At 38.3% G+C, this 72,089-nt stretch overlaps 1 protein-coding gene across 1 annotated transcript; it reads right to left on the minus strand.

Moving 5' to 3' along the window:
* Nucleotides 1-11,503: 11,503 nt before the first annotated feature.
* LOC114378816 (probable disease resistance protein At4g27220) lies at nucleotides 11,504-15,586 on the minus strand. The gene is made up of 2 exons (XM_028337426.1): nucleotides 12,503-15,586; nucleotides 11,504-11,866 (listed from the first exon to the last, which is right to left on the minus strand). Exons 1-2 carry the CDS (start codon nucleotides 15,584-15,586, stop codon nucleotides 11,504-11,506), a joined length of 3,447 nt encoding a protein of 1,148 aa, XP_028193227.1.
* Nucleotides 15,587-72,089: the final 56,503 nt, after the last annotated feature.

Genomic DNA, 72,089 nt, shown 5'->3' on the forward strand with positions numbered 1-72,089 from the left:
GTTGCTTTAATGAAAATCTGAATTGATTCTACCCTATGTTCTATTGAATGTCCTGTGTAAAACTTGCAATACTTCAACAATATATCATTCACATACGTCCATGTTTATTTTTCTTTCACATTTGGATGTATTGCTCATTGCATTCTTTCCTTGAAATTAGAACCGTAATCATTGTAATCATAAGGAAAAAATGCACTTTACAGTGCCCTTATCGAACGCATGCCAATGCTAGAGTGATGAGTGAAATAGAGGAGGTACAAGAGCATATGAAGGCCGACATGGAGGGCATGAAAGAGTAAATGACCACAACGATGGAAGCCATGTTGAGTATGAGAAAAATGATGGAGGTTAACACAGTGACAGTCATTGCCGTAAGTATCGCCACTAAGGTGGACCTGACCCACCTATATGGTCTCAAGCAAGTAAATTGCCCAGCCTCGGATATGGTAGGTCAGGGCAGCAAAGCATTAAGAAGTGTGGGCGGCCCCCATTTTGTGCAGGTACAGAGCAAGCATTCCTTCCCACCATATGGCTTTCCTCCCAACTATACACCACTCAATGTTGCATATGCTCCCGATGAGAATGATAACTCTGCTCCCAAACTGGTCAGGAACAGGTCCCTCAACCCATGGGGGAGACACATGAAGTACCCCGAGACCATACTCTAGCCAACTCCGAGCCTTGCCTCGGATATGCCACTGAAGGGCAGGCGTTTGGTGGCCCCTCAGTATCGCCCACAACCATAACCCTTACATTTTGTGGTGGAAAGACTGCCTCCTGCCATGGTAGAAAGGGAAAAATTTGATCATATAGAAGAAAGGCTAAGGGTCATTGAAGGAGATGGCAATTATGCCTTTGCTGACATGAAAGAGTTGTGCCTAGTGCCTAACGTGGTCATTCCTCTGAAGTTCAAGGTGTCAGACTTCGATAAGTACAAGGGGACTACTTGCCCTAAGAATCACTTGAAGATGTACTGCAAGAAAATGGGGGCATACGCAAAAGATGAAACATTATTAATGCATTTCTTCCAGGAAAGTCTTAATGGGGCAGCCATAACCTGGTACACCAATCTGGAGTCTTCCCGGGTCCGTTCCTGAAAAGGCCTAATGGTTGCCTTTATTGGGCAGTATCAACATAATTCTTATATGGCTCCGGATAGAATGCAGCTACAGAACATGTGTAAGAAGGAGAATGAATCTTTCAAAGAATACGCCCAAAGGTGGAGGGATCTAGCAGCTCAAGTAGCGCCCCCAATGATGGAAAGGGAGATGATAACAATGATAGTGGACACATTACCGGTGTTCTACTATGAAAAGATAGTGGGTTACATGTCTTCAAGCTTTGCCGATTTAGTATTCGCTGGCGAAAGGATCGAAGTGGGTCTGAGAAGAGGCAAATTTGATTATCTTGCTTTGATGAATAGGAAGCTTGGGGAAAATGGAGAGAATAAGAAGTAGGGAGGAACCCATGCTGTGACTCTTGTTCCTACATGGCCAAATATCCCACCAACTTAACAATATCAATACTAAGCCAATATCAGCCCTTCTCATTACCCACCACCTTATCAGCCAAGAACACCCAATCATCCACAAAAGCCACCCCTAAATCAGCCACAAAATCTCCTGCTGCACATCCGATACCAAACACCACCCTTAACACGAACCAAAACACCGACCAAGGAAGGAATTTTCCAGAAAAGAAGCATGTACAATTCACCCTAATTCCAGTGCCGTATGCTAACTTACTCCCATATCTACTCAATAATGCAATGGTAGCCATAATCATAGCAAATATTCCTCAACCTCTATTTTCCCGAGGATACAACTCAAATGCAACATGTGCTTATCATGGAGGAGCTCTGGGGCATTCCATTGAGCATTGTATGACCCTGAAACATAAGGTGCAAAGTCTAATTGATGCAGACTGGCTAGGAGGACAATTGTTAGTGAATTCTGGCGTTGTCGAGAGACACTATGCATGATACTTGGGGCAATTTGAAGGTTGTTGTTAGATGTCTCCAATGACTCATTAGGAATTTCAGGTTTATGCCATTACTGTAAACAACAATCATAATGCTAATAATATGGATAAATTTGATGTCCTTGTCTCTCATTCTCTCACAATTACATCTTTGCTTATTTAAATTTCACTGGAATGTGAATGTAAGTCATTGGTTTGTTTGTGCAAGTGACCTGCGCTCTTGAGTTGATCTCTAAGTCTGTTCAATTAGAAATTGCTCATTCTCCATGTTTGATGAGGGTGTCGTAAACGACGAGTAAAGTAAAAAGTTGAAAAAAATCGTTCAATTGACTGTGCTACATATAAAAAATAAGAAGTAGAGACATTCATGTGACCTCATTTTTCTTAAAAGTTGTCTTTTTGAGAGAAAATTGAGTTGTCAAGAATAAGAGTCATTCGACTTAATCTGTAAATTGAAAATCCTTTAAATATTTCTCGTTCTTAAAAATTCATTTTCGAGAACCTGCACAGTTTCTTTCATTTTCCTTGCTACAAGGTCATGACAAAAGACAACAATAGATACCTCAAAGCCCTACACTGGGGCAATGAGAGGCACAATGCATGAGCCTCAAGCAAACCTAGGGGCAAATCAGAAGTTCTTACCCGATAGGTCGAAAACCCAAAAGGGCGTCCTAGGCAAAAATTAAGGTAATAAAAAACAAAAAGAAGAAAGAATCAAGAGCGTGTTTATCAGGGGTTTAGTCCCAAAATCCAAACTACAAAAGTATATAGTCAAGATTTGAAATGACACATGGCCGTGTTTCAACATCCTAAACACTAATTTATCCCTTGCTACCCCTTCTAAGCCAAAGCATATTTGTTTTCTAAAAATAACAAAAAAAAATAGGAACCTTGAGTAGGAACCATTGCTAAAGTGGCGGGAAGAGCAATGCAAATAACGCATGCATGAAGTTGGGCAACAATGAAAAGAAAAAAAAAATAAAATCTGCCAAAGGCGAGTGAAGAAAAAAAGAGAGAGAGACAAAAGTTCTCTAGATTTTACATGAAAGGCACTAAAGTGCAATAAGGATTAATGTATAGGGCAAAAGAAGTAGAGCCCAACCCAAAAGTTGAAATGAATAAAAGTACAAGCAACGCTCTTGAGGTTCTTACTCAATATAAACCTTAAACACTCTTTGAGCCTCTCTAATCCTTTCTTTCATAGCCCTCTTACCCCTGACCATGTTACAAGCCCAATAAAGTCCATGTGGATCAAGGAATGACTAATTTTGCTTTGAAGTTTGGTCTGGAATGGAACCCGCACATGCTTGCGGTTGTGAATATATATATATATATATATATATATATATATATATATATATATATATATATATATATATATATATAAAGAGAATCCTCGAGGTTTCACACTTGCACAATTGAGAAGAAAACTCATTCGACCAGGAGCTCGTGGAAAATGCCCAAAGACAATTGTGATAGTAGGGTACAATTGATGTTAGTCACTCGTGCAGACTCCTTAGGATTCCTTTTGAATCCAAGGGTGGACTTTGTTGTATAAATTCTTCCAGGATGATCCCATGTCATCAAGTTTTAGCAGGATCGATAGACCCTTGGCATCACTCTACGATCTTAGATCTAGAAAGTTTTACTTGGTCACATACCAAAGTGTGACAATCCATTGCCATTCTTCAATGGGGCACACGATCGATCCCAAATCCTTATGTTTTCTTGCTGTGCAGAATAATCGAAGTTTTTAAAAATAAAGGGGAAACCCCTAGGATCAATATTTCGGTTGATTGATTAAATGTCAAATAGCTCCATTGTCGTCACTCCAAAATTGTCAAGTGACTAAATCAAACAAAACATACACTTTGAGGGAGTCCCCGAAGAGATTTGCAAAAAGATAGGATGAGGTCTCATGAGTTATTACGTCTTTTAGAAAGAGACAGTCAATCTGTGTTTTCCACAAAGAGAAAAAAAAGCAAAAAAAAAATCAAATCAAAATCAAAATACAAAAATAGGAAAGAATGTCATGAGCATTACATAATTTTCATGATTCAAAACCTTTTGCATTACTAGCATTTCAAGATGAAGGTTGCATGCATCTGCATCCCAAAAATAATGTTCACATTAGGCTATAAGTGCGTAGATTTCTCTTTATATACCAATTTCCCAAATCTAATGTCCTATCTTTTAAGTTTAGGATGAGAGGCCCTCTCAAAGAGTCAATCTCTTGCTTTCTCATAAGGTTGACCCCTTTGGTACTAGTGCCTATTGGCTTATTTCATAGAACTCAAAGTCCTCGCTTTTATCTTTCACAGGACTCAAAGTCCTCGCCTTTATCTTTCACAGGACTCAAAGTCATCACTTTTATCTTTCACAGGACTCAAAGTCATCGCTTTTATCTTTCACAGGACTCAAAGTCATCGCTTTTATCTTTCACATGACTCAAAGAGTGCCTTTATCTTTCACAGGACTCAAAGTCCTTGCTTCTATCTTTCATAGGACTCTAAGTCCTCTGTCTTTATGCTTTCATAGGACTCAAAGTCCTCTTTCTTTTACGCTTTCAAAGACTACAATGTCTTCATTTACATTTCAAAGACTTCAATGTCTTCAGTCATTTACTCTTTCAAAGACTACAATGTCTTCATTTACATTTCAAAGACTTCAATGTCTTCAGTCATTTACGCTTTCAAAGACTGCAATGCCTTCATTTACATTTACAAGACTTCAATGTCTTCTGTCTTTTATAGGACTCAATGTCCTTATCTTTGTGCTTCTTAGGACTCAACGTCCTCTGTTTCTATGCTTTGAAAAAAAAACTTCAAATTTTTTCTACTCTACAGGACTTCAATGTCCTCTATTTTATGTTTTATAAGACTTCAATGTCCTCTTGTTTTTTTGGTTTCCTTTCCTTGATTTATGCCAGTTGCCTGGTCAAATAGCAAGGTCACTCGAATGAAATTAGTGTCCTTCTCTATACTTCCCTTTTATTTCCAATAAAAGATAAGTTAATAGGGGCAACTGTCATACCCTAATTTCGTCCGGGGACTATCGTTCATTGATCTTTTGATCCTTGTTAGTCGACATATGATGTTGAACACTAGTTACAGTGCGAAACAGATGATCATTCAATGTTTTGACCAAGAATGCAAAAAAAATACCAAAAAAAAGAGCAAAAGGGTCTTTTCCTTGATTTTCCTGGACCCTAGCTCGCCCAAGCTAGCCTCTGGCTCGCCTGGGCCACCAAATAGCTTCATGGTGAAGAAACCAACTGCCTTGGGCGAGCTCACTACTGCAGGGTTAAGTTTCAGCTCGCCTGGGCGAGCTGTAACTTCCTCAAAGTGACCCTTTGCCTATAAATAGGCGTCCTAGGGGTGTTTTAAAGGGTTCCAAGGTTCAGAAGTGGAGAGAATTGAGAGAAGAGAGAAAGAAGAGGAGATGAAGCCGAGGCGCTATTGAATCATGACTGTGATCATCCCTACGTCGTTTCTTGTTCAGTGTTCTTCGCACTAGTCGATTAGTTTTTATTTTTTGAGGATTGAATGTGATCTATGTATCCTTAGGGGTCCCTCTTGTTATTATGTGCACATTTATCTTCTCCATCTATCATCGGCGATCTCATTTTTCTTTGTAAAGTTCAATCTTAACTGATCACTAGTGTTTTAAAGTTGTCTTTAAAGAGATTCAAAGTTAATAAACAAAACCAAGATAAAACCAACTCATAACTAATTTCTTTTTATCAAATATCACTTGAGATCATTTCAAGGTCCAACACCTTAACGATTCTCTACGCTTTTCAAGTTTAAAAGATCGTTTCAAGGTCCAACACCTTAACGATTCTCTTCGTTTTTCAAAATTTAAAACATCGTATCAAGGTTCAACGCCTTAAACGACTCTTTGTTCACAATTAAAATAAATCTTTCAAAAACAAAATCAATTTAACACACAAACATTCAGACTTAAAGAACTACATAGGCTTGAATTCCTTATCGCACCTAAGGATACGTAAGAGCAAGGGCAATACACTTGTCGATGCAAAAAAAACTAATAATAAAAAAATATAAAAAGGGAAAAGTAAATAATTCTGAAGTCATGTTGCTCACACTCGATTAAAGGTTGTCGTCCCTTGTGATCGGCACATAGGGTGCTAATACCTTCCCCATGCGTAAACTACTCCCGAAGCCTTCTTTTCAATTATTCGTAGACCTCTTTTTGGTTTTTCTAACGTTTTCCTCAAACAAACGTTGGTGGCGACTCCGCTCATTTTCTCCCTTGGAGATGAACGCTTTGGCTTATCTATTTTGCCTTTGTCGTCCTACCGTGAGGTAGGTTGTGACAATGTGCAATTGGTCATTGGACGTGAAACTGGTTATTGGATGTGAAATTGATCAATGGACACAAATTCAAAAAAAAATTGAAATTTTGTAGAGTTTCCTTTCATGACATCCAAATCATCCAAAACAAACCCAAACCCTTTTCTATCAATTCTACAAGTTCAAGTCATAATAAGGGTTTTCTTGGAGACGAAGAAAAAGGTGAAATGAGAGAGTTTGTGTTTTGGTTTAGATTTACAAGGGTTTATGACTCTCTCACTTTCTTTTATTTACACCCCACACTTTACTAAACTCATCCACCCCTTTCTCATGACTCAAGGCACGTCCAGTTAGGTCCAAACACTCTAAAACTCATCAAAACATGCATAAAACATTACATATACATAACATAGGCACATATATGATTGAACATTTGTAGTTTAGTATTTTTATATTCTTCTTAACTCAAATGAAATCTCTTTGATCCTTGTTTTCTCACTTTAACTTAATTTTGGTCTTAGGCAAATGATTGAGCTTAATTAATAATTGTGGCTTATTTTCGGATTTTTGTGTTTACTTGACCTATCTGCCTTGTGCAGGGCCTATAGGAAACTAAAGAACTCCAAATGAAGCATGTGAGTAGTCCCTGGAAAGATAAGAAAAATATATTCAATTTTTTAACAAATAAGCTTGGTCCAATTCTTCCATTTTGAGGGTCAAATTTGGCTTGGAAGTCAGAACCTCTATACTTGAATAATTGGGCTGCGAGTTTGGATTTTGTTTTGTGTAATTAGTTTAATTAGGTAGATTAGATCTACCTAATAAAGGCCTATCCCTTACTTCTGAGTGGTCACTCTATATATTAGTGGAAGTTAGTTAGTGAGTGAGTTAGTTACTTCATTTTGTAAAAAAACAAATTTAGTTACTTGTTGTGCAAGCTTTATGATCAAACTCATTTCTCTTTTTTTCTCTCAACTATTCTTCATTCTTCTTCCTCTTTTCACTTTTGTTCTTCCTTTCTCTTGCACAAATTTCATGGCTTTTCCATTGGTGATGATCATGGAAGGCTAAACACTTAATCAATTTAAGGATTCACTCCAAGCAAGACTGAATTTGAGTTCTGGTTTAGTATTTCTAATCTGTGTGAATGTTCATTTTTTTTCTTCAATCCTATTTTCGATTTTCATGATTATGATTATGCTTAGGATTGAAAATGGATTAGGTTATGGATTCATTTCCTACTTTTAAAATTTAATCACAAATTGTTTGGATGATTTTCCAACCTAATTTGTGATTTCAAACAATTTAGGGATTGATTCGATTAAACTATCTCTAATGCATTTGATTGAACTTTCACACTTTGAACATCATTCATAGTAATTGTGATAATTCAATTTGCATTGGTTTGATGAATTGGATTGATGTTATTAAACTTGATTCATATTTTATTTTGTTTTGTTATGTTCTGTTTCTTCATCTCTATTTTAGTGTTTTCGCATTCCTTTACATTCGCCTACAAACTATTCATTGAAATTCTCTCTGCTGTTTATTATTGAATTGAAGAAGGAACCAAAATGAATTGTATTTTTTAGTCGACCTAGGTTAATCTTGTACTACAGAATTTCCTAGTTTTATTTGTTTTGGAGTGATTCGACAGTCGTTATCAATATATAAATTTGTTTTTATATTCATGAAATTTAATACATAATAAATTTGAGTCACATGCAAAGTAATGATACATCATAAAATTAAAACCTAATTCACCCCTCTTGTATACAATAAATAGAATAAGACTCAGAGCAGTGACTCAATGAAAATCCAACCCTTATATACCCACTTGAAAACTTGGAAGGCATCCTTAAAGGATCCCCTTTCCCTTAAACAAGCCCATCCTCATCCTTAGCATTTGTTGTCGCCTTTTCCTTCCATTTCTTACAATCACACATGATTATCCATCTTCCTCTAAAAAATAAAAGGTGTATGGAGTGAGTCTCTTGCCTCTTATAAAACCACAAACAAAACAACCTTGCGGTCACTAGGGGTGGGGAAAAAAATGAATTGAACAATTCAATTCAGTTCAATATGAATTTAGTACAAAAAATGAATTGAAAAATTTAGTTCAGTTTAGGTGAACTGCAGATACAGTTCACCACAGTTTATTTCAATTCAATACGAATCAAATAGCCCTAACAATCACACAAAAAATCACTAACCATGGTGATATGGTTCTCTCAAGGATCTCACTCTTAACTATAAACACATTTTCCAACTAATTTTGAATTTATTACACCAAGTGCTTGTGCCTCAAGAACTTGCAAAACTCAATGGTCTTACACATTTATGTCGGATGACTATTGGGAGTACATCATTGGCCACGACACAATGTTGGAGCTCGCACCAACATAATAATGTCTCGTATTTAGTTATCTATCAATATGAACTCAACAACATATCACATGAAGACTCATGTCTTCCCCACTATGATCATAAGTGATCATTCCATTATAACCCCATCCTTCATAGCACAAACACAAATCCTAAATGGAACTCCTTACAAAACCTCTTCAGTGCTTGTTGTTGGACAAGTGGCCTTAATAACTTAAAAAGGGGGGGGGGGGTGAATTAAGTATCAAAATTTTCCCACTAAAAAATTTTAACCACCTTTTAAATGATATATGATAGGCTCAGAATGCAGAAGAAGAAAAAGCAATCAATTTAATAATGCTCTTTTAACTACGTAAGACAAAGTAAACTACAATAAAATAACTAAGGTAAGGGAAGAGAGAAATGCGAACTCGATTTGTACTGGTTCAGCCACTTCTCGTGCCTACGTCTAGTCCTCAAGCAACCCACTTAAGATTTTTCACTATCTCTATAAATCCTTTACAGACTTTGAACACACCTTGGAATCCCTCACCCTTGTGTTCAAGATTCTCACAAACTAAGAGACAAAAAGTCTCTTGATTATAAATGAGTTTATGAGATCAACATAAAGATTTGTCTCCTTTAGAGTAGATGATACAAAATGAAGTTCCTAAAAGAATTCTCAATAGATTTGCAAGTGTTTGGTCAATAGTTGTTTAGAGAGCATTTGACAATTAAGTTCTCTTAGAAAAATCTTTCTCTTACTTTTCAAAGTCAGACACACACATATATAAGCACATTGTGCCTTTTTAAAATGGTTTGAAGAGATGTGTCTTTTCAAAAAGCTTTTCTGAAATTTTTTCACTGGCAATCGATTACATAGTTATATTTCTAAAGAGTCATGACTTTTCAAAGTTTTTTTGAAATCTCTTCACTGGTAATTGATTGCACAGATCAAAATTCAAACAGTTTTGTGTCGTTAGTCAAAAATATCTTCACAAACTCTCTGGTAATCAATTACACAGTCTGGTAATCGATTACCAATTCAAAAATATCTTTTTGAATTGATTTAGCCTTTGATAAAAGAGTGTTTGATACTAAAAATTTTGAGGCCAAACTAAAGCAATCAAATTGAGATTCTTTAAACAAATTTACTAAGTTCTTATCTTAGATTTACTTGATCTTGTTCTTTTGACTTGATTCAATCCATGCTCATCAAGTAATCTTTTTGGCATCATCAAAACCTACATGATATATATTCACATTCTCTCCCCTTTTGATGATGACAACCATTATCAAGTAAATTCTTTTGGCATCATCAAAACCTGCATGATTCACATTCTCCCCCTTTTTGATGATGACAACCATCATCCTATCTATCTTTGTGCTTTCATCAAGTAAATACTTTTGGCATCATCAAAACCTGTATGATTCACACTTGCTTCCATAACTTGTCTTACATTCCTCGAAATCTATGTCATCTCGACAGTGCGACATAACATGTTCACCATGATCCTCACACAATAAGAGAAAAGAAGGACTGCTCATTTTCCCCCTCCAAACCATGTCATTATAACTACTCATACAACACCACAATTTACAACCACATGCCTTAGTGCATTCCCACACATTTCATGAATCATTCCACATTTTATTTAGTCTTGTTTAATTCATTTCCCTTTCAAGTTTATGCTAAATTATGTTCCATAGTTCATATTCTCCAAGCAAATATCCTAGTGGCTCTGGTTATCAAACTCTCGAGTTAACTCGTTAACTCTTACGAGTTTACGAGTCCACTTACCATCTACGAGTTGACTCATGTGTAAACTTTCTTTTTAGTAGACTCTGGGTAGACTCTATAAACTCTAAGTAAACTCGGCAGACTCTCGAGTTTACCATCGAGTCAACGAGTCAGCAAGTTAAAAAAATTATACCAAAATGTAAGTCATTTTGGGTTATTTTCTGTCAGTTTATTGTTCAACATACCTTCGTTTAGTGTGTTATTCCCAAATAAAAAAATTACCTTTAATAACATCAAACCCTTTTTCTCTAATAACATCAAACTCTCTAATAACATCAAATTCTCACCTTTAATACCCAAATGTAAGGCATAATGTACTATAGCATCGGCAAATTATTAGCTAGTAGTGATACATTACTAGACTTGATTATTTAAGTATTGTTAAATTTATGATTTACTATTTTACTTTATTATATTGTTGAAATGTTTAATTGGTATGTTATTTATAGATATGTTATTATTTTTATATGAAGTGGACTCTTACGAGTTGAGTCTAAGAATCGAGTCTATGAAACTCTTACGAGTTTATATAAACTCTCGAGTTTGATAACCTTAACTCACTCTAAGTCCAATATCAAGAGTATCCTCCAATGTGCAAAGATACCTATATTTACTAAGTCCCTTTTGCTATGAAGTTCACACTCTTATTAAATATTTTATTCGCTGTTTGTCACAATGGCCATTTAATTGACACTAAGTTCTAGTTACCACAATGCACTCATATTTTAAGTGCATTTGTTCCATCTCAAGAATTAATTCCTTGATCCTTAATCACACCAAACAATACCATATCAATATATAAGCACACACACATTCAAGTTTTCTAGCACATGCACCAATTTATCCGAGGATCACAATTCCTCCTAGTCTCCATATCAGTTAATAACAATTCAAACAATGGCAATGAAAGTGCAAGTGAATCACAATTAATAAATAATTGTCATTATGTATATAACCATAATAGTGTAAATGAACTATAGAAGTAAAAAAAAAATCTAGGTGGATCTATCATTTAGATCATCATGATAATCGACATGATCACTTAAACCTTACTCTCAGCACCTGGCTCTTGCTGGGTTCCCCTATGTAGTCCCACGTGCTCATGGGCCCTCTTTTGTAATCCTATCTGCTCATTTACTGCCAACTTTTCCATCATTTGCTCAAGCAGATGACTTACAACAGTAGTTTCTTGTCGAGCAATTGATGCATCCCTTTGAGCTTCTGCAACTTGTTGTTGAGCTCTAGCTATATCCTCATAGGCATTGTTGGATGAAGAAGGAGCAATTGATTCTTGAGTCGATGAAGTCATCTCAGCACGATCTAAAATTCCCTTAAGACGTCTGATGGTCTTGCCTATAGTGGTATCCTGTTGTGTCCTATGAGAGGAGACTTTACCCACCTTATCCTATAAAAATATACAAATTTTTTTTTATGATACATAATAAGAAATGTTTAACAAAAAATTTATATTAAAACTATAAATTTTATTAGATGAATGATTCAAAGCAGGGTTGAGTCAAAAAGTTTATAATTAATTTATTGCGAAAAAAATACTATTTGCATATTCTTACATACAATTGGAAATACCAATTCAAGTAATACTCATAAAATTTTGAGGGGAATATATTCATAATTTTATGTTATGGAGAAATTTTATAAATTATACATGCATATTACATTAAGAAAAGTTATGGTATGCAAAGCAGTACAATAAGAATCAGACACCCCAACAACATTGACATCCCAAGTTCTATTGTTCACATGCATCACCTCAAAATTTATTAAAAATATAAAAAACAGAAACAAGTCATGGAAGGGAATAGGCCAAAATTCACGAAGAAGCAACAAAACCTTTAACAAGGCAAACTGTATCTATTACGGAAAAAATATCTCTAATAAAAGAGGGTAAAACATCCCACCAAACAAAAGAATTCCTGCCAAAAACTTGTGACTTATATTGATGTTATTTTGACACTATAGACATGCTTTAAAGACTAAAGTGATATTAGGTAAAGAAATAATTATAGAAATAATATTTTACCGTTGCAGTTATGTCTTGGCGCAAGTTTAAATAAATCACCACCTTACGCGCTGAATTGGACAGTCCGGGACACTCAGTGCATCGACCCTCTTTCAAATTTAGTAAACGCGGACGATAGTAATCAGGCCAAAAGTCAACAAGATTTGGTAAGGAATCCAACTTGAAAGTATCCAAATTAAGCAAATTTGGATACAAGCAATGGTATGTACTCTGGTGTTGGTACGCTGAAAGATCATGCTCCTTTTCATTTCCAAATACATACATCAACTCGCTACATTTTCGAATGCTCATCCTTTGCAAACTAACTAGCTCTCCCAGAAAACACACAGGCAATATATATTTCAACCTTTCACATCCTTCAATATCAATGATACTTAATTTTGGGAGCGTCATAGATGCATGATTTTGTCTGTTAATAGTCCCTTCTTTGACTTCTTCTATTATGTACTTCAATTTATGGCACTCAGATATTTTTAGAACCTCCAGCAGCACTAGAGTTTTGACAATGGATGGCATGAAGAGAGAAGTTAGGACTGGGCAATTGTATATTCTTAAGACCTTGATACTGCATAGATTTGAGTACCTTGGAAAGGATATGCTGTACAATTGTGCACAATTTTCTATGATTAGTTCTTGTAAATTTTCCAGAGAGCATAGAGAAAACTGGTCATGAAACACTTCTTGAAGGCCATGCATGCCATTTAGCCTTAAAGTAACAAGTTTGGACAAAAAAACATCTTTGGTGGTAATCATAGTACTATCAAAGAGGTATTCTATATCTAAAGAATATTCGAGGACTAAGGCAATCAACTGATTCATGCCTTGTTGATCCATGGATGGGATAAGATTTTTGTAACCTCCCTTCAGATGCTTCAAATGAAGGTACTCTGCTCTTAAAAATAGATCCATGATTGGTAATGATATAAACCTTTGAGTAGATGCATTCAAACCATTTATGTACAAAGCTCTAGATGGTCTATGCTCTTCCATAATTTCTGTCTTTAGGTGGAAGGAATATGGTCTATGATCTAGTACAATAACATACCTCTGCAATCTTGAGAAAGAAACATTATGTGGAATGTCTTCTTTATACGAGAATAAATGAAAATACAATTCCTCTAGTTGCAAACGTCCTACAACCTCGTAAGCATTATTTTTCTCAATCCAACAATTGTACAAATCCAAAAGCTTCAATTTCTTCAACTCTACAATTCCATTAGGCAATTCTTCAAGATAAGAACCACGCAAGTCAAGAATCTCGAGTGCTTGTAGACTTTCCAAAATTGAGATGTCACCTAGCTTATAGCCTCTCAAGCACAGAGTTTGAAGATTTTTTAATGACTCAATTGATTGTGGCAATGATAAAATGTACTGTGATGGACTAAATTGAGGCAACTTCCACGTATAGCCACATGTTAAGAATGACAGTATTTTAAGAACTTTCAACCTTTCAAGACACAAATTAGATACTTCAAAGCCAGCCTTTGGAGAATGAAGCAAGAGAATTTCTAGTGTTGGACAATTCAATTGATTATCATTAGGAAGTTGACCATTTTTCAAATCCCATAAGGATATTGCTCTCTTATCTTTTAGTGTTTCATCCTCTACCAACATTCTTAGATCCATTGCAGTACTTGCCAACATTGCTTGACCCCTTTCAGATGCCATCAACAAGGCTACATCACGAACCATGTCATGCATTTTCACCCTTTCTTTATTACTAACTTTCAACAACAAACAAGAATCCTTTAGGATGTTAACGGCTATTTCAATCTCCCTCCTTGATTTTTCCATTGTTTCAGAAGTCTTAGTTAGTCCCAGTCCCCTTCCAAATCGAAATAAATCTTCCAAATCAATTTCATGGTCCTTTGGAAAGATAGAACACAACAAAAGCAACGACTTGGTTAACTCATCTGTCAAGTTATCATAACTTAATTGAAGACATACATGAGGAATTTTTAGGCCTTTTGTAATAACCAATGGTTTGGAATCTTGTAGTCTTTTCAATGCTGACTTCCAATCTCCTAAACTTTTCTTCTTCAGTGTGCTTCCCAAAGTCACAATTGAAATTAGGAATCCTTCGCATTCATCAACAATATTTTTTGCCACACTTTTCAAAGCATCTGCAGAGTCATCAGTTATGTTGGCATACAATTTGAACAAAATCCAAGATTCCTCGTTGGTTAAACGATTGAGCTCAATTATACTTTGGCATTGCATAGAAGTGCATATTTCTCTACTTTGAGTTGTTAGGAGTATTACACAACTCTTGTTGTTTTCATTGAGAGGAATACCTACATCTTCAAAGTTTAGCTTTTCCCATACATCATCCAAGATTAGAAGTGTTGTGCCCTCCCTTAAACTCTGTGATAATGTTTTTGCTCTACTTTCCTCAGATTCTTCCTCTAATTTGAAACCCAACTTATCAGCAATTTGTTCTTGGATGCTTATGATATTGAGATTTTGAGAGACTGTTGTCATGACAACCTTCTCAAAAAGTTTTAACTTCTCAGCTTTCTTACCCACCTCATTTGCCAAAGTAGTTCTTCCCGAGCCTTCTATTCCAACTAGTCCAATTATGCTAACATTTTTATCCTTTAATGTTTCCAAAAGCTTGTTGTAAGTTGATTCTGTTGAATTGGAAAGAACAAAATCTTTGGAAGAATAGTACTTCATGTCTGGAAGGTTAATACTCCTAGAAAAGGGCTCTAACTTGTTACATTTGAGCTGATTCATTTGTCCTATTTTTCTTACCATTTCTTTTGCAAGAAAATATCGACATTGCCTTATGAAACTACTCTTTGTCACTTTCAAAACTCTTCCTTCGAGAATCTGCACTTCTGCTAAAACTTTCTCAACTTCTTCTAGCCATTCTTCAACAGTTGGTTCAATTTTTTCAATCCTAATAGTGGCTTCTCTTACTCGTAATTTCACTTGCTCTAGGGTCAATTCCAATTCTCTTTTGGCATTTGGGAGATTCACAGCAAAGTTGTTGAAACAACACAAGTATTTTGCATGGTGTAAAATTGGACCCACAATATATTCTACAATCTTTGCTCTGATGGAAAGAACACTATCCTCCATTTGAAACGACACAGTCCTAATCATAAATGAGTTCATCACTTTTTAGCTAAGATGTGTAAACTAGCTAGTAATAATATAATAAAAAGAAATAATAATGTAATAATGTGTCTTATTTACCTTTGAAGTATGATGTAATTGGAAATAAAGTAAAGAAGTTTCTGTTGCGGGTCGGATGCCTTTTACGAACTATAAGCAAAAAGAAATATTAGCAATGTGAACAAAGGACAACTTTTGATGCCTTTTTGCAAATAATGCATTGAATAATGGTAACAGAATATAAATTACTTTCTAAATTGATCTACAATTTCACTTAATATGTAAAGAATATGTTGCACAAACATGCTAGGAAGTGATTTTGGAAACTATGTTGTACATTTTGGGCCTTTGAAAAAGCTAAATAAGAAATACATGAAAATTTATATAATAATATATTTTCTTATCTCTTTATCCTAATTACTTATGTACATTTTTCAAAAGCAAATAAACATTTTAACCCTTACAATTTAATGTACGAGAATTAAGTATTTTTTATATACAATCATGCAATTATATAAAGAGAGATAACTTTATAGTATTATTTTAATGAATCAAATTAATTTAAAATAACATTTGATTTGATTTAAATTTATAGATAAGATATTGAGTAGAATGTGTTTTAAACCCCTCAATATTTAGATAAAATTAGTTTTACTTTCTACATTTTAATAATTGTAATTTTAGTCCTCAATGAAATATGACATATGACATATTGATCCCTGATATTATATTTAATTTATTTTGACTTGACGAAAGAAAAAGTTATTTTAAGATAATAATTATGAAATGTGACCAATTTGATCTCTAACTCTAATAGTTAAATTTTATGATGCATATAACATGCTCATAATAACAAAATTTATATAATTTTAAAATAACAATAATTGTTATAAAAATTAAGTATAATTTAACAAAGTATTAGTTTTGGATGATATTGAGGGCAAGTCACAATTTGGAAAAATCACTTAGATTGAAAGGAAAGCATTACAAAAAATAAAAAATAAAAAAAATACACCATCAATGAAAATAAGAAAATGAAAGGAGATAAAAGAAAGTTGTTGAAGTAGAACTTCTTCTGAAGCTTAAGTTTTAGGGACAACAAATTTCCAAAAGGCAAGTTCAAAGTTATTTAGTCTTAACTGCTAATGGTTTTTTCTTTGAGAATGTGTTTATAAGATACGACTTGATTAAGAAGTATGAGGAAAGTTATGAAGCATCATCTTAGCTTGAAGTATGCTAATCTTCTAACATTTTATTTGTCACATCAAAAGTAAAACTACCAAAAATTAAAGCTGACCAGAAGCATGAAAGACAATCCTGTTTTCTAATATCAAAGTGCAACAAAACATCAAAAGTTGTGTATGATTAAAAAAATTATCAAAAGGTATCTTTAGTCTTGGGTAGATGTTTAAAAGTGACACATGATTTGAGTACCATCCAAAGATGTAAAATTAAACAAAGAATGGGAGACACATGTAAGCATTATTCAGAAGTACACACCAGAAACAATAAAATCTATAGAAATTATGTAAAGTGTTCAAAAGCACCTAGTTCAACAAACTCTGAAAAAGACATGCAAGCATTCAGAAGCATAAAACTTGTACAAATCATCAAGTCCTTTATCACAGCCAAGCAACCAAAAGTAATGAAGACTGATACACAAATATTGCAGTTATTAGAAGTAGCACAAGAAGACATCCTATTGAAGAATAATCTTCAAAAGATAAACCATGACAATAACTAGAAGAAGTCATGGGTTAACCACTAAGACAAACAACAAACACCAACAACTACAATTCAAAATCTGAATTGTTCTAACTGTATGAAAGGGATAACTTAGGACATTTTGAATTTGTTTGGAACTCCCTCCAACATCGATAAACAGCTCAGGTCTATTAGGCATTAATATAGACAAAGTTAGAATATCAAGCCCAATTTCATAAGAAGAAAACCAACATTGTACCAAAATACAAGACTTGTCTTGGCCTTTTCACAAATTGTTAATAACATGGCAAATACACAAATACAACTTCGTACCATCATTAATATGCATGATATGTGATCATTATTAACTTTTTTGGAGGAAAAAAAATAGAGATATAATATTTACTATCCAACCGTTTAATATATTATCACTTATCAATACTGTACTTAAAAGTGCAACTTCAGATTTATAACTTCATAAGATCAATAACTATGGGAAATTACTTCTATATTATTGGTGTGGATGTAATATATATATGAATATAAACAAAATATAGACTAAATTGAAGTTTTGAATTTCGATGCATACCTAAAGATATGTGAAGAGTTATAATGTCAAGAACAATAATTAAGAAACAACCTTATTGCGAATCACAATATTAATTGAATGATGTAGGGTTGCAATTTTAAAGAACGAAAATGATTGACATGAGATGGGAAAGATCTCCTAGATATAAGTGAGTGCGGAAGTATGCCAAATGAAAGAATAAAGCTTAAAGTAAAAGGAAGTTCTTCTTTAGTTCCCAAGTAAGGTAATTATTTAATAGATAGATGCAACATGCAAGTTATTCTTTAACTTTTTGGGGGGGTTCATGCAAGTTATTCTTAAACGTGTCCTACGAACACCCAATGTAGACGGCGATTGATGCGTCAGAAGGGGATAACAAGTGTGTATCTGCATTTATACAAAATTTTCGCACATCGAGTTGAAAGCTAGACATTGAATTAACATAGTTTTTTTTAATGTGATATTGTACTATCCAGGACTCATAAAATATATGTGGCATCCTACGTGACACGTAGAGACACATGTTCACCTTCTACATCAGTCCTGAGCACAGACACTCGACCTTTAGCAGTCGAACTCCCTAAGAAACAGGTTATCTCTAACCTATTAATATTCAAATGTATTTGAATATCTTATTCTATTGGTAGATAATTAATTATCTATAAGGTCATACATTATTTACAAGGTATGATTATCTTCTCAATTTTATCTATAGACAAATATTTACCTTTAACATTATCTATAAGCTCTCAGCTATTATTTACAAACCGGAATTTATTTTCAAAGGCTACAACAGCCCCTACAAACAAACACCAACAGTCACACTCAACTACTATAAATACAAGTTTCATCGAACCCCTCTACATGATCCTATCACACACTCAACACACGAGCTACACACATGTGTCTCTATCTCTCTCCCTCTCGCTCATACAAGCTTTACTTAAGCATATACATGCTTTATTTTCCTCACTCGTATTCTTACTAGAGCGTCAGAGTCCTTTATGTTGTAGGTCCCTCCTGTAACATCCCATTTTTCGTAAGCTAATTTAAAAAGAATTGTTATTTATAAATAAATAGAGTTTTAGAAAAATGATGAGATTTTATAAATAAATAAATAAGAATATATAACTATTAATTAAAATAATAATTTGAGAGAAAATAAAAAGGGTATTCTATTTATTTGTTTGATAGAGAATAAAATAGAGTTTGTTTTTATAAAATAATAAATAAACAAATAGATTAAACTTAGCTATAAATAGCGTTAGGTCAGTTTTCACACTGACGGTGCCTCTTCTTTCCCTCATTTTCGTTTTCCCCTTCTCCTCTCAAAACCCTTTCTTTTCCCCGCAGACCATCAAACATGTCTCAGAAAAACGACGATCTCAGACTCATTCACCGTTGGATTATCGTTAAATTTAAGCATCAGGTTCAAAACTCAATTCCAAGCATTCTCACCGTTGTGAATTTTGAAAAAATCTCGGAGCTGAGAGAAATACCCTTCACATCTTAGCTTTTTCCTTTCCCACAGAAACTCAAAACTATTTCGGTAAAAATACGATCCCAGACTCATTAACCGTTGGATTGTAGTGAAATTTTGGTACGTTATTCGATAGTCATTTCCACACGTCTTCACCGTTGGGTTTTTCAAAGTAATGTCTGCGGAGAGAAAAAGATGAATCGCACGAAGCAGTACAAAATGGAAACCTCAATCCCTTCTCATCCTCCCTAGCGTTGGGAACCCTAACAGAACAACCGGAGGAGGAGATTTGGAGAGCACCAAAAACACCACAATTAATAATGGAGAATGCTTGAGCGAGTACATCGAAGTAAGGAATGAGTTATTCACAATTGGGGATTAGTGAGAACATGTGTAGGGATCCTTAGAGTATCAATTGGAATGAGTTTTAGGGTGTTTCCGTCATTTTTGATTCTATCCTTATAATTATAATTATGAATTATATATGTTTGACAAACCAATTGTTTTGAAATTGATATGCTATTGTGTTAAGTGTGAACCCTATAAATCGAGCATTTTTCTAATTAGTATAAATTGATGAAATAAAGTAAGGAGAAATTTAGAGTGAGATATTGATTTTGTATTTTCTCTTTTTCATGCTTTTTAGGTTTTTTTATATAGTTTAAAATTAATATCTTAATTGAAATTGACCAAAGTGTTCATATAATTATTTAGAATTTGTCCATTGAAAGCTTACTTTGAAATTCATGATCCAATATGATGTACGCTAGTTTAAATATATAGAATTAGTTATATATTTATTTATATTAATAATTTATGTAAATAATATTGTAGAGTTGTTATAGTATGATTCCAAAAATCATTAAGTGTTGGAGTTTGAGAATATTATGGTTAGATTTGATGAACATGTGTATGTTGTACCCTATGAATATCATTAAGAATGTTATGAGATGTTAAATTATGGGTGTGATATTTGGTTGTGAATAAGTAGATGTGTTTAACACTTGATGTTACAATAATGGTATTGTGAGCTGTAAATTATACAATAACCCGACTAGTGTTTATGCAGTGTTAAAGAGAAAGTGTAGGTTCCTAGTTAGGAACTAGTATTAAATTGTAGCGCAATGTGTTAAACGTGTTTTAAACATGAGTGTGAAGTCATGGTATTGTGTAATTCATGAACAGTGTTTATAAATGAAATATGTGATGAATTATGAAATAACATGTTGCTTTGAGATTATAATATTGTTATTGAGATTGAGTATAAGTATAAAGTTGAACATGTGTTAATTTGTGAGATACGTGTAAACATGTGATGGTGGATTGTGACACTATGAGATGTGAAATTGTGAATGAGTTTTGGTTGTGGATAAGTGTGTAGTTAACACTTGATGTGACATTACTTGTGTTGTAAGCTATGAATTGTACAATAACCCGACCAGTGTTATCTTGAGAAAAGCGTTGATGCGCAGTGTTAAAGAGAAACTGTAGGTTCCTAATTAGGAACCAATGTTAAGGAGAAAGTATAAGGTTCCTATTTAGGAACCAGTGTTAAATCGTAGCACAATTGTGTTGAATGTGTTTAAAACACGAGTGTGAGGTCGTGGGTATTGTATAATTCATGAGCAGTGTCTGCATGCAAAATTATTTTACGGGTTGGACCTGAATTAGGAGGGAGAGGCCCTGACGGACTCTTCAGAGTGTAGGCCTTGGGGGTTACCAAGTTTGAGTGCTCCTTTAAGCCTATGTTGATCCCATATGGTTGGAGCATTCTCGCAAAACATCGTAACCCTGACTGGTCTCCCTATGATCTTACTTAGTGAGAGTGACCTGACAAACCCATTGTGTGGTGTGTCTTGTTTTGTACTCCTAAGTGCCCCAGGGTGGTTTTTCACTGACATGATACCATATTGCATATAGGATTGAATCTTAGCATAACTATTGCATACACTTGCTAATTGTTTATTATGAAATAGATGTGTTATTATGTCTTGATCGGAGTGTGTGATTCTTGTGTAATGTGATTGATGATTGGAAGGTGAATTTTGAATGACAAAGTGGTGGAATTATGTGAGTTATATTTAAGTAAGTTTTATTTTGTTTATATGATATGTATATCTAGTTGTCTTGCTTCTCTATTAGTTAGGAATTTGATAACTCACTCCTTGTGTTCGGGGGTGCAGATGGCTAGGTGAAGTGCTTTAAGGAACCTTATGCTGAAGGACGTCAGGACACAATGCTCTGATAGGATGTGACAATTAGGGTATAGGGTTTTATATTAATTGTATGAAGTCTTAGACGACCTTGTTTGAGCTTAGATGACTTTATTATTTATTTGGACAAGTTTGAATACGATGTAGAAGAAAGTGAATGTGAGCCTTTTACCCGTTTGAAATACTTGTATTTAAAAATACTTTTAATTAATATTTGAATTTTTATTCTTTTATTAATATATATATATATATATATATATATATATATATATATGTGTGTGTGTGTGTGTGTGTGTGTGTGTGTGTGTGTGTGTGAGGGGTAGAGGGTGTCACACCTCCTTTTGCCAAGTCGGCGAGTCAAGTTTAAGGTCCCACTCAACCATGTCAACCTTGACGTGTCATGGTTCCAGATTTTGGTAAAAACATTTGGCGCCCACCGTGGGGCCGTAGTAAAACATACCCTGCGACCTCTCGTTAATTCTCTCTCATTCATACATGGTTAGCACTCGGCTTGGCCTCAAACGCGATACCCCCCCCCCCCCCCCCGCAGACTCCCATCCTTATCCAGTAGCTATGATAGACACTGACACTCTACAACAACTCCAAAACTGCATCACGGAGATGGAGCAACACCATGAAAAGGAGTTGGCAAAGCTAAAGGCTAACCATAACCAGCTAGAGGCTTATGTCACAATTTTCTAAGGTGACGAGAAATCCGCCCACACCTTGCCTGAACGCACACAAGGGGAATCACACCCCCGACGCACAGGCAACACTGTAGATGATCTGAGTGTCTCCCACATGCATTGTCCAATAGGGCGGACTGTCCATCGGCATCCTTATATCAATCGAATTATGGAGGCAGACATACTCTTCAGGTGGAAACCACTCAACCTCGAGCGATACGATGAGACAATTAACAGATTCAAACGAGCATCTGGATGTCTTCCTAACATAAGCGAACCTTTACACCAACGAAGCGCGATTCTATGTCGTGTCTTCCTTACATCCCTTAAAGGGGAAACATTGACCTGGCATGGTGGACTCCCACCTAGGTCAATAGATAGCTTTGACACCCTCATCAAGCTATTCAGTGCCAAGTATACCACCAACAGGTCTCACCGCATGACCTCGGCCGCCTCAGAAAAAAAATTCATTGACAGATTTGAGAGCACGGTCGTCCAGATCCGAAATCTTAACCTCGAGGTAGCGTTGCATTCCATGCTCATCGCCTTATGCCCCAACAAGTTTGCAAATAGTATGTGCAAAAAACTACTCGGTAGCATGGACGAGCTTTGCGAACAAGCCAAGGGCTACATCCGGATAGAAGAAATTCCTAGATTCTGGAATGAAGTCCACTAAGCTGGACATAAGCACGAAGGAAACACCAAGGCCGACTTCCACAAGTCAGATAAGAGGCACATGCCAGAAAAGTGCTAGCCTCTCTCCAAAGGGCCCAGGTACGAGCATTACATACCCCTAACACCCAATCGCACGATGATTCTCAAGGAACCATTCAACCTAGAGGTACTCATCCAGCTACCCTAGATGAAACCTCCCAGGCCGGGGTCAAACGCAACCAAATACTACCAATATCACTGCGGTATTGGTCAAAACACCAAAGACTGCTAGGCCTAAAGAACAATATATAAGAACTTATACAGGTTGGGTACTTAGCCCAATTTGTTAAGAGACCAAACAGTCACTAAGCAGGAGTAGACCCAGAGAACATCAAGAAGATCAACACAGGAACCAAGAAGCAGACAAAAGAAAAGCAGAAGACCGAGGCAGACAAAGACAACAGCAACAACGGTGTGAGCGACCTCCTCCACCAGAACAGGAACCCGCCTAGCACATTAGAGGTGTAATCAACACTGTAATGACCCTCCTCGTTGCTATGATATCACCACTCTAAACCGTGAGAATTCCAATTTTTAAATGAAAACTCCATTAATTTGCTTATGAAAAATTAAGGTAATTTTTTTTCTCGATACACATTCACCAAACGACGCACCATTACTTAAGTGAATACATATATATATAGGTATAGTAACTCAGTACACATCATTCACATAATGGAAAGTAAATTTGTTCATACATATAATTAAATTTGTGATTTACATCCTCAATTCAACAAAAAGAATTATGGAACCAACTATGGAGGAGGAGTTGATTAACAAAACACAACTCTCTCCCAAAATAATCCCAACGTCATCACGTCGGCTCGACGGCTCCACAAAAGAATCTCACTTCTCATACTCTACTGTTGTCATTTTGCTCCCACGAACAAGGTTCGCGATCATCACAGGTACCAACCACACGGTACAAAAATTGCAAGAGGTGAGTTTATAATAAAAGAAATTAATACAAAGATCAAATAACCACAATTAGTAAGAAAACATTAACAAATATCATAAGCTTACACAAACATTCACTAGTCCAACACACACTCAACAAATGTCATCATCAGTCCATAGTTCCAATCAATCATTCTCAGTATGATGCATGCACCTGACCTCAACTCTCAAATGCAGTGTGGTACCATCCCCAAGAAAATAGCCTAAGCGTGTCCACACGACACCCTCATGTACATACACAATATACAACATATGAAACATGGGCACCATCAATGCATTGACCGTGAATAATTAAAGATTCTAAGCCATCCCCTTCCAGAGATGCTTAAAACTCTTTAACCACTCCATTTCCCCCACCAGGGATATCCAACAAAGTCACTGCAACCCCCATGTACATACACAACACATAACGTATGAAACATGGGCACCATCAATGAACTGACTGTGGATAATTAAAGATTCTAAGCCATCCTCCTCCAGAGATGCTTAAAACTCTTTAACCACTCTATTTCCCCCACCAGGGATATCCAACAAAGTCACTGCACCCCCCATGTACATACACAACACACAACGTATGAAACATGAGCACCATCAATGCACTGACCGTGGATAATTAAATATTCTAAGTCATCCCCCTCCAGAGATGCTTAAAACTCTTTAACCACTTTATTTCCCCCACCAGGGATATCCAACAAGGTTGTTGCAACCTACCCTTCGGCGGGAGGGCGACGCGGGGCTCACGGGTGCGTCTTCCAAGGGAGGAAGGCGTGCAGAGTCACCACCAACGTTTATTCGAGGAAAACGTCAGAAAAACTGGAACGTGTGGTCTACGAACTTTAAGTGTGAAAGGTTTGAGAGTTGTTTTTACGCACGGGAAAGGTATTGGCACCCCACGCGTCTGTCACAAGGGATGGCAACCTTTAATCGAGTGTGCAAGACATGACTTCAAAATTATGTATTTTCCCTTTTTTATGTTTTTTTATCTTTTTATGGGCCTTTTTGTATTTTTTATCTTTTTGTGGTCGACAAGGGTGTTTCCCTCACTCCTACGTATTCTTCAATTGTGATGAGGAAATCAGACCTACGTAGTTCTTTCAGAACTAGATGTTGGTTAAGTTGTTTTTATCTTTTTTTCGCAAGATTGATTTTAACTGAACAAAAGGCGATTAAGGCATTGAACTATTAAACGATCTTTTGGTTCTTTTGAAAGGAGAGAAACCTTAAGGCATTGGACCATTAACGATCTCTTGGTTTTGAAAGGAGAGAAACATTAACGCGTTGGACCATTAACGATCTCTTGGTTTTTGAAAAGAGAGACCATTAACGATCTCTTGGGGTGGTCGACAAAAGCGGGGCTTTTGCTCCTACATATCCTCAATTTGTGATGAGGAACTCATAACTACGTAGTTCTTGCGAAAAGAGATAAAGTTATGTGTTTATTTTATGCTTTTGAACGGTTCATGTTAACCGATAAAAGCAAGGAGGACCATTTAAGGCGTTGGACCTTAAAACGGCTTTAAGTGACTTTTGCGGACAAAGCTTGGTTTGTGAGTTGATTTTAACCTTAGTTTCACTTTGGTTATTAATCAATTCATTCAAAGAAACTTTCAAAGTAAAACGTCCGATTGATTTTTTTGATTATTTTATTATTATTTTTTTCAAAGATATTTTGATTATTTTATTATTATTTTGCTTTTTTGATTTAACCGAGGTTATAGTGTGAACAATCGGTTAGATTTTATTTTAACAATGATCAAACGAGATTACAACACAAATGATCGGTTGAAATTCATTTTATCAATTATCAGGCGAGATAACGGCTTAAATAAACGGTTAAAAGCTCATTAAAAGCAGAAGAAAAGAAAACCAAAAGTGAACGAAATGAAGATGAAAGCCAACAAAACAAGAAATGAATTGAAAGTCTCGGATTTGAAAACTTACCGGTTGAAGACCGAAGAACGCACGAAAAACAGACGAAGAACGACGGAAAATCTTCATGGAATTGCTCACGGAAACGTCTTGAAAGCGTTATGGAGGCACCTCGACTCGGATTCTCTTCACGAAAACACGTTTTTCACCCAAAACAGCTGAAATGCATAGCATAGGGGTTAGGACCCCTTTGAAGCAGCCCCCTTCCCCTATTTATAAAAGGAAAAAGGAAGGAGGTTTCCGCCCAGCTCGCCCAGGCAAGCAAGTGGCTTCCTTAGGAAGTTTCCTGATGCACCTCCCAATTTGATAAGTTCACCCCCCGTTCGTACTCTACGGAAAAGTTACGGAATCATATCAGACTTGATTTTCTTCTTCTTTCTCTTCCTCTTCATAAATCCTAAGTGAAATATGCTTTCCCAGCGTTATGGAAATTTTACAGAAGCATTACGGAAGCACCCCAAATGCCATTTTTCAACAAAATGGGGGAGGTGGTTGCCACCTAGCTCGCCCAGGTGAGCTAGGTTGCTTCCACCTTAAGCAAGAAAAAGTCCAGAATCCTCTAGATGGGCCTAGATTTTAAAATTTCTATTTACAACCCCAGCTTGATAAGTTCAGCCCCATTTTTGTGGTTTATGGTTGTTTTCTTTCCGAAACCTCATGGAACTTTACGAATTCCACGATGATGGGTGTTAAGCCTTCCGAAGAGATCAACAATGGTCCCCGAATGAAATTAGGGTCCAACAGTCTATTTACACACCCCCACTTTGCTAAATACACTCCCGTTTTCGTGTTTTTGGCCGGTTTCTCTCCGAAACATCCCGAAACTTTACGGATTCCATGGAGATGGATGTTAAACATTTTGAAGTGGTCAAAAGAAGGTCGCGTGCCGACAAACAATGGTCCCCGGACGAAATTAGAGTATGACAGTTGCCCCTCTTTACTTATCTTTTATTGGAGATAAAAGGGAAGTAAAGATAAGACACTAATTTTGTTCAAGCCAAACTCCAACAGCAACCATGACGCCTCTCATGCTATCGGGCTCGATCGTTTTTGGACAGTAGAATGGGTTCTTTGTGCATCATCCACTTGATTGTCCCTGGATGGTAGAACAGGTTCTTTGTGCGTCATCCACTTGATTGTCCCTGGATGGTAGAATGGATTCTTTGTGCGTCATCCACTTGATCGTCCCTGGATGTCAAAAAGTATCTGTAGGAAAATCTCAAAAAATGTTTAGAAACAGACGACTACCATCGTCCAAGATATCGTCGGACTGGCATTCCTCGGGATGATAAAAAGAACTTTGATAGCCTCGGAAAAATGAAAGCAAGTGTGCAGACAACCAAAAGGTATCTCCGCATGCTACCGGACTTCTCACAGGTCGGGGTAGCATGAATGTGTGTACGGATAACCCTTGGGGGTCTCCGCATGTCACCCGATCCTCACAGGTCGGGGTAATAGAATTTTGTGTATGGATAACCCTCGGGTGTCTCCGCATTCTACCTGACTTCTCACAGGTCGGGGTAGCAGAATTGTGTTTGTACGAGCAACCGTTGGGTATGTCCGCCTGCTACCTGACCCGTGGGTCAGGATCAGCAGATGTTGTGTTTGTACGGACAACCGCTGGGTATGTCCGCCTGCCACCTGACCCGTGGGTTAGGATCAGCAGATGTTGCCTGTGAGACTAAAAAAGTCTCGACCAAAAGATGTTGACATCTCTGGAAAGGGTGCAAATGACCACGTTGGCCTCTACTTGTCAATCGGACTTGGGGTCTTTGCATGATGAGGTGTGGATAACCGTAAGGCGTCTCTGCATGCTATCGGACTCTCGGGTCGCTGGATAGCAAAAGTGTGTTGGCAGATAACCATCGGGTGCCTCCGCATGCCACCGGACTCATGGGTTACGATAGCAAAAGGTGGGGTGGTCGACAAAAGCAGGACTTTTGCTCCTATGTATCCTCAATTTGTGATGAGGAACTCAAACCTACGTAGTTCTTGTTGAATGGCGTGAGACTAAAATAGTCTCGATGTTCTTTCACTAAAATGCGAACATGCTTTAGTAAAGAAACAAAACCTCCAACCGATCAAAGCAACATATAATTTTTGGAGAAAAACAATGTGTCTATTGGGAATGAGAGTTTGTTGATGAAATTTTCTCGTAACCACAAACGAGATTTTACGAGATTTTGGATGTTAGCGTTTCGTTTCTAAACGAACATTTAGAGGAAACACCCGGTCCAACTAAAAATAGAAGAAAATCACTCAGAGTATATAAACCTCACACAGACAAGTGTTTCATCCTAATTCCGAACCATAGATATGTCATGATTTGACTTTGCAACTCATTTCCTATCAAATCAGAGATAACATGCGTGATCATGGATCAATAGGACTTTTTCGAGAATGGTGTTTTTGGTGGGAAATTTGGCTCTGAGTGTTTTGGCCTTTTCCTTTTCTATTTTTGTTTAGTGCGAGGTAAAAAAGTCACTGGCGCACAAGATTTTGGTTGGTAATCAAAGGGAGAAGACCACTTCCAGTCCTGGTTTGCTTTCTTTTCTTGTTTGCTTGTGACAATTATGTATTGTTCAGATATTGTCTGGTCCAAAGACCTTCCCGTATATTTTCTTTTGTTTTCTCACGATCTTTGATCGGGAATTTTTCTTTCTTTTTTGCTTTCTTCCAACCTTTGATTAGGAATTTTTTTCTTTTGCTTTCTTCCAATCTTTGATTGGAAATTTTCTTTTTCTTTTGTCTCCTTCCGAGCTTTGATCGGGAACTTCTTTTTCCTTTTTATTTTCTTTTGAGGGCAAGGATGGAAATTCTCATCCTAGGTCAAGGTTTATGGTGAGTTGGGATTTTGGCTCAAGGCTTGTAGAATAGTTGGACATGATATATGTCACGGTGTTGGTTTGGCCAGCGGTTTAGGGATGAAGGAATGTCCCTCGTTATCTCCATGACACGCATGCAACAATGATGATCAGAAATTTTATGCAAAACTGGTCATGCACACACCTATGTGGACACTCAAGCATCAAGTTTTGTGGTCATGTGACACTAGGGCTCAGGATTCATTTTTCCTTTTTAAGTCAACCCAGTGTTTCCAAAACATGCTTTTTTATCAATTCATGCATCCATCTGAGTCCATTTTGGGTACTCGGAAAATTTTAACAGCTTTCACCCTTTAGGTGTATACACACATTTTTTTCAACTAAAACTTGTGTTATGACCAATGAATCTTTTCAAAGAAAAGCTGGAAGTTATTTCTTTTCAAAAGTGTGCTGGCTTTTCAGCCAAAAGATTTTTTGTTGTTTTTTTTTTGTTTTTGTTGTTGTTTTTTTTGTTTTTGTTTTTTTGCTTTCTATTTTTTTTCAAAAGATTAAGAAAAAACAGTTTGTAACCTGGGCAAGGTGGATACCCAAGATTACACTTTATTTCAAAAGCGTGTGAACGACAGTACACAAGACTTACATACATATACTTTTTCGCGTTTCAGACACATCATCGTAAAGTAAGTACGACCACATGTTAGAAGTGGTAATCGTGACATACAATGCAATGATGACGATGTTTTTGACTTAACCCTAATGACAACAATATCAAACGCAAATGCCAAAAATGACTGAAAGCAGTAATCATGGGAACAACTGAAAACAGTAATGTCAGCACATCATGGAAATAACAAAACAACTGAAAGCAGTATTTGTTAGACCATGAATGGACAAAAATAACTAAAAATAGATAATGATGAAAATAAGGAGAAATCACAAGTTTGGTGCTCCTGATCATATGGCCCCGCTCCCTCCCAAGAAGTCGAACAGGTCGGCCTTGTCTTCATCCTCTTGGGCTTCGTCCGTGGCTCCGGGGGCCTCTGCGGGTCCTGCCCCTGTATGAGCATCGGGCCAGTCTCTGGGCCATGCAACTGCGGCCCCAAACTGCTTCGGTGTAAGGCATATGAAAGGGGCGGAACCCTAACCCTGTTGGCTGAGGGTCTACTGGTAGAAGTACTCATGCAGCAGTACCAGTCCTCGGTGATTGGCTGCCTGCTGGCGAACCACGTGCAGTAAGTAGTGCTCTATACTCTGTAGACAGGTCGGGGTGGACTCCTGAGGTGGTAGCGGTGCGTCTGCCGCCTACTGCTGGGGTGCCTCGCCCTGTGCCTGCTTAGGGGTGTAGTATTTCTCGACGAAGGCTTTGGTGATGGGAGGCCTTATGACCTTGCTGGGGGCGACGGGCACTCCGTAGAACTGGCAGAGGCCTGTGATCAAAGCTGGGAATCCCAAAGCCCTGTTTGACTTCTCCGGGTCCAAGGGGTGCCTCGTAGGAGCCATTGCTGCAAACATATAGACGGCGTCAACAATTAGCTGAGCCACATGAACGTTCATCCGTGTCAAGATGGCATACACCAGTTGACACTTCGGCAGGGTAAGGTCAGAGTTGTGGTTGCTAGGTAGGACGTTGCTGAGTAGCAACGTCATCCATATCTGGGTTAGGGTGGTCATGTGGGTTCGGGCGAAGTCCTGCCCCAGTGTGCACAGTAATTGGGATATGGCCTCCTCGTCGAAACCATCAGCCTAGTCCTTCCTCTAGCCGTATTCGCACTGCTGACCTTCCTATAAGATCAGCGGGTGGCCCAAAAATTGGTTGAGGGCATCTGCATCAAAGGGGACCCACCGACCCCTTACCCACGAGCGCATGTAGCAGACTCCTTCTTCGGTGGGCCAGGCGTTGGCATAGAGTTCCATGACTATTTCTGGGTCAAATTTAGCCATAGGGGTCATGAGTGGTGCCCAACGCCTGTGAGCTACCTCCTCCTGGAAGTCAAGGTATTCATCATCCCTCAGCTGGACTCGCCTCTCTCTGAATGACCATCCCCTGATGGTCTCGAAGCGCTGCTTGTGCTCAGCACTCCGGAATCAATGTCCGTCGAACTCTGGGGCGGTGCTGGGGCCTTCTTCAGCGGCATCCTTTCTAGACCTCTTTGTAGAAAGCTTCTTTGGAGCCATCTCATGCGAAGACAAACATTCGAGAAGTTAGTTCATAAGGAAAATGCCATTTTAAAGTAGAAACGGGAAACCCTTTCGACTTAGAGCAAACTCGTACACACGTTTCCCTAAAGGAAACACATTCATGAAAGTGCATACGTGCAAAAGATTATGCTATCTATGTCAATGTACAAGCATATTCACAACATTCTTGCTACCTACATCCGCAGGCACATTTTGAATAAAAACACATATACGCATGCTCAAGGTATTGTGCCAAAATTACATATATCCATATACAAAGCGTTTTGCTACCAAATATTGCATATATGCATTCTCAGAATATTTGACAACCTAAATTAACATACAAACTAATAAAGGTATTTCGCCACCCAAATTAACATATTAACAAGGTAGCTAACAAAGCAATTACCAAATGGCATTTTGGCCACCTATCATGCAACATATGTACATTTATGAGGCATTCCACTACCCGACATGCAATACATATATACATTCAAGTATCTTCAATGACAACATTTTTGCTATTCATATTTTATTTATACATACGTGCACACTTGAGAGCCAATTTCATGCCATACACATACTTGCATTTATTTGAAAAGGAATTTTCATGCCATCTATCTACACTTTGAAAGGCAATTCCGCATCATATGTTCATTTTGAGAAGCATTCTTATGCCACATTCAAGCATGTGCACACTTGCAAAGCGCTTAACCCCCTATTCAACATATGCACGCTTCATTTGAAGGGTATTTGTCTCTTGCTACATGTTCTATATATACATGCACATGGTGAATAACATCTTCACACCGTCTAGGTGCAAAGAAAACATAGGGTGCAGCCCAAACCAAGCTTTGGCCTAAAGGGGAATCCTCACCAACATACTCTCATTTTCTTGCCCTCTTGTATTTGAAATCAAACGCTTAAGTTTCTAGGCCTAAGTCATGTTCGAGAACTTACCCTAACTCCCGCAAGCTATCCACACATTCAAAAATGGCAACCATATATGCACAAACCAAATCTATAAGCAAAATTCACAAATTTATGCACAAATGCCATTGAGGCATTTTACCGAGCACTTGGTGGGCACACTTTTGGGGATGAATAGCAAGGGAACGGGGGCAATGTCACTTGCCCAAATGTTTCGGACCACAACCTAGGCCTAAGGCCATCCCCTACAGCCCCCGCCCCTGAATTCAACCAAACAAGCATGAATCAAAGCCAAAATTGCTCCCCTTATTTGAGCATATTCACACAATTTAGAGCACAAAAAGAGGACCAAGATATATCAATGGAAAGCTAGAAAGCTCAAGAATGAGGTACTTACTTGTTGGTGATGAATAGCAATGCAAAATGGAATCAAAAACGCAAAAGAATGGTGACCTATGGGTGAAGGATGGCCAATCCCGTTGGTGATGGCGTTCTTGAGTGAGGGGGGAGTTTTGGGTGAAGAAAATGCACCCCCCTCTCTTTTAACCTATCTTGTACAGGGGGTACTCGCCTAGGCGCGCTAACCCTATTTTTTTTTTCTTTTTACAAAAACCCTTGCAAAAATTATGTGTTCCCCATTGGTCGATGCTTGTTTATTTTAAGTTCCTAGGATAAACTAGGCATACTCAATTATAACTTTAGAGAAATAGCTGAACAAACAACAACGACAGGCAGGAATTTAAAGGATACTAGGTTGCCTCCCAGTAGCGCTTCTCTAGCGTCTTCAGCTGGATTCAGGATGATGATCTGTTGGTCACGGGCCTAGCATCTGCTTGTACCCGTCCCTAGGCCTCTGAAAGCAGGAAATGGCACTACGTAGTAAAAACATGACTACGCTCCCACTTACCTTGGTCTCCTTTGGTCTTCCGTTTGGCGCAACATTGACCTTCACTCGAAACAGGTCTTTTCTTATCCTTCGATCCACAAGACAAAAATATGCATGGGTATGCGTATGCATGAGCAATTTAGATGCAACGATGTCAAACAAAATTTGTTATGTTCAATTTGAATTAAGTGCTCGCGGCACCCCTAGGGATTTGAGTGAAAGGACTCAGATTTAACAGGAGAATATGCAACTCAAAGCGATAGCGGACACAATACAAGGGTTGGAAAACGATCCACTCATCCGTCATTTATTAGATGTTAGTGACCAAAGTTTACAAAGGACAGGAAACCTTGGGGGGGGGGGGGGAACACAAAAACAAGCATGCAGTGGCCCTCCTAATTGCCCCAAGTGTCAAGCGTAGTATCACTTGACGACATCGGCGTTCACGGGCGAGAGCAATCCGCTATCATCCATATTGGCGAGCACCAGGGCTCCTCCGGAAAAAGCTTTCTTTATAACGAACGGCCCTTCATAGTTGGTAGCCCACTTTCCCCTATTGTCCATTAGGGCCTGGGACACCTTCTTCAACACCAGGTCTCCCTCGTTGAACCTGCGCAGGTGCACCTTTTTGTCGAAAGCATTCTTCACCCATCTCTAGTAGAAACGTCCATGGCTCATAGCCGTCAATCGCTTGCCCTCTATAAGGTGGACTTGGTCAAAGCGCGCTTGGGCCCATTATGATTCTTTCAACCCGGACTCCACCATGATCCTCAAAGAAGGAACTTCCACCTCAAACGGTAGCACAAATTCCATTCCGTACACCAATGAAAATGGTGTTGCCCCGGTCGACGTGCGTATCGATGTTTGATAACCATGCAACGCAAAAGGGAGCATTTCATGCCAATCTTCATATGACACGGTCATTTTCTGAATAATCTTCTTGACATCCTTGTTGGCCGCCTCTACTGCCCCATTCATCTTGGGCCTATAAGGTGTGGAATTGTGGTGCTGGATCTTGAGCTCCTCGCATATTTCCTTCATCGTGTTGTTATCCAGATTGGTGCCTTTGCCTATGATAATCTTCCTTGGCAATCAATACCGACAAATTGTAGAAGCAAAGCTTCATGATGAATCAAGATTGATTCAAAGATGTTTTGATGATAACAAAGGTGATGACAAAAAGCTCAAAGGTCAAATCATGATAATCAAAGAATAAGTTCAAGATGTTCAAGATGATCAAGATTGAATCAAGAACACTTCTAGGTTCATGAAGAAATTTGATTTCAAGAATCAAGAATCAAGATTCTAGGTTCAAGCTTCAAGGAATCAAGATCAAGATTCAAGACTCAAGATTCAAGAATCGAGAGAAGACTTAATCAAGATAAGTATGAAAAGGTTTTTTCAAAAACTGAGTAGCACATGGATTTTTCTCAAAACATGTTTACCAAAGAGTTTTTACTCTCTAGTAATCGATTACCAGATTATTGTAATCGATTGCCAGTAGCAAAATGGATTTGGAAAAATTTTCAAATGAATTTATAACGTTCCAATTGATTTCAAAAAGCTGTAATCGATTACAATGTTTTGGTAATCGATTACCAGTGCCTTTGAACGTTGAAATTCAAATTCAAATGTGAAGAGTCACATCCTTTCACATAAAAGCTTTGTGTAATCGATTACACTGATTTGGTAATCGATTACTAGTGATTTTATCTGAATAAAGCAAAAGATGTAACTCTTCAAATGGTTTTTGACTTTTTCAAATTGGTTTTAAGTTTGTCTAAAAGTCATAACTCTTTTAAATGGTTCTCTTGACCAGACATGAAGAGTCTATAAAAGCAAGACTTTGTTTTGCATTTTAAAATCTATCCCAATTCAATCAATCCAATCTATCTTGAAAATCCTTTACAAGCTTTGAATCTCTTTATTTTCCTTCTTCTTCTTTGTGCCAAAAGCTTTCCAAAGTTTTCTGGTTTTCTAAACCTTGAAAACTTGTGCTATTCATTCTTTTCATCTCTTCTCCCTTTGCCAAAAAGAATTCGCCAAGGACTAACCTTCTGAATTCTTTTTGTGTCTCTCTTCTCCCTTTTCTAAAAGAACAAAGGACTAACCGCCTGAATTATTTTGTGTCTCCCTTCTCCCTTGTCAAAGAATTCAAAACGACACAGTCTGATAATTCTTTTGACTCTTCCCTTTCCCATATACAAAAGACTTCAAAGGACTAACCGCCTGAGAATTCTTTTGTATCCCCATTCACAAAGTATCAAAGGTTTAACCGCCTGAGATCTTTGTCTTAACACATTGGAGGGTACATCCTTTGTGGTACAAGTAGAGGGTACATCTACTTGGGTTTGACTGAGAACAAGAAAGGGTACATCTCTTGTGGATCAGTTCTAGTGGAGGGTACATCCACTAGGGTTTCAAAGAGAACAAGGAAGGGTACATCCCTTGTGGATCTTTGCTTGTAAAAGGATTTTTACAAGGTTGGAAAAGAAATCTCAAGGACCGCAGGTCGCTTGGGGACTGGATGTAGGCACGGGTTGTTGCCGAACCAGTATAAAAACTCTTGTGTGTTTGTCTCTTTCTTCCCTACTCTTTTACTTTCCGTTGTGCATTTTAATTTCCACTTTTACTTTTGGTTAAGTTTCTCTTCTACTCCTTATTCTCTTAACAACATAGTAAAAGCCTTAGAAGAGTAAATTTTTAATTAGTAAATTTTTAGGAATAATTAATTCAACCCCCCTTCTTAATTATTCTGAGGCCACTTGATCCAACAAGTGGTATCAGAGCAGGTATCTTGTAGAAAGTTTAACCACTTCAAGATTAATGGCCTCTTTAGATTCTTTGTTTTTCAAAAGTGTTTTCAGGAACAAGTTATTCCAAGATCATGATGAAGACCAAGTCAACTTGTGTCTCATGACAAAATCTCATGAGAAAAACAAAGAAGAATCTGTAAGGAAGAAGTGGTACATCGACAGTGGATGTTCCAAGCATATGACGGGAGATGTATCCAAGTTTACAACCATTTCCCCCAAGTAAAGTGGACATGTTACATACGACGACAACAATATTAGTAAAATCTCAAAAGAGGTAACATCTAATTATTCTGAGGCCACTTGATCCAACACAAATTATTCTGAGGCCACTTAATCCAACACAAATTATCTCCCTTTTTATGAACCTGACTACCACACTCTTCGTGACGCTGGAGTATGATGCAACTTCAACTCATTTGGTAAAATAGTCGATCGCAACCAAGATGAAGCGATGCTTGTTTGAAGCTTTGGGCTCAATGGCCCCGATCACGTCTATTCCCCACATGGAGAGGGGCCACGGCGCTGCCACGACATTCAAAGGCAAGGGAGGAACGTTGACGTTGTCTACAAACATCTGACACTTATGGCACTTTATCACGTGGATGCAACAGTCGCTCCCCATGATGAGGCAATAATAGCCCGCCTTTAGGATCTTTCTAGCCATGGCGTGCCCGTTAGCGTGTGTTCCAAAGGAACCCTCGCGGACTTCCACTAGCATCCGCTCAGCCTCCTTAGCATCCACGCATCAGAGTAACACCATGTCATGGTTTTAGTATGTTTCCCCTTGAGAAGAAACCGGCTGTTAATCCCCTTAATGTTCTCTTGTCGTTGTTGGAAGCCTCCGGTGTTCTTGAGCCCGAAGGACATCCCCCGAGTGACTTCTTATTGGACAGTCCTGGAAATCAAAACTCGAGGGCGCAGGTTGTTTGAGCAAACAAGCCAATGGCTTACATTCACATTCCAGCGGAAGCCAAATAATCAAGACGTAATTGTGAGAGGATGAAAGACAAGGATGTCAAATCTATTCGTTTTATTAGCATTGCAACTATGGTTTACAATATTGGCAGAAAACGCGCAAATCCTTCTGAGTCATCTAACAATAACTCTCAAAATTGCCCCATGTGTGGTATCACCAGTCAATGCCAGGATTCACAATCAATTCTCCTCAAATTTTAGCCAGGCTGCATCAATCAGACTTTGCACCTTATGTTTCAGGGCTTTACAATGCTCAATGGAATGCCCCGGTGCTCCTCCATGATAAGCACATGTTGCATTTGGGTCATATCCTTGATGAAATGGAGGTTAAGGGACCTTGGTTGGGGTCATGGCTACCATTGACTTACGGAGTAGATACGGGAGTAAGTCAGCATAGGACACTGGAATTGGCGCGAATTCCCTGCATCGTTTCTTTTTCGCAAAATCCTTGCCCATGTTGGTGTTTTGGTTCGAGCTAAAGGTGGCGCTTCGCATTGTTCGTGTGGCAGGCAGGCTTTGTGGCTGATTGGGTGGTGGGTAACGAGAAGGGCCGATATCGACAGAGTAAGGAAATTATTGAGTAGGTGGGAAATTTGGCCATGCAAGAATGGCAGTCAGAACACGGGTTCCTTTCCCGCTCTCCTTCTTTCTGTTTGCCCCAGGCTCTTTATTTGTCAACGTGAGACAATTAAATTTGCCAATTCCTAGACCCACTTCGATCCTTTCGCCGGTGACCACTAAATCGGCGAACCTTGAAGGCATGTAACCTATCATTTTCTCATAGTGGGATACTGGCAATGTATCTACTATCATTGCTATCAACTCTTTCTCCATCATTGGGGGCGTCACTTGAGCGGCCATATCCTTCCACCTTTGGGCTTACCCTATGAAAGATTCATGCTCTCCTTTGCACATGCCATGTAGCTGCATCCTATCCGGAGAGGGATTCGCCATATTGGTGAAAGGATAATCGTTGAATCCTTTGACAGCTCTCAGCCTCTCTTTGATGAGATCGAGTTTTTCCCTTCCTTCCATTGCAAGCGATGGTTCTCCCGCGGAGAAAAGTAATGGCCGGATTGGGCGGGGCTGAGAGACTCCCGTGATGTTGGGCTGAGATAGTGCATCAGGTGTCGGTCCCTTGGTGGAGAAATAGGGGCAGCTGCCAATGTCTCCGTGGGCGCACTCTTGAGGACCCTCATGGGCACACCCGGGGGGCTCCCCTTTAAAAGTAGTCGGAGTGGCATGATTCATGTTATCGTGCATGGCAGGTGTGAAGTTGGGGGGTAAGCCGTAGACATTCCGGCTGTACCCCAAACGCAAGCCGCTAGCACACCCTACTGTGTCCCTCACTCACCCCCCCCAGGTCCGGGGCGAGATGATGCACTAGGTATGCTGCAGGCTGAAGGACTAGATTCGCTTCAGTGGTGGTACTGGCGTTGGCAGCTGCAGCCACATTACTCTCTACTAACCTCTTCATTACCAGCATAGCTTCCATCATGGAAGCCATTTGATCTTTCAAAACTGACATATCGGCTTTCATCTGTTCCTGCACCTCCTCTAAGTCACCCATTGTCCTAGACTTGGATCGGGTGCGATAGGGATGCCTTGGGGCGCGCTTAGTTATGATGTCCTCCCTAAAGAGGGAGAATATGGTGAGTATGCAACAAGGAATTTAAATATGAATGCATGCTAGAGATACAATGTCGGAGCATTGGATTCACACTGGTTCTTTGAGCAAACTCATAGGATAAAACTCGTTTTTATTTAGAGAGGAAAAGGGCTTTAACTAGTTGAGATCAGAGCAACAATACAAAAATATGGGCCATTAAGTCTATCATGCGTTGACAATAGCTGAGGAGCCCATGAATTTCCTCGGGGGCCGAATATACGTTCACCATTGCCTTGGCCTTAGCTAGTAGTCAAGGAAGCTCTTGACTCCCATCCAAAGTAAGGGCGAAATGGTCCATCCATATCACCGCCTCTTTGTGCAATGAATCGACCACCCTCCCCCCTCGCTTCCTTTTTCGCATATGCCTTGGCGTAATCATCTACTAGCTAGAAGTCCTCAAAGGTGAAGCACCTCAAGGGTTGGTCATAATACTAGGTGAGGGAGGCAATGGCCTCCACGGGAACCTCCGCCGTAGTTAGGTCCCAGATCTTACTATAGGCTTTGCGGAAGGCTTGCCGTTGGAGTTGACCCATCAACTGTCCTAATTCCCGTAGGCGGCTGACTTCTAGGCTCTTGATCTTGACTTGATAGAACCTCTTTTTGAGCAAAGGTGTTTGATTTGAAAAAACTTCAGTGAGAATTAATACTCCGACATCTACCATGGGAGAAATGGATGAATGCATGAAGAAATGCTTACGCGATGCAAGACATAAATGCATTTTACAGACACGAGAGCCCAGAATATCATCTCTTCATAACCACAACATTTGGGCAGCACAATGCCCCATGTATGTAATTAAGAAGGTGATACGGACCTCCTGGCAAGTTTAAAATGCGCACGGTTTTGTAGCACAGCAGGGGGATGCAGAAGCATCGTAATATCATCAAACAATCATACAACAGAGACGTGTTGGATCAAGTGGCCTCAGGATAATTAAGAAGGGGGGGTTGAATTAATTATTCCTAAACCTTTACTAATTAAAAAATTACTCTTCAAAGGCTTTTACTAAGTTGTTAAGAAAATAAGGAGTAGAAGAGAAACTTAACAGAAAGTAAAAGCGGAAATTAAATGCACAACGGAAAATTAAAAGAGTAGGGAAGAAGGAGACAAACACACAAGAGTTTTTATACTGGTTCGGCAACAACCCGTGCCTACATCCAGTCCCCAAGCGACCTGCAATCCTTGAGATTTCTTTCAACCTTGTAAAAATCCTTTTACAAGCAAAGATCCACAAGGGATGTACCCTCCACTAGAACTGATCCACAAGAGATGTACCCTCTCTTGTTCTCAGTCAAACCCAAGTAGATGTACCCTCTATTTGTACCACAAAGGATGTACCCTCCAATGTGTGAAGACAAAGATCTCAGGCAATTAAACCTTTTATACTTTGTGAATGGGGATACAAAAAAATTCTCAGGAGGTTAGCCCTTTGAACACTTTTGTATAAGGGAAAGGGAAGAATCAAAAGAATTCTCAGACTGTGTCATTTTGAATTCTTTGATAAGGGAGAAGGGAGACACAAAAGAATTCAGGCGGTTAGTCCTTTGTTCTTTTGGAAAAGGGAGAAGAGAGACACAAAAAGAATTCAGGCGGTTAGTCCTTGGCGAATTCTTTTTGGCAAAAGGAGAAGAGAATGAAAAGATGAATAGCACAAGTTTTCAAGGTTTAGAAAACCAGAAAACTTTGGAAAGCTTTTGGCACAAAGAAGAAGAAGAAGTTCAAAGAGATTCAAGGCTTGTAAAAGATTGATTGAATAAGTGTTTTTAAAAGCAAATCAAAGCCTTGCTTTTATAGACTCTTCATGTCTGGCCAAAAGGACCATTTTGAAGAGTTATAACTTTTAGAAAAACTTAAAACCAATTTGAAAAAGTCAAAAACCATTTGAAGAGTTACATCTTTTGATTTGTTCATAAACAATCACTGGTAATCGATTACCAAATCAGTGTAATCGATTACACAAGGCTTTTATGTGAAAGGATGTGACTCTTCACATTTGAATTTGAATTTCAACGTTCAAAGACACTGGTAATCGATTACAGCTTTTTGAAATCAATTGGAACGTTGTAAATTCATTTGAAAACTTTTTCAAATTCATTTTGCTACTGGTAATTGATTACAACAATCTGGTAATCGATTACCAGAGAGTAAAAACTCTTTGGTAAACATGTTTTGTGAAAAAACCATGTGCTACTCAATTTTTGAGAAAAACCTTTTCATACTTATCTTGATTAAGCCTTCTCTTGATTCTTGAATCTTGAATCTTGATCTCTTGAATCTTGAAGTGTTCTTCAACTTTTCCTCTTGAGTCTTGAATTGTTCTTGATTCCATCTTGAACATCTTGAACTCATTCTTTGATCGACCTTTGAGCTTTTTGTCATCACCTTTGTCATCATCTTTAGTTATCATCATTGTTATCATCAAAACATCTTTGAATGAATCTTGATTCACCATGAAGCTTTGCTTCTACACGACGCATATGTCATTTAGAGGATATGCATGGTAGTGTTTAAGGAAAACAAAAAACACGCAGCATGTTTGCTTCGTGCCCCTATTTTGGGAACCTAAACGGGAGGGACTAAAGGCTTTTAGTAACAATTCCCGAGGTGGTCATATCTCTCTTGACGGTTTCTAGAGTTATCATTCCCTTTGACAAAAATATTATGGCAGTAGGGACTACCAACGATAATATATTATCAAAGAGAAAAACTCTAGATGAGGTTTCACTGTTATCAAGCAAGTCGAAGACTTAGCATGACACAGATTCACCTCTACTTCCTATGCTCCCATAGACCCGGGTATAGGGCCTCTTTTCAACTCACAGTGTGCGCAAAAAGGTGTTGGTGTTTGTGTGCATCAAATGAATAAATATTTATCTCATGCATGCATTAAACACATTTGGAAGCATCATAGAGTTATACAAGAACATAAAGGAAATAAAAGGAAACCGATGAAAGGGAAATCACAACATTTGCACAAAAGATTAATAGGCCTAACTCGCAAAACACAGTCCCCAGTGGAGTCGCCAACTGTCGCAACCTACCCTTCGGTGGGAGGGCGATGCGAGGCTCACGGGTGCGTCTTCCAAGGGAGGAAGGCACGCAGAGTCGCCACCAATGTTTATTCGAGGAAAACATTGGAGAAACCGAAATGTGTGGTCTACAAACTTTAAGTGTGAAAGGTTCGGGAGTTGTTTTTATGCACGGGGAAGGTATTAGCACCCCACGTGTCCATCACAAAGGACGACAACCTTTAATCGAGTGTGCAAGACATGAATTCAAAATTATGTATTTTCCATTTTTTATGTTTTTAGCTTTTTATGGTCCTTTTTGTATTTTTTTATCTTTTTGTGGTCGACAAGGGTGTTTCCCTCGCTCCTACGTAATCCTCAATTGCGATGAGGAAATCAGACCTACACAGTTCTTTCAGAACTAAATATTGGTTAAGTTGTTTTTATCTTTTTTCGCAAGATTGATTTTAACCGAACAAAAGTCGTTTAAGGCGTTGGACTATTAAACAATCTTTTGATTCTTTTGAAAGGAGAGAAACATTAAGGCATTGGACAATTAACGATCTCTTGGTTTTGAAAGGAGAGAAACGTTTAGGCGTTGGACCATTAACGATCTCTTGGTTTTTGAAAGGAGAGAAATGTTAAGGCATTGGACCATTAACGATCTCTTGGGGTGGTCGACAAAAGTGGTGCTTTGGCTCCTATGTATCCTCAATTTGTGATGAGGAACTCAAACCTACGTAGTTCTTGTGAAAAGCAGTAAAGTTATATGTTGATTTTATGCTTTTGAACGATCAATGTTAACCGATAAAAGCAAGGAGGACCGTTTAAGGCGTTGACCTTAAAATGACTTTAAGTGACTTTTGCGGACAAAGCTTGGTTTGTGAGTTGATTTTAACTTTAGTTTCACTTTGGTTATTAATTAATTCATTCAAGGAAACTTTCAAAGAAAAACGTCCGATTGATTTTTTTGATTATTTTATTATTATTTTCTTCAAATATATTTTGATTATTTTATTATTATTATGCTTTTTTGATTTAACCGAGGTTACAGTGCAAATGATCGGTTAGATTTTACTTTAACAGTGATCAAACGAGATTACAACACAAATGATCGGTTGAAATTCATTTTATCAATTATCAAGCGAGATAATGACTTAACTAAATAGTTAAAAGCTCGTTAAATTCATTTTATCAATTATCAATCTTCATGGAATTGCTCACGGAAACGTCTCAGAAGCATTAAAGAGGCACCTCGGCTTGGATTTTCTTCATCGAAACACGTTTTTTCACCCAAAACAACTGAAATGCATAGCACAAGGGTCAGGGCCCCTTTGAAATAGCCCCCTTCCCCTATTTATAGGAGGAAAAAAGGAGGAGGTTGCTGCCCAGGCGAGCAGGTGGCTTCCTCAAGAAGTTTCCTGATACACCCCCCCCCAATTTGATAAGTTCACCCCCATTCGTACTTTATAGAAAAGTTATGGAAGCTTTACAAAAGTGTATCGAACTTGATTTTCTTCTTCTTTCTCTTCCTCTTCACAAATCCTAAGTGAAATATACTTTCCCAGGGTTACAGAAATTTTACGGAAGCCCCGAATGCCATTTTCCAACAAAATGGGGGAGTAGGTTGCTGCCCAGCTCGCCCAGGCGAGCTAGGTTGCTTCCACCAGAAGCAAGAAAAAGTCCAGAATCCTCTAGATGGGCCCAGATTTGAAATTTTCTATTTACACCCCCATCTTGATAAGTTTAGCCCCACTTGTGTGTTTTTTTGGCTGTTTTCTTTCCGAAACCTCACGGAACTTTACAGATTCCACGGCGATGGGTGTTAAGCCTTCCGAAGCGATCAAAAATGGTCCCCGAATGAAATTAGGGCGTAACTATCTATTTACACACCCCTCACTTTGCTAAATACACTCCTATTTTCGTGTTTTTGGCCAGTTTTTCTCCGAAACTTTACAGATTCCACGACAATGGTATTAAACATTTGGAAGTGGTCAAACGAAGGTCGCGTGCCAATAAACAATGGTCCCTGGACGAAATTAAGGTATGACAAAGGTCATTGCACCCCCCCATGTACATACACAACATACATCATCACAATGACATTTTCAACATCATCAACATCTCACCTCAATATCATTATCTACATCAACATTGCCTCTTCCCATTTCAATGACATTATCAACAACATCAACATCATATCATATTAACATAATCATTAATAACAACATCAACTCATATCAACATAATCATCAATGACAACATCATCTCACATCAATTAATATCCTCAATAATAGTATCATTAGAAAGTCGCATTCCGCATATACATACATGTATAGTTCATGCCTGAGGTTCACACTCCCCAGGTCTTCAGACCACAAAAGTCTAATAGAAATAATAATGTTATTCATCAATAATAGATATTTCGCATCCCATTCGTCAAAAATATTGTTTTCTTGAAAACCAGCATGCAACACGGACAGGCATACCTCCCCATAGTTAGGTTCCCTAACCCCAACTATGCTATTAAAAATTGTAAATAATAATAAACTCCCCTCACCTATCGTGAGTTCTATGTCAGTTTCTCTTTGCGTCGCTCGGAGACCTCTCTCTCGTTCACGTTCGTCAGTCCAAAAGCAAGGTTCTACATACCAAATTGAAGGAAATTTAGTATAGATTTCAGAAACAAGATTAATGACAACATTCGGAGTCAAATACCCCTGTCAAGACATAAAGGGCTGAGAGGTGTTTCAGATTCTACTAAAAGGAGACATCATTTTAAAATTCCGATCACGCCAATATGACCGGGGTTCAGTGAAGGTCACAAAAATAACATCAATGTTATAAAAAGATACCTTTTACAATATCTCATTTTCAAGGGTTTTTCAAAGGAAGTGTAAAAACACCCTATTACAGTACCCAAAACACAAGAGACACTAAGAGAAACCCAAAATAACTAAGAGAAAGGCATAGAAGTCAAGATTACCTCAGAGAAGCTTTGAAATGGAGGATTGGGGAAATTTTCTCCATCGAATCCTTAAGGAGGATTCTAAGGATTCCGCTCCGATTAAAATGTTCCTCTTGGTGTGGGGGTTTTGGTGGCAAGCAACGGCAGCTCGTGGCGGCCACTGGTGGTCGTGGGTGGTGGAGAAAGAGGTGTTAGGGTTTGGGTGGCGTTTTGGAGAGGAAGAGAGAGTGGAAATCGTGTTTTTCACACTGAACAACAAATTTATAATCTACAGATCTCGCTTAGAGAGCTCGTCTCGCTAAGCGGAAGTCCACTTTTCGTGCTTAGCACGACAATTCGAGCTTAGTGCAACTCCCTCTGCACTAAGTCTCGCTTAGCTGGCCAATTCTCGCTCAGTGTAATTCCCTATCAGGTTGGAATTATACTTAGCGCGCCCCTGCTCGCTCAGCGCAATTCCTTCTCAGATTGGAATTGTGCTTAGCGTGCCCTTCACGCTTAGCGAGATATCAAATTTGTTATTTTCCAAATCCCAACGGTCAGATTGTGCAAATATGTCTTAGAAAGCGCCAGACAAAATTTGAAGATGATCCAACGGTTAACAAATCTGGGATCACGATTTTATGGAAATAGGTTCAGGTAAAATTTGAAATCTCATAATTTCAACTTAGCTCAACAAAACTCCACATAACTCAACATCCACATCAAGAAATTCACACATGAATAATTCAAGCCATAGCTCAACTCATTCAAGTCAACCATATAGTCAAATAACACGATAAATACAATTAAACATTGATTTATAACTAGTAATGTTTCAGGGCGTTACAAACACCATCGCTAGCGGCTTTTCCTATGGAGGAGAGTCTTGCGAGTTTCGAAAACGTCACCTGCACGCCATCTGAGATATCGACATTAATTTTGTCGACGTTCCCCTACAATGTAGTCTCCCTCCTATCACCTTTACAGATAGGGACTTCAAGGGCATCAACCCTGTCAACCAAGACGATCCCATGGTCGTCTCCATTATTATTGCAAACTTCATGGTGTTTAGGGTCCTTATAGACCAGGGTAGTTCTACGAATATCTTGTACTGGAAAACCTTCCTGAGGCTCAAGGTCTGACCTAACACTCTCCACCCTCACGCTGATCTACTCCTCAGCTTTATAGGTAAGAGAGTCGAGACTAGATGCTACGTCAACTTGATGACCACCTTTGATCAAGGCAAGCTCTCCAGGAGCTTCACCATTAGATATCTACTGGTTGACACAAACATATCATACTTTGCCATAATCGGTAAAAAGACACTTAACGAGCTTGGAGGCATAGTCTCCATGCCTCATTAGAAAATGAAATTCCCTATAGGGAGATTGTAACCGTCAAGGCTAACCAAAAGCAAGCACGACAGTGCTATGCAAAGAGCCTGAAGGTAGCACCATATCTTCCCATTCAGGAGCCTGTCATGCCTCACCCCACAGTGATTGAAGGCACTCAAGTCATGACCATGGACGAAGGATCTCAGATCCAAGCCCTGACTGTCTACCAAGCTAGCCTAGGTAGTGAATTTGACATAGATCCAGGAGACGACACCTTCAACAAAGGCCCAAAACCCATCGAAGAACTTGTCCAACTACAACTCAAACCTAAACTCGGGCAATGCATGCATCTCAATAGGGATCTCACCAGTCACAAGCATCGGCGCATCACCGACATGCTACGCAGAAACATGAATTTATTTGCTTGGCAGCCATCTGACATGCTGGGAATCCATCCCAACATAATCTGCCACAAACTGACTATCAGCCCCTAGGTCAAACCGGTATCACAGAAGAAAAGAAAGATGAGAGAAGAACGGTATAAGGTCATAAAAAAAAGTTGAATAGCTCCTCCATGCAAACTTTATCAGAGAGATCATGTTTTCTACCTAGCTGACCAACGTCATCATGGTCAAAAAGGCCAACAACAAATATGAATGTGCATCAACTACACTGATCTAAACAAGGCATGTCCCAAAGACGCATACCCTTTGTCATGCATCGGCAGGTTGGTTGATGGAGCATCTGGATTTTAGGTGCTAAGCTTCCTGGATGCCTACTCCGGATATAACCATATCAAAATGCATCCTCTAGACAAGGTGAAAATGACATTCATTACTGAAGAAGTCAACCTTTGATATAAGGTCATGCTATTCAGCCTAAAAAACATAGGCGCGACATACAAATGACTAATGGACCAAGTCTTTAAACAATAGATCGGACAAAACATCGAGGTATATGTGGATCACATGGTCCTAATGAAGGACCCTTTACGAGGATGAGGCATCCAACGTAAAAGGAAGTGGGGCAGGGATCATCCTCGAAGGCCCTAACGATATCACTCTAGAGCAAGTCCTCAAGCTCAACTTCAAAGCCTCCAACAACCAGGCAAAGTACAAGGCACTCATTTCAAGTCTTAAGCTAGCAAGAGAAGTTGAACCCAAAAGGATACGATGCTACACAAACCTACAGCTTTTCCAAGGACAAGTTGCCAACACATACCAGACCAAGGAAACAGTGTTGCTCAAGTATTATCACATTGCAAAGACTCTCGTTGACAATTTCAAATTTTCAAAATGTATTACATCCCTAGGGAAAGCAATACTAGAGTAGACCTGCTCTCCAAGCTAGCTAGCACCAAGAAGGCTGGGCACCTCAAGACCATCATCCAGGAGATGCTCCAAAGTCCTACCATAGATGCTGATGAAATTATGGTGGGAGAATAGGAGGAACCAAATTAGATGACCCTCTACAAGAACTTCCAAATTCTAGAGGAACTACCACCAAACGAGGACGAAGCCCGATACCTCAAATGGAAGGTCAGCTTCTACATCATCCTTGATGGTGAGCTATTCAAAAGAGAGTTGACAACACTTTTACTCAAATGCCTAAATAGTCAACAGGTAGACTACGTCTTGAGAGAACTTCATGAAGAGATTTGCGGTCTCCATACCAGAGGATGCTCCCTAGTCACCAAAATGGTGCGAGCTGGCTACTACTAGCCAACACTCAGGGCAAATGCCCTCGACTTTACCAAGAGGGACAAACAATGTCAAGAGTTTCCAGACATGCCACACACTCCTCCTGGCAATCTTCATAGTCTGAGCTCCACTTGGCCCTTCGCCATGTGGGGGATGGACATACTGAGACCACTACCAAAGGCCCCAAGAACAGTAAAATACTTACTAGTTGCCATCAACTATTTCACCAAGTGGATAGAAGCAAGACCACTTTGGAAAATTATATCCAGCGAGGTGGAAAAATTCACCTGGAAACACCTCATCTGCATGTACGGCCTCCTATACGCCATTACCACTGACAACGACACTCAATTCAAAGCTCAGATTTACGAAGACTTCCTAACAAGGCTAGGCATCAAGCACCTAGTCACCTCTGTCGAACATCCTAAGACTAACGGACAGGCAAAGGTAGCTAACAGAGTCATCCTCACATATGACACAAACATCATGATCCTCGTTGAAGTCAGGCAACCGTCAACAAGAAGACTATTGTTCCAGCAATAGCAAAATGAAGAAAGTATGAAGGTGGAACTTGAAACCACTGAAGAAGTCCAAGAAATGGCAAGGATTAGGGAAGAAGCTACCAAGCTCTAGTATGTGCCACTTTGTAAGAGCATATATGCAAGAGCACAACATTTTTTTCAGTACATGTCATCTACGACGAGTGCAATATGCATACGAGCACACCACTAAGTCTCTAGTATATGTCACCATGATGAGTGACATATACGCAAGAGCATATCATTATGTCTCCAGTAGGTACCACTTTGTAAGAGGCACGTACGCAAGAGCACACCACCATGACTCTAGTACATGTCACCCACGTCGAGTGACATGTTCCCAAAAGCATATTACTACGTCTCTAGTACATGTCACCCACAACGAGTGACATGTGCACATAAGCACACCATCATGACTCCAGTGTATGCCACCCAAGGCGAGTGGCATATATGCAAGAGCATACTACTAAGCCTCTGGTGCGTGCCACTCACGGCGTGTGCGTACAAGCACCCTACTAAGACTCTGGTGTATGCCACCCACAACGAGTGACTTGCATTCAAGAGCGTATCAATATCATGACTCTAGTGTATGCCATCCACAGTGAGTGACATACATGCAAGAGCATATTACCATCACGTGCCATCTATGATGAGTGGCATGTATGCAAGAGCACGGTGCCCAAAACCCAAATTAGAAAATTCGCTGGTTCATACTTCAAAGGGCTTGCAAAACCCAAGGTCGGCCCTTGATGAGTCCCACTAATTCGCGCCACCATGCCTCTAGTACGTGCCACTCTATACGAGGCATGTATGCAAGAGCACGCCATTACGTCTCTAGTTCATGCCACCCATGGCAAGTGCCATGTATATAAGAGCACAACACTTACGATGCAAACAAGACTCGTCAAACCCAAGCTTTGCGCTTGTTGATCCTTACAGGTCCACAAAATCCAAGGCTCGTCCTTGGTAAGCCTCAGCACAACTCCATAGGCTTGACAAAACACAAGGCAAACATGTCCCCAGTCCAAGGCTCGACAAATCCAAGGTTCATCCTTTCTTTTACTAAGTCCCGTCTCCATAGGAACTACAGGTACGCAAGGTCTACCCTTGACAATCTTCTCTATTCCTAACCTTTATCTGTGCATGAATACAAGATTATCAAAAACTTGAGGTTCGTCCTTGTTACTCACATCTCTAAAACCCAAGGCCCACCCTTAGTACACACTCTTGCAAAACCCAAGGTCCACCCTTGGTACATACTTCTACAAAACCCAAGATACCCCATTGGTCCGCTTTGTAGCAACTATGACGACCACCGCCCAAGGTCCCAATTCAACAAAACAAACTACCACCACATTATTTGTAAAGACCTTTAATCAGGTGCAACTCACATTTACTCCTCATAACCATCAGAGGAGTAGTTTCACAAGTTAAGACGACCCACCACCAGATTGCATGACAAAAGCTTTAATCAGGTGCAGCTCATACTCACTCCTCATAACCATCAGAGGAGGAACTCAATAGGTCTCAAACAACCTACCCCCCGACTGGTTGGCAAGACCTTCAACCAAGGGCAAGTCAAACATAACTCTTCACAACCATCAGGGAAGAAGCTTCATAAAATAGAAGGAAGCCCCACCAAATGGGTGATAAGACCTTTAACCATATTGAAATCAAATCTAAAATGACTTCACGTCACTTTACTCTTTACAAGACCACCACGTTCCTACCTCTACATCAACAAGGTCTTGTTTTGTATGCTGTCTACATCATGACCACCTATTCAAATGGCCACAAGTACGAAGTGTTGCAAATACAAAGGCAACATACATTATATACACACAAGACAAACAATCCAAAAATCATCATCAAAGAAAAACATATGCATTGAAGAAAAACAAAAATAATTGTCATAGTTACAAGGCCTATACAGCCAAATTCCAACAAAGAACAAAAAAGATAAAGACAAAGACAGCCTAGACACAAGCATCATCGCCTTGCTCTGCAACAACCTGCCCTTCATCAACAACCTCCTCCTAAGCAGCAATGTCTTCCTCATCAAGTAGGACATCATCCTTCACATCCTTGAAGGGATCAAAGAGACCCAGGTCAAGGTCCTTCGGAAAGAGACTGACCTGTCTGACGGCCTTCTAAAATCCTTTTTCATGCTGCTCCACAACCTCCTTCTTGTACAAAAGCAACTCTACCTCAAGCTCCATGCTGGTCTCTTTCTCCTTGCCAACCTGCAACTTGGACTTCGAATCCTTAAGTCGGACCTCTAAATCATCAATCACCTTGGAAAACCCATCCTTCTCAGCCTCCATGCTTTCTACTTTGCCACCTAGGTCCTTCTTCTCTGCCTGCAAGTTCTTATAGCATTTAAACAGTTTATCTCTATCTAATTGGGTGCGCAGCAACTTGGCCAATACACCACTAACTTTGAAAGACAGTTGGTGGTTCAACCTTACGGCCTCAAGAAAAGCAACAGTGGTATTGGTCACCTTATGGGGCTCTACTCTCCAAAGGGTACGAGCAGTATCCCTTCATTTGGTGACCTCTGCATCCATACTCCTTTTGAATTGGCAAACTCCTTTGGAGAAAAACTTTGGTAGAATCAGTAGCATTCTGCACCCCAGTTGATCTAAGGTTCTTGTCGAAGGCTGACACAAAGCCAACTGAGGTCTTCTACTCTGGCTTATAAGTTGCACCCTACAATGAATCAGTATCACTAGAGGTGTACAAGTGATCAAGGGAGACGAGAGGGTGAGACGACAAAAAAGGTGACGCCACCATTGCTAAAACAACAAAGGGAGAAGCCACTGGAGTCGTAGAGAAAGGAAGCAGCACTGTGGAAGCACCCGTGGTTGCCACACCGACACTCAACAAAGGTGTCGCAACAGTGGACGACGGGGCCATGACAAAGTCAGCCTGAGTGGCTGGCACAGTAACTTCAACTATAGCAGGAGTAACCTCCTAAACAACAACAAGGGGAGGGGGTGGAGGAGCAGGTGTAGCAATAGCAATAGTAGGAGCCTCGATGACCTGTGGAGCCGAAGGCATATCTTGCATAGTTGAAAAGCAACCCACACTAGCCATCAACCCTACAGCTAGTCTCAAGGCATGGAGACTCAGATGGGCCTTCGACTTCTTACGACTAGACGACCTAGCAACATCATCCATCATCCTCTTTGCCAAAACAGAAGAAGGAGCACTAGGGGTGACCTCAGCAACAACAGCAACAGGGCCAACCTTACCGACAGGTTGACCCACTTCTCCAACAGACGGAGCAACAATAGACGGTGGCACAATCCCACCTACACAGTCCCATAACAACACAAACACTTGTTAGTCATTGGCCAACACTAACCTTAGACACAAATGAGGGCAAGGTTAGGCACTTTACTATCCAAGACAGTGAGAGGATCGCTTGCCAAAGGAAGAGCCAAAATGGCCCGTGCATCCAACGAGGCCGACAGCTGCTCCAAAATTGCTTTGTCGACCCTCTCCACAAAGGTCAGCAAATCCTCGTCATATGACTTGAACTTGATGGGGTCAGATTGCCAGTAGAACGGGAAGCAGGACTCCCTGTCCTTGTTGAACATCAATGGCATACCATCAATCATGACACCAATAGCCAGGACCTTGAAACAATAGTCCTTAAAATGAAAAAAGATGTTTGAATCAAACTTAAACAACTTCTTGGACACATTGTTCAAGGAGACCTAACCAATGTTACCAAACAATTTCATTTGAAAGAAAAATATGAAGACCGACACACTAGGCTGGATGTTGAAGAAAGGACACAGACTCTCAAAGGCCTGGATCATCGCCCAATTTTTTGTGTGGAGTTGGGAAGGGGCCACATTCAAGTGCTCCAAGAGAGCACATTGAAAAGTTGTGAAGGGTAGAATGAGATCCAAGACCTAGAAAAGACACTTATACATAAAGAAGAAGGGCAGATGACCAGGCGTCGCCATAAAAAATAGGAAGTCATTACTCCCACAAGCCTGCATGGCAAACTTGCAGGAGTCCTCAAGGTTTGCCATTTTCACTTGGTGTTGAAGCGCAATGACACTCACCGCCGAGGTGAGACAGGACTTGTATTTCATAATGCCATCCCTCACTCACTCATAGCTAGCAACGAATAGGATGGATAGCGGTGACCCAACACTCTGATTACGTTGCACGTGGGGAGACGTCCTAGAATCTCTGCCACCATTACCTCTTCTCACACCCTCGTAAGCACAAGGGGGGAGGATCACAGTAACCGGGACAGGCTCCCCGGTAGGAGCAGAAGGTAGTGCCTTTATGTGAGGGCGAAAAACGCCCCTACCAACACAACATGAGGCCCTTACCCTCTCCGAAGATGAGGACTCGCTATCAAATGCACCTCGACGAGTATCCTCAGACGAGGAACCGCCTATCGAGATTACCTCCCGATCTATGATGGGTTGCTCAATCAAGCCCTTAGAGTCACTGTCACCCAGACCGATGGCATAATCAAACAAAAAAGAAGACATCCTGGAAGATAGAAGTACCTTGAGAAATCAAATGAAGAAGAAAGGGAAATTGAAAGCCAAAAAGCACAAAAGCAAGAAGACAATGAACAAGGACCCAAAATCAAAATTTCACTCTATTTAAAGGGGAGGTGGACTCGTTGATAACTTGCAGGAGCTAAAGTGGTGCCAAAAAATTTCACACCACGACACTTCCCCACTCACACACGAACCATAACTCCAATATGTGCATACTACGGGAGTGACACGCATGCAAGAGTATTATGCATGCACCGCACACGCCTGTAATAGCAGACAGACGCTATGCTCTATCTTCAATGCACTCTCTAATGGTTAGAAAAGGGAAGAGTTGTCAAATCTGATGACTTATGTTACCTGACACACTAAAGACACATCCATCACGGACAACTTGACAAAAACAGCCCAGACAACACTTGTCTAGGCTCGAGCGCTTGACCTGGCACATCGTCTTGTAAATCTCTTACACTCATTGAGGTTACCACACCCGACACTGGACAACACTCGTCCATAATTAAGGGCTTGATAAACTTGTCACCCTCTGCTTGTGAAGACTACTACCCCAGATATTAGACAGACACCCTCGACACGGGACAAACTCCCTCAGCACTGGACAACCTTTTTTGCCTACAAGCCGGCTCAGAGCTTGGGGGGCTTATGTACTGCCTAGGACACCGGACAACACTCATCCATACTTGAGGGCTCAATAAACTTGTCACCCTCTGCTTGTCAAGACTACTACCCCAGATATTAGATAGACTCCCTCGACACAGGACAAACTCCCTCAACACTGCACAACCTCTTTCGCCTGCAAGCCAACTTAGAGCTTGGGGGGCTTATGTACTGCCCAGGAACCACAAAATATGTGTGGCATCCTATGTGGCACTCAAAGACATGTGTCCACCCTCCAGGTTAGCTCTGCTATAGAAGCGTAAGCGCTCAACCCTCAGCAGTTGGGATCCCCAACAAACAAGTTAACCTATTAATATTCAAATTTTTTTGAATATCTTATCTATTTCCAGGTAATTAATTATCTATAAGGTCATACATTATATACAAGGTATGATTATCTTCTACCTTGTATCTATAATCTATAAGCAAATGTTTATCTCTAACATTATCTATAAGCTCCTAGCTATTATCTACAAGCCGAGAATTATCTGCAAAGGCTACAACAATCCCTATAAACAAGGACCAGTAGTCACGCTCAACTACTATAAATATAGGTTCCATCAAATCCCTCTCCATGATCCCATCACACACTTAGCACACAAGCTATAAGCTTGGGCCTCTTTCTCTCTCTTTCGCTCATACGAGCTTTACTTAAGCATATACTTGTTTTACTTTTCTCACTCATATTCTTACTTGAGCGTCAAAGTCCTTTGTTTTGCAAGTCCCCCCTCCTATGAAAGGTACCTCTCCAAGCCGATGTGTGAAGTTCGACACCCCACTTAACCAAGTAAACCCTGACGTGTCATGGTTCCAGATTTTGGTAAAAACAAATATTAAATTGTGTGCATTGGATGGGATTTTAAAATGCATTGTAGCAGCTTCTTCTTTTAATTGAAGTCAAAGGCAATCAAATAGGCTTGAGAACCGATCAACCTAGGCTTGGGTGCTAAACCAGGAGAAATTATTAAGTAATATGAGAATATTCCACATTTATGATCCCCATCAATTATATTTTTGGTACATATGTTCTTGTTTTTACATGTTCCCCATTAATTATAATGTAACATATACTCAAATCTTTGAATATATAAAAAACTATTAACATGTAACCGTGTTCTTTTTTTCTCTGTGAAATTCAAGACATATCAAAAAACAAAAGTAAAGATTGGTCTTGATGTTTGTTTCTCAGTTGATGCTAATGGTAGAAGTGATGGTTTAGCTCTCATGTGGATGCACCATTTTGATTGTCATCTTTTGAATTATTCATCCAATTTTATAAATGTTTAAGTTTCTCAGTCCCATAAACCAATTTGGAGGCTCACTGGGTTTTATGGCCATCTAGAAAGAGACAGAATTTGTGACCCTTGGGACCTTTTACATGAGTTATCTAATGACTCATCCATCCCTTGGTGCATTTTCAAGGATTTTAATGATTGACTATTCAATGATAAAAAAAATTGCAAGTGTAGATCATCTCTCCTGGGTCCTAAATGACTTTTGTAGTGCTATTTGTAACATCTTTAAATATAACCTTTCAAATAATCCTTTTAACAAAAAGATATTCTCAGTTCATATTAATGTTAACTCAAATGTTAGAAAAGGTAGCGAAAATTTTTGTCAAAAATAAAAACTTTCTAAGTTAAATTCAGAGGATATCATTTGATCTTTAAATTATGCAAGTTGAAACATAGTAATCGTTTAACGCGTTAAAACTTGAGGCGGCGAGTAAATAAGAATGGAAATAAATCATACATGCTTAGGGAAGAAATAAATGAAGATAAACAGGTGAACGGCCATGGTCATTGAATACAATAATAGCAATAAATATCATATGACAAAAGAGTTAACAAAAAAGTACGTCTTAAATGGACCAGGGAGTAGCATTTACAAACCAAAATAATAATGTAAATAGTAATGAATGATAATTACAAAAGGTATGAGCCTAAGTCTACCCATTCTCAAAATACATATAAGGGAAAAACCTCAAAACTCAGAGCAATCATCTATACCCAAGCTCCAAAGTCAGTTGTATCAATAAAAGAATCAGTCAAAGTCAAATGGAGAAAGGCCTCCTAGTAGGACTCCTCAGACGTATCCTATGAGGAATCCTTCTCTATGATCTCTAGCTCCATAGCAGGGTCCTCCTCCCCATACGACATATCCTCTTCCAGGTTCTCTCTCTCATCCTCCAACACAAGATCCACCATATCTACCCCAGGTGGTACCTAAGCTTTTGCCTACACCGAACGAAGAGACATTAGAGAAGGAGAAGTGGCATCAAAATACTTGGATGAGGAGCAGGAATCAACAGAAGACATTGCAACTTCACTAGACGACAAAAGCGACTCGGATGGAATAAGCACCTCAGCCATGGGCATCGTAAAGTGATAGTAGGATGACATAGGCTGGGTCCATTAAAAGCAAAAATCAATAATATGAATCCTATCCCCTGGTACATCTGGCATACGACAACAACATAGGAATTGAGAGAAGTGATCCATATGAAGCACGCCATCATGTTGTCACTTGGTCTCGATAGCATCAATGTAGAATGGGGGAGGCAACATCGGGCTTGTCATCTGGTCCTAAAAATGATAATAAGAGAGTGAGTATTTCATCCCTTTCAGAACCACAAATATGAACGATAAGTCCCACACATAACCTAACAACCACCACGTGCGATCAACTAGCAAGCAACACACATGACATCCTATTCCACATTCTGCTCTCACAATGTTCTTACCTTGGGCCCAACACTACCACTAAGCCTCCCAGGCCTTCATAATCTTACACAACATATGGATGAAAATTGGTAGGACACGTCATATGCCAGTACAGGACATTGATCTCTCACCAATTATGGATACAACTCCGCTGTAGTTTGGAATGTCAAGTGTGGCCTATGAGTCCCCCGCACTAACCGGGAATAAGACCGTCAGTTGAGTTATCACCACTCAACATTTCTCCCAAGTTCCTTTGAATTGTTCAAACTGTCCCCAGTGTACCTATTGAGTGTCATCCATCCTCACTTAATGAATCCTTACTCATTCTTCATGATGAGCAATGTAAATGACGATTGCATTGGTACTTGTGACTAGACATTAAAGGATGTATTCCCACTTATTTAAGGGTCATCCCTTACTCCCGGCACGACATGCGCTCTAATTCTAACACAATCACACTACCTCATTTTTTCATTTCCTCATAATATGTGTATATCCTCGTGTAGTTTTTGATTGTAAGTATCCTCCATCACACACACACAAACATAATGGGAGAGGAAAAGAATTAATCTTCTTCCCTCTCTAGGGTCATCATCAAAATGGCCCCTTAAGTGGACATTACTACTTGCACATCTATCACTATTAAACCAATAGCTTATCCATCACAAGACATCCAAGTAAAATTTGCCAAGGGTCAAACACCTCCGAACCCAATCCCAAAGCACAATAATTCAAGACTAATATCATAATAATCCATATCATACAAGATGCCTTGCCAAGTGGTCACACTCAGTTGGTCTTACATATTTAATCATATCAATTCCACATAATAATAATAAATAAAATTAAGCAATTAAGTCCATAAGCTATATCATAATTTCCATACAATTTTATACAAACAGACACTTTCTCATTTGGAATTGTGTCTAATCACCCACTTTTAAAAACAACATTCTCATTGATGTAGAAATTCAATTGAGGCAAACCATATATGTTTCTCATTGTTTTTGGATGTAAGGATTTCATTTTTGGACTCAAAATCATCCTATTCCACTCTTATTTGGTCAGATTTCGAAAATTCCATGCACTTGGCCTCTAAAGTTCACAACCTTGTTTCCTAAATTCCAAGAATTGTAGAAATCCATTTCATGCCAATTTTGGTTCCATAGGCTATAGTAACTCAAATGAGGTGTATTCTATATCTAAACTCGGGTTCTTTGACCTAATAAGTTCAATATTGAGGTCTATATCTATAGGTTCCAACTCCAAATTCAAAATCTATAAAAACAAGGCATGAAAATCATATATATTTGCTCTGACTTGAAATTAATTTACCAAGGCTACACAAATCCAAATGAGACATATTATATACACTTTTCTAGGCTTTTGGGGTCAAGGAACTAAATTTGAATCCAAAATTCACAAATTCAATTCGCATCATTCACAATACCACAGTTACAAAGTTACAAGATTTGTGTTAAACATACAAAATCAACATATGAATGAAGTTCTAGTGCCTAGCAACATAGAATGGTCCTAAGAAATGAAATACTCCTCCCTTACCTCTTTGTTGACTTAATGAAGTAATGAAAAGAGTGTGGGTTGAGCTAGAAACTTGAATCCTTCCTAGTCACAAAAATGGAGAATGAAAGAGAAGGAGATGAACATTCAAGATTCAAGAGAAGAGAAAATGGTCATGAGCAAAGGAAGAGGTTGAGAAAATGATGTGAACCTTACGGGGCGGAATGTTTGATACAGGCTACGGAGATTTGGATGACGCCACTTCCGGTGAAGGAAGATAAGTCAGGGTAGACGCCACAAGGATTATCTTGATAAGTATGAGATTGGTTCAACAAGGAACCCAGAAAGAAGCTCTCACCAAATTTTATGAAAATGCCAAAAGTTTCTTTATTGAAAACAAAAACCAATACTTATAGTGTATCTGAACAAAAGATAAAAATAGACATGGGCCTTCTAAACAGTTTGGGCCAAAATTACAATAAATAAAAATTATAACTAAAAAACATATTTAACTTGGGCCTTCAAATTAGTTTGGGCCTTCAGCAACAATTAATAGTCTTGATAGTGTCTCTGCCTCTGGGCCTTTATCCTTCTCCACTTGGGCCTTCATCCTTCTCCAATCGGGGGCTTTGTCCTTCTCCACTTGGGCCTTCTTCCTTCTCCACTTGGGCCTTTAGCCTGTATTTGGCCAGTTTCATGATTATCATCAGAAAACTCACATAGACCTCCAAGAACTTAAGCCCTCAACAATGGAGGAAGATAAGAAGAAGAAAAAAAGCAAAGAACTCCCTTTCTCTTTCTCCTTAGACAGCCAACACACAACAAGAGGGGGGGTTGCTTCTCTTTTATAGAGAGAAGGTTTAGGTTAAGTGAGGGCCCCACATGTGGGTCCCCATAGGTTTTTCCCTCTCTATTTTTTCTATTCAAACTAACTACACTTAGGGACATAAGCTTTCAATTAGTTCCTTATTAATCCTAACTTCTAATTTAATTCTAGGGTGATAAGCTCAATTATTAGTCTCTTCTATTAATCTTGACTAAAAATGATTAAAGAAAATGGGAAATTAATTTTCCTATTCCTTAATCATTTTAACTAATAGTTTCTCACATTTAGACACATACATGTTTTAAACTTCCATTAATCTCTCTGCTTGGCCTAAAAATCTTTAATTACTAAAATGTCATTAATGAAGGATATCCTTATTCTGACTTTCTAAACTATAGTTGACTAATGGTTTGACTACGGGTTCTCTGTATCTAAACCACTGCTCCTTAGACTCAGGACTTAAATCTAGGTCATTTGATTGCCTAATAATGATTCTATGTCTTATATGTATGTTTACACTAAGAGTAATACCACTACACCGCATATCAACATACATAAACAATTTCTATATATGATTTCCCAACTTGAGAAAATTGGGATGTTACACTTTTTTCTTATAGCAACCTTCATGATCTCCCAATGGAAGGCTACCGGTATACATGGACGAGAAGACATGGCGAATGATGCTATAGAAGAAAAGCTTGATAAAGCCTTAAGAACCATTGGGTGGATTCAGTTATGCCCTAACTTCAAATTATATTGCTAGGAAGGGGGAGCTATAGAGGCCATGGCCATTCTAAAGTTTTTACACTTTTATAATATTATATTGTATATAAAATTATTTTTTGGTTCCCTCTTCTTAATTCTCTAAGTTCTGTTTAATAATTTTTTATTAATATATTTTATCTAAGAGAGAAAATTTTATTTGTTTTATTTTCTTCTATTTGGCAATTATATTTAGTTTCTCATACACTCTTCTAGTTTCCCCAAGATTGCAAGCTTTTCTCATTAATTGTTGTTGCTACTTTGTGCTATGGGTTTCTTTTATTATGTTTCTAACATTCTTCATCTAGCTTTTTTTATCCCACATGATTTTTTAATGCCCAAACATTTAGTTTATAATTATTGGTTTTGCAGTTGCATCGCAAATGTAGGTTATTTTTTCTTGCATCTTATTTGTTCTTTCTTTTAAATGTGTATAAAATATTTTTGTATTGCATTCCTTTATTGTGAACATTCTTTTTATTTTATTTTATTGCATTCTTACTTATTAACTTTGTTTCATATTAATTAGACTATATATTGTGGTAGTGATTGTAATACCCTCTATCCTGACATACATATAAATAAATAAAACATATAAAAATATTAATCAACAAATTCACGTGGGTAAAAGATTTACATTCACTTCACTATTATCAAATAAGACTTATTAAAAACATATTCGGCTCAAAATAAGGCCGTCAAAGTTTACAAAAAAAAATGTTTTGTTTAATTAGTGAGATAAAATAAAATAAAATAACATCATGCAATTAAAATAAAAATTCATCCCCAATGTCACATCCTATCAGAGCATTATGTCCCAACGTCCTCTGACACGAGGTTCTTTAAAGTCATCTACCTAGTCATCTGCTTCCACGAACACAAATAGCACACAGGGAGTGAGTTATCATACAAAATAATAACAAAACAAATAAACAAGACGTAATCAAAATAAATTATGGAAATATTTATAACATAACTCAACTTAATACAACCCACGTCACTTCACCACTTTATCTTTAAAATTCGTTTTTCAATCACTTATCACATTACACATGAATCACACACTCGAGTCAAGACACAATAACACTCATCAATTTCATAATAAACAATTAGTAAGCGTTATGCAATAATTATACTAAGACTCAAGCCTACATGCAATGTGATACCATGTCAGTGAAAAACCACCCTGGGGCGCTTAGGAGTACATAACAAAACACACCATACAATGGGTATGTCAGGTCACTTTCACTAAGTAAAATCATAAGGTGACTAGTCAGGGTCACTCTGTTTTGCAAGAATGCTCCAACCATATGGGATCAACATAGGCTTAAAGGAGCACTCAAACCGAGTGCCTTTACCCCTAAGGCCTAGACTTCGAAGAATCCATTAGGGCCTCACCTTCCTGATTCAGGTCCAACCCCTAAAAATATTTATGCAAGTATTCACTGCTCATGAATTATACAATACCCATGACCTCGCACTCATGTTTCAAACACATTTAACACATTACGTTACAATTTAACACTGGTTCCTAACTAGAAAACCTACATTTTCCCTTTAACACTGCGCATCAACATTTTTCTCGAGATAAACACTGGTCGGGTTATTGTATAATTCACAGCTCACAACACAGGTAATGTCACATCAAGTGTTAACCACACACTTATTCACAACTAAAACTCATGTTCACAACTTCACATCTCATTATGTCACAATCAACCATCTTATGTTTACGTGTATCTCACAATTTAACACATTCAACTTTGCACTTTAACTCAATCTCTGTAACAATATTATAATCTCAATGTAATATATTATTCTACAATTCATTATATATTCAATTTATCACTTATATACAATTTCAATCATAATTTCATAATCCCAATATAACTATTTATTACGCTAATCTTATTCAAAAGACAAACAAATTATACAAAAATATTTCTTAATACATGGGGAGTAAAACCCCTCAAACAATTTCACATAATAATACAAGGAGAATTTCAATACAATAAACATCTCAAAATAAACCCAAATTTGATTCTTTAAGAACCCCTACACATGTTCATTCTAACCCCAATTTCGATAAATTCATTCCTTACCTCTAAGCGGGCTCACATGTGTATTGTGACAACAATAGCGGCATCTCTAGCGGTTTCCTGAGATTCCTCAAGTTTTTTCTCTGATTGCTCTGATAGGGTTCCCAAACGTTAGAGAGAAGGAGAAGGGATTTGAAGCCTTCATTCCACTGTCTACGTGCGACGAGAATTTCTCTCTCCACATGTGTTATTTCTCAAATCCCAACGGTTCAGATGTGAAAAAAATAGTCTTAAACCACATATCAAAATTTATTTATAATCCAACGGTTAAAGAGTCCGTAATCATAGTTTTACTAAGATAGTTCTGGGTTTCTATGAGAAAAGAGAAAGCTATGATGCAAAGGGTATTTGTCTCATCTCCGACACGTTTTTGTAATTCCCAACGGTGAGAATGTTCAGAAATGCGCTCCGAACCTGTTGCTCAAATTTCACAATGATCTAACGGTGAATGAGTCCAAGATCGTCATTTTTCTTAGACAGGTTTGGTGGTATGTGGTGTTCAAATTTCACGACGATCCAACGGTAAATGAGTCCGAGATTGTCGTTTTTCTGAGACAGGTTTGATAGTATGCGGGAAAAAAAGAGAGGGTTTTGGGAGGAGGAGAAGGGAAAACAAAATTGAGAGGAAAAGGAGGCGTTGGAAGTATATGTCTCTATTTATAGTTAGAGTACTCATGACAACCTATTATTTACTCTATTTTTTCTTTATTTATTATTTTATAAACAAAGACTCTATTTTGTTTCCTATCAAATGAATAAATAAAATATCATTGTTAATTTCCTTCAAATCATTATTTTAATAAAGTTATTTCTCCTTATTTATTTATTTATTTATAAAAAATCTCAATATTTTTCTAAAACTCTATTTATTTTTAAATAAAATTTATTTTAATTTATATAAGAAAAAATGGGATGTTACAGTGATAGGATTAGGCATCACACTCAAAACCTCACATGTGTTTAACCTTTTTGTAAATGCTCCTTTTGTTCCTATTTATAAGATTCAATGAACTAATTCATTAAGATTAAGGAAATTGATTAATTTAGTTGATAGAAACACATTTGTCCTAATATTTTTTCTTTAAAATCATTATTGTCAATAATACTCATCATTCTCTTATAATTGCTTGCTGTATAGTACAATTAATTAGGGACATTTTAGTATTAAAATAATTAATACAAGAAATAATATGGATTGGATCTTATAAAAAACATCAATAATTTATCTTATAGAAATGCAAGGAGTTATAAAATACTTAAAATAACTCATTACCTTTCATAAAATGATTAACTTATAGAAAAATTTGCTTTGAAAAAAATAAAATAATTGGTTTCTTTTAGTTATATTATTTTCAATTTATAGTTTCTATTTTTATTAATAATACACATCTATACTTAGTTAACCTATCCAAACATTTATCATGTGCAATTCATTTAATAGAGTTTTTTTTTTTAGATTTTTTAATGTGACTCAAGTATCTATTTTGAATAATATACTTTGACTACTCCTTTCGCTACTGATTTTTGGACATTTATGTGTTGATTGTACTTATTAATTAATATCTCTCTTATGCTCAACATAATTATATGTTTCTTTTTGCTCATGAGAAAATATTAGTTATATATTATTTATTTTTTTATAAATGGCATGCATATAAAATTTTAAATATTTTTTAAGTCATTTTTTTTATATTAGTCCTCCTGATATAAAAATCTGACTTTGTCCTAGTTAATGATACTACTTCTATATTTGATCACTCTCCTATTTTGCTCATATTCCATGGATTTGATGGGCAAAATTTTTGTAAATCATTCTGTTTTGAGAATCTTTGGCTGTTTGAAGATGATCTTGATGATGCAGTGACACATGGCTGGACAAATTCCTTTTCTGATGATTTGATGGAAAGAATCAATTCTTGCATGGATGAAATATTGCGTCATAATTATGCCTCGTCCTTGGTAAACCAGAAACAAAATCCATTAAGATGTTATCTCATTTCCACTCAGGGATCTCTAATTCCCCTAGAGCTCGTTGGTGTTTAACCTTCGTCTTGCAACAAGATAAACATTATGCTACATATGTGCCCACGTCCTTCTTCATTTCGTTCCACCAAAAATTCCTCTTAAGATCTTGGTACATCTTTGTTGATCAAAGATGGAAACTCAATCTACTATTGTGTGCCTCATCTAGAATCACTTGCTTCAATTCGTCTACTTGAGGTACACACACCCTTTCTTTGAACTTGATAAGTCCACTAGCATCACACTCGAACTCTAATTATTTTCCTTCCTTTTTTCGCCTCATCATTTCTTGTAAGAATTGGTCTCCTTGTTGGGCCTCCTGAACTTTAACTAAAAACTCATTAGTGATTTTCAACATTCCCAAATACAAGCTCTTTGATCATACTTCCACTGAAAAGTTCACATCTCTAAACTCCTCGATCAATTGCAATTCTTTCACCATCATAATGGACATATGCAACAACTTCTTGCTCAAAGCATCCACTACAACATTCGCCTTGCCATGATGGTATGATAACTCGAAGTCATAATCTTTCAAAAACTTCATCCACCTCTTCTGCCTCATGTTTAGCTCTTTCAAGTCAAACAAGTACTTCAAACTCTTGCGGTCATTGAGAACTTCAAATCTTTCCCTGTAGAGATAATGCCTCCAAATCTTTAGCACGAAAACCACTGCCGCTAACTGTAAGTCGTGAGTAAGATATATCCCTTTGTGCGGTCTCAGTTGTCTTGAAGCATATGCAATCACTTTCTTTTCCTGCCTCACAATGCAACCAAGTCCTTGTTCTAATGCATCACAGTACACTTCAAAATTCTTCTCGGGGTCAAGCAAAATCAAGATAGGAGCAGACATCAACCTCTTCTTCAACTCTTGGAAACTTGTCTCACAAGCCTCATTCCACATGAATTCTTAGTCTTTTTGGGTCTACTTGGTTAGCAAAAATTCTAATTGAGAAAATCCTTCAATGAATTTTCTGTAATATCACGTCAAACCCAAGAAACTCCTAATTTATGTAGGCGTTGTAGGTCGTGCCCAAGGCGTCAAAACTTCAACCTTAATCGGGTCTACAATGATTCTTCTGCTCGCCACCACATGACCTAGAAATTGTACTTGTTCAAGCCAAATCTCACATTTAGAGAGTTTCGCATAAAGTTATCGTTCCTTCAAAATCTACAACATGATCCTCAGGTGCTTTGCATGTTCTTCTGGACTCCTTGAGTATATCAAAATATTGTCAATGAATACCACAACAAACTTGTCCAGGTATTGATAAAAATTTGATTCATGTAGTCCATGAATACAATAGGTGCATTAGTCACACCAAATGGCATAACTAAGTACTCATAGTGTTCATAACGCATTCTGAATGCTACCTTTGGAATGTCTTTCTTCCTGACCTGAATCTAATGGCACCCCGATCGCAAATCAATCTTCGAAAATACTGAGGCACCTCTCAATTGATCTATGAGGTCATCAATCCTCGGTAACAGATACTTTTTTTTTATCGTCACTTTGTTGAGTTTTCGGTAGTCCACACATATCCTCATGCTACCATTTTTCTTTTTTACTAAGAGCATTGATGCTTCCCAATGCAACATACTTGGTCTCACAAACTATTTATTCAACAACTCTTCTACTTGCTGATTCACTTCGGCTAACTCCATCAAAGACATCCGGTATGGTGCTATCAATATAGGACTAGACCCGAGCACTAGGTCTATGGCGAATTCAAGTTCCCTCTCAAGTGGTAACTCAGACACATCCTAAGGGAAAACTTCAGGAAATTCACATAATACGGGCATACAACCAATATCAAGAGACTCCTTGGTATTAGACAAAAATAAAACCAATAAGGCTTTAATGTTTTCTACCCTTCTGGCTTCACTCACATAGGAGATGTCTAAACTTAAAGATCCTAGGATATCTTAGGCACAAGTATAGAAGATCAAGGTGTTGGTTTTTACAATTGAGAAGAACGTGGTTGGATGATACCAATCCATTCCCAACACCACGTGAAGATGAGAAAAAGGCAAACAAATTAAATTCACATAGAATGTCTTGTTGTTGACCATCATAGAACAATCTAAGCATGCACTAGAAGTAGTAATCAGTTTGTCGGTAAGAGTAGACACTACTACTTCATAATGCAAAGAAGAGACAGGAAAATCTAGACTCTTTACACAATCAAAAGATATGAACGAGTGTGTGGCTCCAGAATCATATATCACATCTACAAGTCTATTCCTTATGATGCATTTACCTTGAATGAAATCATTAGATGTTGCCACCTTAGACCCGTTCATTGCAAACACCCTTCCTGTCACCTTCGGCTTCACCTTGTTGTTGTTCTTGTAGTCAACCTTGGCTCCGCTTCCATTGTTGTCGTTTCTCTTCGGTGTAGACCAACAATCCTTCAGTAAGTGTCTCGTTTTCCCACAATTAGCACAAGCAATGGCTGATTATGGGCAATCCCTCTTGTAGTGCGGTCCTCCATATTGGAAACACTTCTTGTACCCTATGCCACCTCCCTGAGCTTGGTTTGGTTGCTGAATGGATTCTTGTGATGCATATGGTGCTTCTTGTCACTCCTCTATGACCCTCTAAATGTAGGATATGCTTGCTTCCCTTTGGCAATAGTCTCACAAGTGCGACATTTGGTTAGCAATGTCAGTAAATCAGTGAGCTGGAACACACTCACCACAATGCAGATGTTAGCCCTTAACCCATTCTCGAATTGGGCACAAATGTCCTCTCCGTTCTCACCATTTCTATAATATGGCTAGTACTTTGTCAGCTCGATGAATTTTGATGTGTACCCTTCCACGGTCATGCTTCCTTATTTTAACTCCAAAAATTCCCGCACCTCCTGGTTAAGCAAGTCCCTCAAGAAGTAGTTCCCTATGAAACTCTCCTTGAACATGTCCCAAGCTATGACTCTCTCATTACTTGGTAAAATCTAGCTAGAAAACTTCCACCAATCTTCAGCTTCCCCACTCAGCACGTAAGTGATGACCTTGTGCTCTTCATAGCACCCCATAGCTATGAAAATCTTCTTAACATCAGAAAGCCAATGTTAGGCTCCTTCCAGATCAACGTTTCCTTCAAACTTAGGTGAATTGTGCTTAGTGAAAGCAAACAACCCCCTATACTCAACTAGTTTAGCATCACGATCTTGCACTAAGGTCTCTAGCACTTGAGTCATACGGGCTAGAAGTTGAGCAGTAGTGTTGTTAGGTCTCCCAGCCATAATTCCCTGAAATCCTTATCTTAGTTTTTCAAAGAATTATAACCGTGTGCGCACAACTACTCCTATTAGTTTCAAACAAACACATCACAAAACAATCAATTCACACGATTCCCTACTTGGAATACCAAGTAAGTCACACAAATAAGCACTCATCTTGTATCTTGCCTTTCGCAAGAATGCAAGAGCACATAACACAAACAATGGACAAGTCCATACCCCAGTCTTGATAGGACTAAATGCTCTTATACCACTATTGTAACATCTCAAATTTTAAACTGAAAATATTGCTTGAAAACACTTTAATTTAATTTATTTTAGAATTACGTGTGACTTTTTTTAACTATTACTGATAAATAATAAAAATATCGTCCTATACTATTTTTTAAAACCAAAATGCAATAGTCAGAAAATGTTAAATAGTTGTATCAAATTAAAATAAATACAGATGTAGAGTAATTCAGTTTCTATACATAAATAAAATGAAATTTGTAATGTCACAAAGAAATATGCGGATACAGCCCATAATAGTGTGATAATAAACAAAATACATTTTTCATCCCTCCTACAACGAAATACATATTTGTGGAGAAAATATCTCTCAAAATACATTAAAATAATAAAGAAACTAGGACTAGAGAAAACCACTTATCACACTAGAAGTACATAACTAACTAAGATGTGTTTGTTAGTGTATGCTGAATTTTGAAAAACATATTGCTCAAGATTTTTAAACAAGTTCAAAGCTTGTGTTCTAAATATGTTGAATTTTGTTAAACTTTAGGTGTACAAGTTTGTAGGTTATAATATTGTTTAGAATTTTTCTTAGTATAGATCAGGTCATGTGGGTTAACTAGTGACTCACTAGGTTGACCCATGACTCAATGGCCTAGCACCCTGACTGTGTCAATCACCATCTGAGTCTAATAACATGGAACACATCCTATCTACACCACTCAAATCCTTCATGATCAGTATGATTCATTACAGGCCCAATTACTAGCTTTATAATCATCCTGCTATAGATGATGTTTGATAGCATTGTAGGAATTGTAGATTGTTCAAGTCGAAAGATTACTATCTCATAATGGTTGCCATGAGAAACAATTATGACACTTACATAACTATTATGAAGCCTTCTCATAGAGAGCTTGTCTTTTATAAATGTTACTCCTAATATTTATACTTGTATGTCAAGTTGATATCTCATATCGATGACCTGTGAGCCCGTCTATTGTGAAGCCTTCTTATGTTACTCACACAATAGTCTTAATGTATTATTGTTGTCCTAGTTTACAACAATACTTGACTGCAAACACTTTAAGAATTTCATTCTATTGTTTAATGAATCTCACATCATCGAATAGTTTGTCTAATTTAAAGACACTACTATATCATACAATGAATAATTTTATATCATAATAAACGAACGACCAACAACACCCATGTGTCAAGTCCACGAATTTCTGCTATTAAAAAATTCATGTTTCAAAACCCACAACTCTACCCATTTTGCAATTTGCCCATTTCCTCTTTCTTCTAGGCCTCTTCCTCTTTCTCTTGTGATGAGCTTTTCAAATTTCAAATTTGAATGAATCATATAAGTCAAGAAAAAGCTCAAATTTGAATTTCAAATTTTTTGCTTTTATAATGTCCTCTTTCTTCTTCTTTATCTTTTCCCCAAACAAAATCAAGTTATACCGCTGATGTGTCATTATTCTCTCCTATTTCTTAACCTTTTTTGTCACCATTTTAATTATTGATTAGCCTTAATTGTCAAATTAATTATGCAGTTTTATCATTTGGGCCTACTTGACTAATTTTGTGTTTTTAATTTAATTTCAGGAGAATTATAAGCAATTAGGCTTGAATCCGGAATTGGGCTTGGACTTGAAGAGAGCAGACAATTTTATTTCATCAAATCTTATCTTATTCAGATTTTATTTCATCTAGATTTTATTTCGTCCAGATTTTATTTCATCTAATCTTATCTTATCTTGTCCAGATTTTATTTTATTTCGTTTATGAGCTTGGACTTAAAATAGATTTTTAAGCTTTGGGGCTGAGAACCTATATAACAGCACCAGGGTTTTAGTTTAGGGAGTTTTTGGAGAGTTTTTTTTTCGGAGAGGAGAATAATTCTAAGGTTTTAGAATTCCAGTTTTTATTGTTCATGCGCACTGTTCACGTAGAATAAAATTCATTTTCTACAATTTCGTTTCTACTTCAATCTACAATTTCGTTTTCTACTGATTAATGGAAGGCTAAGTCTCCAGCGTTGTTTTCTCTTGAGAATCAAGCACAACTCTCTTTGAGGTTTTGTTATTACTATTGAATTCTGATCAGTTTTTCCTCTTCACCAATTACTTTGTATTTGTTGCTATTAATCCATGCATGCTTAGGGCTTGATTAATTGTCTCTGTGCTTAATTTATGTTCATGCTTAATGATCAGTTTCGTTCATGATTAATTGGTGTATGTGTTGCTTAATCACATAATGGAAGTCTTATGTTAATTTTTGCTTAGTAATTTAATTTAGGGTTGGATTAAGTGGTTGAACTGATTAAGGATAAATTCTCGTAACCTAGGATAAGAGACTTGCTTGTGAATCAAGGGGAAACAACATGTTTTAATTATGTTATTTTCTAATTCAAATTTGCTTGCTGTTTAATTTACAGAAACAAACAACCCCCCCCCCCAATTCATTACTGTTTTATTACTATCTGTTATGAACGTTTGGTTGACCATTGCTCGTTGGGAGACGACCTAGGATCACTTCCTAGATACTGCATTTTTAATGTTTATTTGATTCGGGTACGGCCTCGATCAAATTTGGCGTCGTTGCCGGGGAGCAGTGGGTTAAGGTTCATAATAGTGTTTAGTTGTTTTGTGTGTAGCTCTGTCGTTTAGGTTGTAAGTGTGTGTTGTTTTGTTTTGTGTAGCGTTCTGTTTTGCATTCCAGTCGCATTCCCTATTTAGCGATTGTTTTTAGCGACTGTTTCAGTTGGTGTTTTGCTGTGAACAATGATTAGCGACTGGGAATTAGCGACTGATTTTGTAATTTAGTTAGCGATTTTTGTTTTGATAGTTAGAGTTGTTATTTTTGGCTGATTTTTTGTGTGGTAGTTTCTTTTGATCCATATTTTGTGTGAAAAATACCAGGAGCACTTGGTGTGGCAGTATTTGAGAGAGACAAAAATTTTGGGAACTTGTTTTTAGCAAAACTTAAAACAGCCATAACTTTTGCTCCGGGTATCAGAATGACTATTATTATATACGCATTTGGGGTAGAAAAAATTTCCCATATTGTGAACATCGGCTAGCCGGTTGAGGTCTCCCAAACTCAAAAAATCAGCCGTTTACTAAGTTTTTTTATTTTTCAAGTATTATTGTCCTATTTTTCTAAACTTTTCTTAGGTAGTTTTCATAGTTAGACTTTGAATTTTTGTTTAAAATTTTTTGTGCTATCTTTTCATGATTTTAGGGTGTTGCTCACAAAATTTCAGCTCATTTGGATATCGTTTAACTATAGTTGTAGTTTTACTCCCTTGTTAGGTGCTTGTTTGAGAACACATTATTTGCTGCATATAGTGCATGACTAGGGGCAATCCAGGTGATTTACAACCCTTTGATCCTGAAATAGATAGAACCTTTCTTAGATTAGTTAGGCATAGTGTGCATCCTGATCATTCTGTGCATTTCGAGCATTTTGAGCATTCTGAGTATTCTGTTGCTAGTGATTTTGAATATTCTGATTTTGAGCATTCGGCTATTAATTTTCATACTGAGAACATGGCTCAACCTCCACCTCGTGAGAGGACTCTTAGGGAGATGGCTGCACCTGATTTCACTTATGAAAGCTTGTGCATTCAATATCCTGATGAGGGTGTTCCATATGTTCTCAAGACTGGACTAATACATTTGCTGCCCAAGTTTCATGGTCTTGCAGGTGAAGATCCTCATAAGCATCTTAAGGATTTCCATATTGTTTGTTCCACCATGAAGCCCCCTGATGTCCAGGAAGATCATATCTTTCTAAAGGCTTTTTCTCGTTCTCTGAAGGGAGTGGCAAAAGATTGACTATACTACCTTGCTCCCAGGTCCATTTTCAGCTGGGATGACCTTAAGAGGGTGTTCTTGGAAAAATTCTTCCCTGCATCTAGGACCACTGCCATCAGAAAAGACATTTCAGGCATCAGGCAACTTAGTGGAGAGAGCTTGTATGAGTACTGGTAAAGATTCAAGAAATTGTGTGCAAGCTGTCCTCACCACCAGATTTCTGAGCAACTCCTTCTGCAGTATTTCAATGAGGGACTTAGCAACATGGAGAGGAGTGTGATTGATGCTACCAGTGGTGGAGCCCTTGGTGATATGACTCCTGCTGAGGCTAGGAATTTGATTGAGAAGATGGCTTCCAACTCCCAACAATTCAGTGCAAGAAATGATGCTATTGTCCTTAGAGGAGTCCATAAGGTGGCCACGGATTCATCTTCATCTGCTAAAAATAAAAAGCTTGAGGGAAAACTTGATGCCTTGGTCTACCTAGTAACTCAGCTTGCCATGAATCAGAAATCTGCACCTGTTGCAAGAGTCTGTGGTCTATGTTCTTTTGTAGATCACCATACAGGTCTTTGTCCTTCTTTGCAACAATCTAGAGTCAATGAGCAACCTGAAGCTTATGCTGCAAACATTCATAATAGACCCCCTCAGTAGCAAAACCAACAACAGCAGAATAATTATGACCTTTCAAGCAACAAATACAATCCAGGTTGGAGGAATCATCCAAATCTGAGATGGACAAGTCCTCCACAACAACAACAACAGCCTGTCCCTCCTTTCTAGAATGTTGCTGGTCCAAGCAAGCCATATGTTCCTCCTCCAATGCAGCAACATTAGCAGCAGTCACAACAAAGACAACAAGCAACTGAGGCTCCTCCTCAACCTTCCTTAAAAGAGTTAGTGAGGCAAGTGACCATCCAGAATATGCAATTTCAGCAAGAGACAAGAGCCACCATTCAGAGTCTGACAAATCAGATGGGGCAAATGGCTACTCAGTTGAACCAAGCTCAGTCCCAAAATTCTGACAAATTGCCTTCACAGACTGTGCAGAATCCGAAAAATGTGAGTGCCATCACCTTGCGGTCTGGCAAGCAAATTCAAGTGCCTCCACCAGTAGCAGCACCTGCACCTCAACCTGTCAAGCTTCATTCTACACCTGAAAAAGAAGATGACATAGTTGCACAAGAGAGGAAGCTCCCTGATCATGAAGGAGCTAACAAAAATTCTCATGTAGGTGGACCTTCTTCTAGTAGTTCTGACTTGCAGCAGCCTCCTATCCCTCTTCCATTTCCACCTAGAGAAATTCCAAACAAGAAGATGGAAGAAGTGGAAAAAGAGATCTTGGAGACCTTCAGGAAAGTAGAGGTGAACATACCTCTGCTAGATGCCATCAAGCAGATTCCAAGATATGCCAAGTTTCTAAAGGAGTTGTGCACCCACAAAAGGAAGCTCAAAGCCAATGAAAGGATTAGCATGGGTAGAAATGTGTCAGCATTGATAAGTAAATTTGTTCCTCACATTCCTGAGAAATGTAAGGACCCAAGTACTTTCTGTATACCTTGCATTATTGGGAACAGTAAATTTGAGAATGCCATGCTAGATCTAGGAGCATCAGTTAGTGTCATGCCTCTGTCCATTTTCAATTCTTTATCTCTTGGACCTTTGCAATCTACAGATGTGGTGATTCATTTAGCAAATAGAAGTGTTGCTTACCCCGCAGGTTTCATAGAGGATGTGCTGGTTCGGGTTGGCGAACTTATTTTTCTTGTTGATTTTTATGTTCTTAATATGGAAGAGGGATTTTCCCATGGTTCAGTTCCAATTATTTTAGGCAGGCCATTTATGAAAATAGCCCGAACCAAGATAGATGTTTATGCTGGCACATTGTCTATGGAATTTGGTGATATTGTTGTTCATTTTAACATTCTTGATGCCATGAAAC

Source organism: Glycine soja, chromosome 12 (assembly GCF_004193775.1).
Source record: "Glycine soja cultivar W05 chromosome 12, ASM419377v2, whole genome shotgun sequence".
In the NCBI taxonomy this organism is placed as follows: Eukaryota; Viridiplantae; Streptophyta; class Magnoliopsida; order Fabales; family Fabaceae; genus Glycine; species Glycine soja.

Excerpts from the sequence above, each read along its gene's own strand:
- LOC114378816 (XM_028337426.1), bottom strand. The coding sequence starts at position 15,586 with ATGGAGGATAGTGTTCTTTCCATCAGAGCAAAGATTGTAGAATATATT. Across the intron at positions 11,867-12,502 it reads GCCAAGACATAACTGCAACG|GATAAGGTGGGTAAAGTCTC; the intron begins GTAAAATATTAT and ends ATATTTTTATAG.